We start from the raw sequence: 71,749 nt of genomic DNA, 5'->3' as shown, positions 1-71,749 counted from the left end.
CGTACAGTGGCAGTGACCGGGCTGCCTCGGGGGATTCTTATTTAGGCCAAAGTAAGTCAGAACAACCCCTCTGCTTGTCTTCTGCCCAGCAGATGCAGCAGGGACCTGACTTCATCCATCAGAATAGATGGTGCAAAAGTCCCTGTTTTCTGCTTTGTAGTCACTAGAGGGCAAAGCAGGTCTCTGTAAGGCAATCCTGCAGCCCGAAGGGGGCTGACCTGGCACAGCTCCTGCCTTTGGTTCAGGAGGCTCTGGTGTGGGGATCCTACCTGCAGGGGCAGAGCTGGACGTACCCAGCCTGGCTGCTGAGCCTCAGCTTGCTCTGTAGCAGCTGCAGTGCTGGCAGACCAGCAGCAGCCAGGGAATTTCTGGGGTTGCCCAGGTTTACCTGGGACATGGTCACGTTTGCCCAGAGACGGCAGTTCTTGTGTGTTTCTGCTTTTGGAGCACAGGGTTGGCATCTTTGATCTTGCTTTGCTTTTATAAGAGTATTTACATAAGGTCAGGGCAAGGGGCCCTGTAATCCAGAGTCCAACCACCCATGTGTCTATTTATCCAGAAAATCCTCCCAAATAACTGTGCTTTGTGGCTCAGATACTCCAGAAGGCAGAGTCGGGACCTTTGTAGCTAACGTGATGTTTTCTTCTTGAATTTCTCTGTTTAAAGTACTTTTGTTATGTTCTCACCCATTTGTTTCTCTTTCGGGGTGAAAGGCTCTAGTGAATGTCCAACCACTAGATACACTAAGTCATTCATCCTGCACAGCAGATCAGGAACCACCCCCTGAAGTCAGTGTAAAGCTAACCTGGGGAGGCAGAGGAGGAGTGAAATCTGGAGATGACAACTCCAGAGCACAGGAAGGGTTTTCTGTCTACAGGGCTTTACCCCAAGATGGGGAGTCAGCTCATAAATTGCCCCTCAGGTGAGTCAGTACACCTGACCTTGAGCCAAAACCAACAAAGCCTGTGCGTGGGCCTTGCTCCTGTGAAATGGTAATTGCTTTGGGGGTTGTGCTCAAAATCTCCAGCTAGAAACAGGACATACATCTCCTATCCATCTCCTTTAATTTCAGTATCACTCTTCACTATTCTCCTCAGTCATGTAGGTATCAGATATTGTTCAATAAATGCAAGAAGTAATCAAAAACACAGAGATGTGGGGGAATGACCATTGTTTACCGAAGGGGTTTTATGACAAAGCAGAGTCCCATGGCAGTCAATAGGAGGATGTGTTCCATTCTGTCATGCAACATGTGGCCTTACTGCAGGAAAGACAAAGATCTAAAGCTACTTTTTAAATGGGTTTAAAAAAAAAAATAAAATGATGCATCTGAATGCCTAGTCTGGGCTTTTTGATTGCTAAGCAGCCACAGCTCACACTGAGCACAGGGATAATTTTAAGTTTTCATCACTTCTGGAAAATAGGCCATTAAATAGGTCATTAAGTATAGCATTAGCTGCCTCATTTCAGTCACCCAGGCTGAAGAAATCTGGCTGTTGAAAGGCAAACAGAGGCTCAGATTAGCACTGGGTTCAGACTGGCTGGCCGCGCCGTTGTTTGCTACAACATATATGGCACTGCAACTGCACGAGCATCCCGGGAGCCTTCAAACAGATACCATGAAGTCCAGAATGGTATTTAATGACCCGTCTCCTCAAAAGGAATTGCGCCTTTTCTGGAAGTGTGTTTCCAGAACACAGAGGAGATCCACACCAGGCACAGGACCTCTAAAAGTGGCGATCAGTTTTATGGTTTTAGGTTATTGATTCATGCCTGGTTCAGGATGGAAAGTCATTCAAACATTGGCTCTCAGTACGCTGCTGTGAAGTGAACTGACTGTTGTCCCTTTTGGAGCCTGGCTGTCTGCAGAAGAAACACCCAGGTTCCTCTCACAAGCAGCCATCAGTCCCCTGGGAAGATGAGACCAGCTGTACTGACTTAGTGCAGAGGCCCGTCTATCCTGATACGCTGTCTCCAGCAGTGACAAAAGCAGACCATGGGAAAACACGGAAGAACTCAGCAAGGCCATACAACTTCTCCCAACTCCAGTTACTTGCTGCTTAGGAACTTTCAGAGTCAGAAGGAGTTTCTGTGTATTTAGTGACTTTCAATGCATTCCTCCTTCAGGAAGTTACTTTGTCCTCCTTGGTCTCACATAGAATTGTAGCATCCACAACATCCTAACATGAGGATAAGCTAAACAAATCTAAATCTGAGAAGTGAGTAAGAGAGAATGGATATGAGCAACAGTTGGAAGCAGCAGGAGAAAGCAAGCTGGCTCTCTGCTGGCTCAATTTTTCCTTTGTGCAGCTATAAGGAGGTCTTTTCCCAGCATGCTGAATCTCTGGATGTGCTGAAACATTTTGTGAAGAATCAGGAACATTAAAAAAAAATAAAAATGTATTAAGTACTTAGCATAAACATGAGCAAATGAAACCAACAGTGGCACTATGGGATGTCCCCACCCAAACCCACATGAGTTCTATAGGTCCCGGAAACAGAACTGAGGTCTCAAATAGCATCATTGTACTGCAGAGAGCTCTGGTTTTTTGAAACATTTAATGATAAATGTTTAAACAGCTGCTCTCATAGGATTCAGGGAAGGAGAGCAGTAAGGCATTGTCTTGTATTAAAGCCACAACTGGAGCTTGGCCAGAGCTGAAGAATTTGTAGGTGACCTGAGTACATTTTTCATGCATTTTGCTGAATCCCCTGCATGGTGTAACTTTCTCTGTGGGAGATTTAGCCAAACAGTCCAAAGAAAAGAAAGAAATGTGGACAAACCAGCTTCTGTGATTTATTGCCTCAAAGCCATTCACTACAGATTGTCCCAGCTGGTCATAAACTACATATTTCCTACTTCAGTGGAGGGGAAGAAGGGTACTGGATGCACATTTTACTGAGATAGAGATCTCTATTCTTTAATTTATCTCATACACTCGGGACAAATGAATAGTAGTGTTGATCTTATCCCCTGCTTAATTTCTAGTTTATTTTTCTTTGCCCTACCCCCCCGCCTTCTTCCGCTCCTCCCCACCAACGTCAGGTGAGATTTACAGAAAGAGAAATAGGCCCATCCCTTATTCAACAAGATGGGAAGTTTCTTACACTAGCTTTATATTTGGCTGGAGGGTTGATAAAATTCATAAATCAATAACCTTGGAGATCAAGGCAGAGCAAACCTTATTTATCTCAGTTCCTTAGTAACTGTAATGCCTCATCTGGTATGATCCTAGAGAATACAAATATTCAAGGAGTAGAGTCCTTAGTTTTTTTTCTTTTAGCACAGCTAATTGTGATTTTCTTCCAAACTACGGATTGAGGCTACGGATCCATTAATTAAAAACACTGTGAAGTCCTGAGTGTGTGTCTGCATTAGTGTTTCAGTTCAGACCAGGAGCTCGCTTTGGAAGTAAATTGTTTTGCATTATGGTGTCATCTTAAGAGTACTTGAATTAGTGCCCTTTTGGAGGAAATTAATCTGTGATATGTGCTCCCCTAATCCATTTTAGTCACTATTGGGCAATCAATCCCTAAGGCCAGACTATGGATAGCGTGAACTGGAAAAAGAAAAAAAGAAAAAAGAAAAAAGAATCCAACCATGAAATACACGTACTGTGAATGTCAAGTCCTCAGCAAAAATTCTTGTGGCCCATGGCTTTGCTCCTCTTAGTCCACACTACTTAACAATGCAGATACAGTCTTAGAAAATCCACAGATGGTCCTCAATTAATTTGAAGGCTTCATAGCTAAGCAATTCCAGCATAAACAACAAAGAAACAGTAGGAAATTAAATGAGTGATAGACCAGATGATGTCTGGCCCTTCATGATAGAACAAGGGGTAATGGCTTTAAACTTAATGAGGGGGAATGTAGATTAGACATTAGGAAGAAATTCTTCCCTCAGAGGGTGCTGAGGCCCTGGCCCAGGCTGCCCAGAGAAGCTGTGGATGCTCCATCCCTGGAGGTGTTCAAGGCCAGACTGGATGCTGCTGTAGTTTGCATTTCTTTTTCTTGCTAATGTATGCAGGAAATCACTTAACATGAAGGCATTCATCCTTTGGAGCACAATCCTGCCCACCTGTGGCACCAGTGTCCCAGCCCCATTGATGGCTCATCCTCAAGGCCAGAGGCCCACCGAGCCCCACACAAGCATGGGTCCCTGTGTCTCCTGTCCTCCCACACCCTGCATCTCCGCTACCCCTTCAGACAACTGTAATTAAATCCGTCATTCGTCAGAGCTTCCTGAGGTACAGTACCTACAGTGTTACGGGGGCAGAGGTGCAGCATGACCACGGCTGCTCTGTTAGGAGTGGGATTAAGTGTTCCTTGCCATCACACCTCTGTTTCTGCATGCCAGCCCCATGCTCTCACCTGGGTGTACACACTTGGCTTTTCTTCTGGTGACAAAGAAGTCAATTCAAATCAACTGAGGCTGATTCTTTTGAGAGGGAAAGAAGAGAAAGCGAGCGAGACGGGCCGGCACACGTCTGATCCTCCCGAAGCTGCTGCGTAGGTGGTGAGGGCCGAGCAGCATGCCCTGCTCTGAGCTGCCTCGGTGAAGTGGCTATGAAAAAGTGGGCACGACCCCCACCACCTCGCTGCCCACCATGATTAGAGATCCTCCAGAAGTGAGCCGGGAGGTCGCTTTTTTCAAGTGTTGGCAAGACCTCTGAGTTTCCAGCGGCAGATTGTGAAAGGTTTCTTGGTTTATTTCTTGGGGCTTTCTGTAAAACGACTGAGTGCAAGCTTCTTTCTCTTTCTCTCTCTTTCTGACACATGCATGCAGGTGCTAACACCCCACCTTATGTCAACCACCATCTCAATAATAAGAGAATCACTTTATCCTTGATTTTATACCTATAAGCAACCCAGCTCCAGTCGGTATGAATAATTAAAAGGAGGCTCATAGTGGTGCTGCAAATCAGAACAAAATGTGATGTCATATATTTCTTGTTAAAGTATTTTATAATTAAAAACGGCAAAAAAATTAAGTCTGTTCTGGAAAAGGTTAATAGTTCTGATCCTTTGCTAAAAAGCACTTTGGCTGAAAGTTTGTTTTCAATTAAGATGTATTACCTCTTCAATAACTTAGAGTTTTAAATATGCTTTTTGCAAGACTTTTAAGGAAATTACAGGCAGTTAAAATGTAAAGGATTGTTAACAACTCTGGCAAAATATCCTACCAGACCTACTTTGTTCTAATTTGGTTTTAAATCTGTGAGGCCTGATGCAGTGATGTACTGTGCCCTCAGCACCCACGAACCCCATGGTCTGCCCTCTCAGTGTAGTTTTGGTGAATGCACATAACAGCACTTCGGGGCTCTATCTTCTCCCAGACCATCTTGGTAGCAGCCTTGCCCATCCTTTTCCCAGGCCTTTGTGGACACAGATTCCATGGAAGCAGGCTGATACGGAGAGGATTTATCAGCCAACATTCACCCTCTGTGCAGACATGAGAGCTGTGTATGGAAATTTGTCACAAACACAGATCCTGAAACTCAACGTGCAACCGTAGGATTTAAGGACACGTTCAAACTTAGCAAAAAGTAGTGATTCAGTGAACATGAAAAGTCATGGCCTTTGTTTTGCGGCTTATGTATGACATCCATTTCTGCAGCCACAGTATTTTCCGAAAGGGGTTTCCCACCTGAGCACCTCACTGATCTGTTTTTATGCTGTGGAGAGGTTACAGCACCGTGCTGGACATGGTTTCCTTTACATACAAGGTGTTGGTAACACTTTGTTTTGTAAATAAGGCATTTCACAAACTATGATGAGAATAAGGAACTACTCCAGCTGGGGGAGGGTGAAATGGAATGAGAGGGAGGAGAGAGCAGAGAATAACTTTGCAGACAAATCCTCCACACTATTGAATTTTGCTGGCAGAGAGCAACAAAACAAAACAAAAAAATAAACAACAACAACAACAAAAAGTCCAACAACACACAAAAATACATCAGGGAAATCATGCTTCAATTCTCTACCATCTTTTTCTCTTTCATTTGCTAGTTCAAAATACCTAAAGGTATGCTGCCCTCCTTGAAATGGCCTCTTTGAAAATTAAGCATACATTTCAAAGATTGCGTACAATATAAATCTTTGTGTTCGGCTTGGAGAAATATTTGTTGAGTGGAAAGGAAAAAGGAATTTAAGTAGCTGGTAGTAATCAAATGTTCCAACACTGCCTGAACAAAACACATTGAAAGCAAGGATAGGTCTTGTCTGTGCAGGACAGGAGTTGCATCTTGTGACTTTAGAAAAAAATTGGAGCTCTTGACAGGGCACTGCAAAATCAAACACCCCCAAGACCTGTCAGACACACCTAGAGATGGGTAAATTCACACTTGTGAATCTGATGGTGCCATAGTGGGTGCCATGGTGGGACTGGATGTCTCAGTGTTTGTCCCTGGTCCTGGGCAGGGTCCTGACCTCTCTGTGGCACAGCATTACCATTGGTGGGGCTGTTACTGGTGAGTTCGAAGCATACTGTATCTACATGTGGAGCAGCAGTGACAACATACTCTTTTTGTTCCCCCTGCATTGACCTCTTCATCCTCTCAAAAACTCTGTGAGGCAGAGAAATGACAGTATCCCCTGCATACAGATAGGGACCCGAGGCCTAAAGAGCAAGAACTGGATACTGCTTAGATATTGCCACTAGACTGTGTTACAAATAACTCCACAAGTACTGAGGTTACCTTTGATGAGAGAATGAGAGGGGTTTTTTTAATTCCAAACTAGCAACTTGTTAGTAAGTCTCTTGTTTTCTTTTGGTTCCTCATTTGAGCCAAACACTTCCAAAATACAACTTCTGGAGAGCCAGCAGGAGAATCAATGCTGAAGGGAGGTGACACACTCTACCTGCTCTACATTCCCCAGGTAAAATCAGGCAGGACCAATGATTTGGGTCACCTTTTGTTTGCTGAGCACTGGTACAGATGAGACCGATTAGCTAGAATAAGTGGGTAGGAGTGAACTTTCTTAATATATATTTGTTTTGTCCTCATTTCTTTTCATTTTGTCTCAGGTGCCAATGCCTGCCAAGCATGTTACCATGATGATGTATATACTGAGGTCTTGGAAAATTAGAATTAAATATGTGTATTTTTAGTAAGCTGAGACAGCATACAAAAAGGAACTCTAAGTCAAGTGTAAATAGCTATCAAACTACTTCTGTTTATTTTTCAGTCCAGTTGTCTACATGTGCTATTCCTCATGTTTTAAAATAATACTTGAGCTGAGCTGATGCCAGGCTTAATTTTATACATGACGAAGAAGTACCTCAGTTAGTGCTTGAAATCTAGGGAATGCTAATTTCTCACGTCTTGTATGACTTTCAGCCCAGGACAGTCTGAAAGATCTCCAGTTTTTGACCAATCATGGCCTGAAGCTGTCCCAAGCAGAAGCAAACATTTCAAGAGTATTCATAATTTCAGTGTATTTTGAATTCCAAAAAATACTGTTACCAAAAAAAAAAAGAAAAAAAAAAAGAAAAAAAAAGAAGCTGTTACAAATGCAATTATATAATCTCATTTTTGAAAGATCATTTTGAAATTAAGAATAAAAGCAGTCAATTTTAAATGTATTTTAATATTTTAGAAAAGCTTCATTTTTGGTTTGGCTTTCCTACGCCACTGTTTTTTTATTTTGTTTTGCTTTGTTTTGTTTTTCATTTAGATGAAAACGATGTTTGGTTGACAGATATTTCAGTTAAAATCTCCCTTCATGAGCATTCATCAGTGTTGCTTTGGAAATGTTTGTTTCAGAGGGCATAAAGGTATTCCTGGGCATGGTCCTGAGTACGAGTCCCTCTCCATGAGCTGCCAGCCAACACAAGGATAGCAGGTCTCCTGCCTACAGACCTCAAAGTTAAGGTACACATTGCTTGTTTCCATGGGGAATAAATAGAGCAAGAGATAGCCAATGAAATAAAAAAATGCTATGTTCAAAATCAATTTTAAACTACTTTTTTCATTCCAGGTACAATGGCTGGGAAGCCAGTATCATTTGTAGTAATTGTGGTTAAGAATATCACAAGATGCATAAAATATCTTGGACTTGAGATGAATATAAGTATATATCTCTGTGTGTACATACATATCATCAGAGCTATCATAACTCATTCTACCATACTTGTATATAATATTAAATATTCTGCCACTGCGTTTGTGCCACAAAGGTGTTTAGGTACTAATCTGTGTTTAGGATTTAAGCTCACATTGAAATCTAGGAGCCTAAGTAGGCTGATTTCCAACTTCTGTTGTCCTGCTGTGGTGCGTGCATTGTTCTAGCTCAATTAATCTGACCTGAGTACTGCAGCTCCAGCTGAGCCAGTCTCAGTGCTCTTGGAGATCCAGATGTATAAGCAAAAAAAAAAAAAAAAAAAAAGCCAACCTGATGGTTCACATTTGGTTGGAGAGTTGCAGGCTGGCCATACTGGCATCTTGTCTATAAAGCAACAGATTCCAGTGGAGTCAAGTAACTGGAACCTGCCGAGGATTGTGTGAGCATGTCCAAGCTGCAAGTTTTGAAACCATTGGGAAGCAGTGAGTCAGCAGAGGGAGCAGAAAAGAATCTGATAAATTCTTTGTCAAGGGCTCGTTCCAGTCCTAATTAATCACATTCAATAACAATTAAATTAGAGACATGAGTTAAAAATTACCAAGTTAGCTGTATATACTGAGATGGACACATTCAAGGCTGAGATAAAAATAGGCTGGCAGAAATAAGAGGCATTGAATAGAGCAAGGATCTCCTGGGACATTTCTGGAAATTGTTCAGGGCTATTTTCCATGTCCTCATTCTCCAAATGCTTATAGTATCGCTTTCCTTCTCTGGCCTAGGTTGTCTGTGGCATTTCTCCCTCACCTTTTTGCTACAGGGGAAGAGTGGAGACTATTAGTATGAACGTGGTCTGGTTAGTTGAAGCAGATTGAAACCTCTCTGAGGAATTCAGTCCCACCCTGTTAAAAGCACTCCATACACATAATAAAAAGACAGACACTGGGAAAGCTTTGGAAAGATGGATAAAAACAAATCCACAAGCAAAAGGAATATGATTGACTATAATCAGTATCTCTGACAGCCGATGGTCCCAGCATCTCAGCTGCCAGCCCTCAGTCTTCTGGACACTGCACTCACGTTTACCAGTTGGAAATATACTGTACAGTTTCTTCCTGCTGGCCTCTCCTATAGACCATTTCTGTATGTAGTTACCTCTTTTGTCTTGCTTTTTAGCCTTTACAGCTTTTTGGAATGCATTCAGTGTTTATACGGCATCAAATACAACAGGGTTCTCACTTCACTTTTTGGCTGGTAAAATAGGAGGTCAAGTGAAACTCATTATCCCGGGCTTTAGAGAATTAAAAATTCAGTGATATAAATATACTAAAGGAGCAGATAAATTCTTTTACCAAGGGGAAAACAGAAACACAATATTAAAAATTCACAGTTATTCTTTTTATAAGAAAATAAAAATTAAACAAGGGAAATCATCTTCCATAAGCCAGATTTTGTTTCAAACCAAGCTTGTCTTTACCAGAACACAAATTTCACTGCTCAACCAATATCTAACTGGGATCTAGAGTGACTTTTGTACATAGTGAATCTCCACACATCTCTTCATCAATTAGTCAGAATATTTACCTCTAACCTCATTTTGAACTGAAAAGTGTGAACAAATTCCAATATACTGTTTTGGATAAATGATTTGGAAACAAAATTAATCAGAGATGTTTTCTGATACCTAGAAACTTCATCACTTTCTTCTAGTAGCTGGAGGAACTACAGGCAAATATACGACCACAGCCTTTAAGGTAGGCCTCTAAACATAGGTCAGGGCCCTGATGGTACTAATAGGCCTTAACTAATAGGCCTCACCTGGGCCCTCTACTAATAGCCCCTGATCAACAATCCTATTTAAACTCAAGCTGGGGTCTTCAGGTCTGTTTTGAGCCCTGTTCTGTAACTTGATATGCCTTTATTTTTGGCAATGAACGTTACTGAGCAAGGCCCCAGTACCCAGGCTGATTTTCTGGCCTAACCCTGGATGTGCCTTGCCACTGTGGGCCTGACAGGCCATTTTTGGATCTGACCCATGGATTGTCTTCATGGTTGTCTTTGAACCTGCCTCATCACCCTGAAGGTCTCTAGATGTCTCTAGTTATCTAGGGTCTTGGCTGAGCTTGGCTGCTTTCCAGGCTGGCTTGGCTTGGATGTGTGCGATGGGCTTCTGGCTGGTAAGGCCCTTATGCTGCGAGTCCTTGCTGCTCCTTGACAATGTGCTTGGTGCCTTGAATGTAGATGTCTTTGAAATTCCTACATTTGCTGTTTTAACTGTGGAACTGTCCCCTCTTCAAAGCAGGTAAGTGTATTTAATTACAAGGTTTCTTTTCTATTGTGACAAAAGACAGAAGGATTAGGCATGTACTGTTGCACCCTATACGGACCTTGCTTTGAGGGGGGATAGCTGCAGCACCCTGTTCTCAGCTACTCTTCTTCACATGCTCATCAGCTGGACATAGCACTGGAGATCTGGCCCTTGACAGGACTCTGCATTCACTGAAGCCAGTCTTGGCAGAGGGAGGATCAGGTCTCTGACCCCTGGAGATGTCAGCAGTATGCTAATAGGTTTAACCAAGACCCTACTGTATGCCAAGCTTGTAAGCTTGTTTTGGCAAGAACTATCTTTTTATTGCACATGGAGCACTTACTGTTGTGTGGTCTTGGTCACACTTCATGGTGCTGCTGTAATGTAAATAATTATTAAAGTAATATCCGAGTTCCAGAAGCCTTTGTTATGCTTTTCATCAGCTTACATACCAGAGGGCTGGAATTCAGGAGTACCGGGAACAGACCGTAATCTGAAGGTGACGTTGCCTCTGGCAGGGAGAGTGATAGTATATAAAGGTGGATGAGGTATGTTAACAGGTAGCAGATGTGGTGGCTCTTGAGGGGGAAAAAAGCTACAATTGCTTGTGAATGCGTTGAGAATTATTTAATGCACAGAGCATGTCCTGCTTGTTTAAAATTTTAGAATTATTCATTAGTTCAGATCGAACTTGCTCTCTTTACCACTACGAATACTTTCAAGTGTACCTCTTATCTGTCTAGGTTAAGCTAACTAATGTTGGTGACAGGTTTTGGAAATCTGTTCTTGGTGACTAGTACTGGGAAGATGAAGGGAGTTGGTGAATCTGAAACAAATCACAGCCCCAAAATCACATTAGAATAACAAAAGGAAGAAAAGTAATATTGGATGAGGCTGTCTGTAGGGACTTTATGCACATAAAATGTTGAAGAACAGTGTAATGGACTCAATAATATCCTTTGTGTAGGGATGCTTATAGTGCTGCGGTGGTACCTGTAGACCAGCATCATATGGACACTGTCAAGGCTCCAGTCACCCTGTGCTTTGTGTGGTGGATATAGGGAATTTGAGTCACTGGCTGTGTCTGGGTGTCATGAGTACTAATTCCAGTGAGCTGCCATTCTTGATGAAAGGTTTGTAGACCACTTGGGTCTGTGGGGCCATGATCTCACCTGACACCCCTTGGGCCTCATCACAGATGATGATAATGCAGCCTTTCAGACCTGCCTGTAGTCTGCACTTGTGTTGCAAGCTGACACTTCTCTGACAGCAAGTTCTCTGAGATAAGAAATTAAGTCCCAAGATGACCGTTTTTCTTTGCAATTTGCGTTTTTTTTTTTTACCTTAGACCTAGAAACTTAACTGGTTTTAGAGAAAGTGTCTTTTGCTTCACACATCTTTCTAGTACAATTTCTCTCTAATTCTTCACCATGGCAGAGAGTCTTGTAGCTGTTTAGCATTAGTGTAGTGTATTGCTGATGCAGCTGGAAATGGACAGCACTGGCATTTGGGTTTTGAAATGGAAATCTCTTCTTTGACTATTTTTCTCCTGCTGAGGAAAAGCCTCAGATCTGTTTGATTTGGAAACAGATAAAATATTTTTTGTAGCAGCACAAGTACTTGCACTCTTTGTAGTGTTAGGTGTTACGATGCAGAAGTGACATCAGCTCAGTTTACACAAATGCTGTCAAATACCTTTTAGACTTTCTAATAAAATAAATCATCTATAAAGCAATAATTTATACACAGTTCTGTCACTGCAAATGTGTATGCCCTTGGTTACAGATGTTTTCCTATTGATGTAAATGGCAATGTTCAAATGGGTAAGTATTTAGTTTCAAATACCATTTGTGTATATATAGGATGCAAAAGTACATGTATATATAAACTTTGCTATTATCCTCCATCAAAATATAGGAAAGAACCTTCTCTGATAAGAGTCTGATAAGAGTAATTCACATGGTATGGGGAAGAGAAATGCAACTGTCTTGGTCTTAATTGCAGCCTCCCAGAATTAGGAACTGTGCTTGAGCAATGCATGCCAGAAGGATTTCTAACTCAGAAAGTTACTTCTGACACTTCCAAACCAGCCCAAGCAAGCATTCCTCCAGGAAACCCACCACAAGTGGGCTTCATGTCTCATTTGAGGAAGTTATTAGTGCTTGCATTAGTTATACTGGGAAAATGTGTGTGTGTAAGAACAGAACCCAGTGATTGCAGGACATGCTGGCCAAATGTCTAGATCATCTTGGAAGACTGTGGTGTTTGAGAAGCTAGTTTTTGTTTCAAAATTTATTGTCATGTGATTTAACTGAGTTATTTCAAGGAAAAACTCCTTTGGATCAACCTACTCTGTTTTCAGACAAAACCAGAGCCTTTGCTGAGCAAACAATAGAGGCTGCAGTGCCAGCATCTCCCTTGCTCTGCTGCAATTGTCCATGTACTTCTTACGCAGCTGGACTGGAATCTCAACCCTCATGTCTGATCTGTATAGAATGAGCTGGTTAAAAGGGCCTGGGATCAGAGTAAAGCTGAGGATTGCAGTCCTCAAGGGAGAAGGATGAATCCTGGGTTCTGCTGTGGCCAGTTGGTTTTGGTAACAGTTCACTTGTGGATCATGGCACTGTTCAGTGCAGTCCTTCAGGCAGTACTTGTGCAGACATCACAGGGGATTCCAGTCTTTGATTTGGAATCAAACAACTCAAGAGAATATTCTGTAGTGTCTGATCAAGCTGCTTTGGAAGCAGCTTCTGTTTTCCTTCTTCTTCTCCCTTCTTCCCCACCCTACACCTAATCCTCTTTCCTGAACCTTTTTTAGTACATGAAAGCTGAAATTATATAGAATATGCATACTTAATGCAGGCCACCTGCACACATTCAATGTCTTCTGTACAGTCCATGAATTGTATGCCTGACAACCTCAGTGTAAAATGCACTGCAACAACAAACTGCAGATATGAGAGGGCTATGCTGCTGCTAAGACACAGTGAAAAGCCTAAATTGTTCATATGTGGCTCCATTCCTATAAGTTTTATTTGCATAAGTTCAGAAGAACCTCCTGGACTTCCTTAAAGCTGCAGCTGTTCCACTGGATTAACCTCAGCCACCTCAATTTGCTCTGCTGTGTGCTACAATTCTGCCAGCACCCAGGACTGTCTGTAGGGCACAGCTCTTTGGGTGTGTATGCTGCTCCTGACCTAGCACATCCAGTAGCTGCCAATGGTGTAAAATGTTATTAATGGGACAGATCCAGAAGTTTAGACACATTCATACCTGCTAGGAATATGGTTTTACAGAAGTTTTGTACAGAACTCATGCAGTGAAGCTTAAATTTGTAAATACAACAACAGAAGTAGCAGATAATCATAATCAAAGTGCCAATGAATGTTTCATAAGCACTCTTCTGGCATGATGTTCTCATGGGTATGCTGTTATGCAAGCCATTTCCCCTTATTAATTGTTAATTGCTTTCAATGTGAATGATCCCTTAGCTAGCTTAACATGGCAGATTTAAGCAAGAAAATATTTCACTTGCTCAAAGAATAAGTAGAACAAAGCCAGAATAGCTCCTGGGCTTGTCTCTCTCTGCTACTTGGTCTCCTCGGGAATGTTTCATATCACTGCTTTCAGACTCAGTGGGCTGTGCATCTTGTAAAAGGAGAATACAGGTGGTATCTGTTGCTTCTCCCTAGTGCAAGTGATTCAAGGACCATTTTTTTATTTCAGAACACCAGCTTCTACTAGATGTAAAAACATATTACAGTGATGCCAAAGATGTGCCTTGAATGCTTAACCAGTAACACCAGCTCTGAGGCTTTTAAACAACGGCATCAGTCAAAACAAATCTGATCACTTGGAAGGTGGTGGTGCTTCCAATCAAATCTGGACAGAGCCTTTTCTTGAGATGCTCACACAACACTGCACATTTTCATCCTCAGAATAAATAGCTTTAACGGCTTGGATCTCTTCAGAAGTGTTTGATTTATGGGACTTGGACACCAATGCTTACCCAGAAAAGCAGGGCCACTGCTGGGTGAGAGAGTATAGTTGAAGGCTGATCTCTGTATAAACATATACAGAGAGAGACTTAATCTGATTGTGAATGCAACCTGGCTTTAGCACCCTAATGGTATTTGCTTAAAACACTTGAGTGAAATAAATGGAATCTATAAACAAATAAATATATATTTGGATAATCCACCTCTTCATTTGTCTACTAAACTGCTTAAATGATTGAGGAAACCCAAAGTGTGTAGGGTCTTACTGAGCTGCTTGCTTGTAGCTTGTAAAGCAGGAATATACGATTGGTTATCACTCAACCCCAGGGCTCAGAAAAGAAATGAGTCTTTGAAAATGTGTCCTGGTAAAAGACCTTGTAATCCTAGTTTTAACCAAGTCACATGCTGGAACTGTCACAAACCAGAGGTGAAGAGAAATCTGTGGTTCAGATTACCAGAACTGGGAAAAGAGCAGCCAGTCTGAGAACTATCGACTGCCAGCACTGTCACAGGAACACATGATGGATAATCCAGGTGCTGGAGAAGACCTGAGCTCCGACTTGTTTCAGCAGCAGATGGGCTTTGATAGGTAGAACAAAAGTGGGCTGTGGGGGAGGAAAGAGGTGGTCTGGTCTGAGAGCAGCCCCCCCCCAGCTGCCAGTATGTGGTGATGCTTTAGGTGAAGGACTCTTCTGAGCTGTCTCCAATAGAGCAGAGGGAAAATGGGGTAGCATGAAGAGTGTCCAGGGAACCATGAGCAAAATGCCCACATTGTGCTGCTCTAGGAAGAATGTAGAGGCACCAGGAGCAGCTCTCAGGAACTGCCCCACTCCTTGACTCAGGTGTATTTCTGCAAGAGGAGCAAGGAACTTGGCTATTGCTAATACCTCTGTTTGTTTTCCCTACAATACCCTCCTCTGATTCCCTCTTTGGTTAAACTTATTTACGTTCATTGTTCCTTTCTTGTTCTGCTTTAAATTCACAAAACAGTTAAACTTTCCCTCTTGTTTAACTAAAGGCTAAAGGGAGCAGAGCTTGGAGATCGGCCAAAAGTTTTCCAAATGATACAGTCAAGAGGTATGACATGAGTAAATATTCAACTGTTTCCCTGTTGTGTGTGACTCATGGCCACAGGGCACATCTCAGCAAAGTGTAGGCAGGTATAGGGCATCCAGTCCTCTGTCCTCCAGTCTGCAGGGAGAGCTGTGCAAAAGCCCTTGACTGACTTGTTTTCTGGAAATCTGGAGGAAGCTTTGTGTTTAAATGAGCTGCAGGTGAAGCTGCTTGGGATGCTGCATTTAAGGAGAGTGACTGGGAAAACTGATTTTGAGCAATGTTTTTCTGTAATGGCGTGAGGAAACCAGTGTCTTCAGCTTAGATGAAGGAGCCTTACTTCATGTAGATGATGTCAAAAGTAGCAAGGACCAAGGAGACAGTGTTATTTTTGCATGCAGATGCCAAAGTCAGCATGGCAGTAAACAGAAGCTGTCCTGTCTGTGCCTGTTTGGTGCATAAGCCAATTCCCAGGCAGGCCTGTGGTGCAGCTCTGCACACTGGGGCCATCGGTTCAGAACCAGATCCCTGTGATCTGTGATGTTTGTACCTGCAAGGCTACTTTGCACCCAGATCAGAAGTACTGGTGTGTTAACACAAGGAATGTTCACTGAACATCATTTAAGCGCGCTTTAGCCTGGTCCTAAGAATTCAAGCTCTGAGGGTGCTGATCTAGAAAACATCAGACTAACTACAGAGTGATTTTTTTTAAAAACTGTTTTTCATTAACTAAGCATAATTAAGACTGCAATAATTTACTAATAACCATTTTAATATCACTAAAGTATGGGAAGGAACTTAAATGTCATTTAAGAAGTTTCAGTGAGCTTTGGTTTTGAACAACTTCAAATTATAAGCATATTTTTTCACAGAATCGCTCCTCTAACTGTTACAGAAGGGCTGTGAAGGCAGGAAAGAGCTGCTTTCTTACCTGTCCTGCACACCAACACATCACTACAGCCTAATCAGAGCTGTACTTTTGACCCATCTGTGCCCTATATTGCTGTTTGTTTTAGCAAGAAAAGACACTACACCACTCTGACCAGAAGATGGCAATGAGAAATGAGGTTTTAAACTTTACGCCTGTTTCTTTATCAAGTGTTATATAGTGATTCTTCAAGCTTATCACAGTTTATGCCAAAGAATTCCAAACAGATTATCTTGAATAATTACAAATGAGCAGCTTTACCTCTGTACAGATGAGCTATCAAGGCAGCATCTGAGGGATAAGAGGTGATTTAAGATCACTTTTCCTATAACTGCTTTTTCACAGCTGGTTTCCATGGACTGCATGGTGATTGAAACCCCCCAGAAATGCTCACAGTGGATGGGCTTGAATGAGTTCAGCAAGACCTGGCAGCTTCACCCTGGTACTGTAGACCTTCAAGCTTCACCCCAGTACTGAGCTACCCCCTTAGGGTCTCAGCTGACTGGTTTCCCAGATGTCTACTATGAGTTTAGTTGTGCAGAGGGGAGTTGTTAGAAATACTTGATTTCTCAAGAGTTTCTCACGCTCGGTGGGAACATAGCAGTTTTAATACAACATTCTTTGTATGAGTTTCCTCAACACGATTGAGGACAAAGCTGTGTGGTCACCCTTCAGGAGCTGGATGCATGGGAGACCTGTTGCTCACCTGCCACCGGGACATGAGGGTGGTGCTCCTCCAAGCCTGGAGTGGCAACTCGGTGTTGTTAGATGTGACCCCCAGACCACTTGGAGCTGCATTGCTTTGGCTTTCCTTCTCACTTCTGGAAAGCTCTTGATTCTTGGCACAGGATGGGAGATTTCTGGAAGTCTTCAAAAACCATTTCCCACTAAACTCTTGCTATTGTTATCACGCTGGCTCCTAATATATGTCAGGAGTAGCATGGTAGAGTTGCAGGGGCATACTCGCATGGTGGTAGAAGAAAACTCTCCTTTAGTAATTCTATGCTTGATTGTAAATGCAGTGTGCATCCCAGACAGATAAACTGTGTCAGTGTTACTGACTGGAGGGTGGCTTAAAATGGAATCGTTCCTCTGGCCTGAGTGAATGACCAGTTCTTTCAAAAATGTCTCTGTCAAACAGGAAACGAATTGCTCATAATCTTCACAAGGTCACCTTTGCCAGTCCCTAGGAAATGAGATCTGTTTCCAGCAGGAAAGCAGATAGCAGACCACCTGAACAGGCAGTGGAGGAGAAGCAATGCCACCCAGGGGAGAGGCTCAGGAGTTAGTGTCAGACCCAGGCTGAGAGCTCGCCGTTTCCACAAGGTATCTCTTGAGATCAGGAGCTCATACCTCACTGTTTCACAGTCCTGCTGGGGCTAACTAGCTTCTGGACCTGCTTGGGAGAGGACGTTGTTTGAGGCTCTCACTGTAGAGTTCAGTGGATGAGTCTGTGGTGGATATTGAGCATAGTGATGGTAATTTGTGTGTCAGTGACTTACTCTAGCTTCCTTGTTTGTATTCATTTCAGCTGTTATAGTAAAGAAACTCCAGTGTCCTCTGCTGTTCAATTCAACCAGACCAAGTGTCAACAAGGAAGCAGCTAATCAAAGGCTGTTAGCGTAAGTGATCAGGTCCAAGATAACACAACTAATGCCCATGTGTCCACAAGTGCCCCTTGCCCCCTCTGTTCGTCATTCCTTGGTTTTGCACTAACCTGGCACTGTTGTTCACCTTCTCTGCGGGTGACAGTCACAACTCTGATTTCATGGGACAGTACATGGAAATATCTGGGCACGTGGCTTTCTCTGTCTGCTCTTGTCATTTGCCAGAGCTATGTGTTTTTAGCAAGAAGTGTAGGGCCTCCAGTTTGACATTAGCATGTGCCCTCTTAGATTGAGACTAGGTTTCTAAAAAGTCGCATCTCCAGATGCGAGTGCCTGGGGATTCTGCTATGTGAGATGTGCAGAAGCATCACAGGTGGATGCTATCCAATTTTCTAGCAGAAGGGAGGTGCCAAGCAATCAAAACCTTTTTACGCTGTGGCATGTAGTAAATCAAGGCTCTGATATTTTAAGCAGTGAGTCGTGCAAAACCCGAAGGAAGAATAGGCCAGCCATGCTGGTTATTCATCATTTCCATCAGTTTAGGCAGTCTCAGGTATTCAAGTTGTTCTTTCCCTCTTATTTCTCAGTAAGCATTACTTTATTTTGTAGAGAGCACAGAAATAAGAATAGGGAATGAACATAATGATGACAAATGGCTGCTTTGGCCTTCTCTGGGAGGACTGTGATAACCTAGGTCTGGTCTTTGTGTGTTCCCTCTGCCTTGCAGTATGGGTTCACCGAGGTGGCTCTGGACTGGCAGACCTCCAAATTGGCGTGTGTCTGACATTGTTCAGCGGGAACACTCTGTGCAGACCCAGGCACGCTCCTCTCTTTAGCATCAGAGGAAAGAAAACAAAAGACCTTGGTCCCAAGTTTGCTGGCTTTATCAGCACGTATTCTGGTTGCCTCCTCTATCTTCAAAAAGCTGTTGCAACCCCAAGATCAGATCATCAGTAGTGTCTGGTAAATCCCTCTTCATTTACTGGTGAGAGATAGCTGGCTGGCTTGGAGCTGATGAGAAATGCTTCTCTGCACACTGGTTATAAGCAGGGAGGAATAGCTGAACATCAATACATCATAGTCATTGTCACCCCGACTACCTGGTAGTGCAGCTTAAGTGTGGCTCTGGCGCAAAACTGATTCAGCCAAGGCTGCTGTATGCAGCTGGATCTCCGATGTGAGAGCATTTGCAATTGATGGCTCTGTTTTCCATCCCCCATATTTTCCTTCAAAGCTGAGAAAAGCTTTCTGTAAAAAATTCAGCAAAACTGTTTTCCATCAGAAAATGCATTTCCATAAGAATCAAAATACTTCAAGAAATACTATTGATTTTTTAAGATTTCCACTCCAGGTAGAAAATGCATCCCAAACATGTTTCACTTCAAAGTCTGTCTTTTTAATTTTCCTTGTACAGCGTTTTTTTCAAAGTGAAAGTAAAAAGCTGTGTCAAACAGTATAAAAAGGGAATCAACAGTTTTCAGCTTAGCTTTAGGGGCCATCAGTCAAACCACAGGTGTAAAGATTGCTCTCAAACTTCTCTGGTTGAGATAAGGGATGGATTACGGTGGAATTGCACAGCAATCTCTAAGCTGATTTTTAATCAGCCTTCAAGTTAGGATGTAAAACTGCTTTTGGTCAGCCTGAACCCAACTCTCCACTTCTGAGTCAAGAGATGGGTTTGGTCTCCCAGCTCTTGCTCTAGCTATAGCGTGAGGATGGAAGTGAATAAAGGGAGCACTGTTTAATAGTTATCTGCTAATACTAACACCAGCTTGATTCTATTAGTAAGTGCAATGAATGAAAGGTGGTGTGAGAAATTCAGGTTGTGATCTGCATCTCTTACTTCATCCCCTGGTTAGGAAAACTTACCACTGCTGCAGCAGCGATCTGAGCACCTTCTCCTTGAGTCTGCAGCTCTGGGAAGGATGGGTGCTTGTGCCCAAAGTGGTGCTTGAGGCTGCGCAGTCGAGCCCCAGCACTGAGCTCTTTCTCTCTGCAGGCTTTCACTAGAAATTTCTCCTCTGAAATGCAAAAGCATAAGTTCATGTCAGACTTTGCCCACTTCACAGAAGAAAAACAAGGGCATAGCATCCTCAGGGGACTTCTGCTTCAGGGTAAAGCCCCAGTACTTTGGTCTGGCCCAAACAGCATCCTGCACTGCTGTAAAAGTGAAGGCTTTATACAGATTTTACACAGGGATGACAACTGCCCAGCAGAGTGAGCTCCTGGGACTCTGGTGAACCTGGGAGTGTGTGTGGGGGGGTCCCTGCTTACCTCCTGACATGTTAGAAACAGTGCCAGAGGAAAGGCTTCCAATTGCACAGGCTTTTTCCAGTGTTCCTGCCATCGGTTGGGTGACCAACTGGGGGAGCATTAAGTGCAGTCTGAGCAGTTGGTGTCTCTGATCTGTGTTAATGTGGAATAACAAGAGACAAAAAAATTATTCTACTCATATTAAACATTAAACATGAAAGAATCACATTAAAATGCCATAGGAGAAGGGAATTAATTGAGTCTTTTTGATCTGTGGGTACTTCTTTTAGAAGACTTGACCCTGGCATGTGTCTGACTTGGTGCACCCAGTTATATTTTAAACATCAGGAGTTGAATTGTCCTTTTTAAATTGAGTGACTATGTAGCCAGGGTTAATACAGAAACCACCAGAAATGGTTGTCCTTTGAAATGCCTAGAGGAAGAGTTAGAGTGAATAAGTGGGGTTTCTGATGCATTTGAACAGAAGGAAGGAAAAGGGGTTACAATGGAGATCTGTAACCCTATATTACAGGGAAAAGGGAAGTGATGGATCATGCTCCAGGTAGTGATAGTTAGTCTAAGGTGGATGAAATCTGAATGACTCTACATGCAGGTAAATGGTACGTAAACAGATTGCTGATTGAGCAAGTGTGGTCTTAGAATCACTGAAATGTTAACAACTTGAGGTAGAAAGGGATGTATAGAGGCTTTCTTACTCAAACAGGCGTAACTTCAAAGTTGAATCAGGTTGTTCAGAGCCCTGTCCAGCCAACTTTCCACCTGCAGGGAGTAGGTGGTACACCACCTCCTGGGGCCTTGTGTTTCCTGGGAAGAAGTGTTCTTCTGCTAGTATCATGAGGAATTTTATCTGGAAGTACATGTGTCCTTGTTTGTCTGTGCTTAACACAGATGATGAAGAGATGAAGGCCAACATAATACTACTGAAGGTTGCGTACAAGGGACTGGAAACCACCATGGGGAGAGGAAAGAAGACAGAGTGAATGCTGTTACTTAGGTAATAAGCTTTAGCTTCACAGCAAACAAAAACCGAAGAGGAGAGGATGTTGCTCACCTGTATCTGGATCTGAAAGAGCCCAAGAACATGAAAGTCAAAATAATCAGCAAGTGCTCACCATTTATTTTCCTTTCCTCCATGCCACTGAGCATTACTTGGCTTTCCTGTCTCTTGATGTCCTGTTGCCTTAGAGCCAGAGAGCAGAGATCTTGAGCAAGCCGTGCAATTTCCTGCTCCACTTCAGGGCCTGCCAGGGAAGGCAAGGGGCTTCCAGCTGCCTTGGACGAGCAGGGGTTGCCGATCCTACGGGCTAGTGGCCAGTACATTTGCTTTGTTCATTGTAGCCTTCGTTGGGATGTGAAGAGTGCCAGCCACGGATTTCATTAATTCCACCATCAGTAGGTCTGAATTCATTGCCACTAATACAATGCTTTTTTCTATATACTGTGCCAGGGGTATTTTTTTGACACCATGTGTGACCTCCTGTTATTTCTCAACAAATGTTGGCAGGCGCAACACAGCCGGCAGAGCAAAACAGCACAGTGTGTCACAAACTGCTGAGTGCATCCATGCTGAAATGAACAGCCAATTCCAAAGTGGGCTGAAAATGAAATCAGGGAGAAAAGAATACATACTAATATTGCTCCCTTCTCCTCCAGCTTTGCTTCCTTTTGCACATTACCTCCGTTGAACTGGACTCAGGCAACAACTAGAACAAGACGGTATTTTTTTTATTTTCTAGCCTTCCAAAAATTGCCCATACTACTGTAGCTGCAGTTTCAAAGCTAATCCAAAGCAATTTACCAATCAGTTCCTTCCTCTGAGCTGATGTTCATCCTGCTTTTTACCTTTCTACAGAAAGTTTTGACCTGGTCAAATCACTTACTACAAATAACTCCTGTGGTCGTCTTCACTGTAAACTCACTTTTCCCTCCCTCCTTTTTTTTCTGGGGTGTAGTTTCTCCCCTCCGCGTTGCTGTGTACTTGCTGCTGTGGAAGAGGAGAGCAGGGAGAAGTGTTGCAGACAGCCTGAACTTGTCCAGTGACAGAAATAGTTCTGAAAGCTTTAACAGTGCCGATGCAGGACAGGGCTGTGTAATGTTGCAGAGCATGTATGTAGGGGATACTGGGTTTGCTTCTTTATTAATAATCACCTGCATTGTGTGCTAGGGAGCAGCCATGCCTGAAACACCCCACCACACCAACTTGGTCTCACTGCATGCCTCTCCCCTCTGCTCAAGCCACCGAGGGGCTCAGTCACTGCTGCCAGCCCAGGGCTCTGCCTGCTCTGCCTCACACATTCAGCCCTCGGGGAATTCAGCTCAGGTTGGTTAACGGTGTTCAGCTCTGTCCCTCAGGGTGACTAATACACACTGCGTTTGGGCTCATATCTCCTCACGGGGTTTTATTTAGCAGCTGTCAGCTAGCTATGGTGCAATTAATTCGACCTGTCTTAGGATGACCACGGTAGGAGGCAAATGCTCGCAGAGCAGATTCATGCTGGGGCACCCTCTGCACTCTGTCAGCCCTGCACATTCTGTGGGCTCAGTATGGGGTGCTGGACTTGAGTCTGGAGACATGTTCCCCTGCCAACATGCCTTTCAAGAAAGCAAGGCAAAAAGAAATAGCTTCAATACAACCATCCTGCAAGCCTGGTTCTGCAGAGAATTGTCATTTTTTTGGCATCAAGGAAAGCATTTTAAAGTTGATGAGAAAAGGCAATAGGCTGATTTACTTGGATGCTTCAGTGTTTCTTTGACTTTAGCCAGGGGAGGCCACAAGGGGGGTAGAGAAAACCAAAATAGAATGCTGCACAAGGCTTGTTTGTATGCACTGGGGCTTGCAGACACTTGCTAAACTTGTACCTGCACATGGGCCAAGTGGAAAAGGAGGGCAGGCAAGAGTAAAAAGCAATCAGCCCTTGCAGAGGCAGATTAACTTTCACTGTCAGCAGCCACAAGTGATGCCATGTGGCCTGGAGAAGTTCTTGAACAAAGCGTGTGTGTGTGTGGGGGGGTGTCTTATACCTGCATGTTCATGTCCTCTCTGCAATCAGGCTCCGTTGCAGAGGAATTAGGCTGTTGCATGTCCTCTGACTGCACTCTCCCCTTCCTTCCCATGGGAGTGGGCCTGTAGAGCTGGGGCCCACCACGTGGCACTGGCAAGACAAAATGCCCTGCAAAAAGGACTCCTAGAAAAAGCCATGTCCTTGGAGACTTTGACTTCAAAATTCCAGTGCATTTAGGGATGGAGATGCAAGAAAACTCATGCTCCCGTTGCAATAGGGAGCACGGTGTTGCATCTCTGGAGCAGCAGTACATGATGGCTCTTTCTGCAACAGCTGCTGGACATGTTACAGCACAGAAACCTGGGTGGAGAGGGTGACTGGTCTTGTGCCATCATGCTGCTGTCTCTGGTGATACTTCTTTGATCCTTTTTCTGCTACTGTAGAAAACAAATGAGACCAGAACTCACTGGCTGCTCTTTCCCTTTGCTGCCTTTTTTGGTTAGCTTCCAGGGGCTCAAACTCAATTGCACCTGCTCTCACAGGCCTTTTGTAGGTTTTGGTCATATCCTTTGGAAACCTAGTCCAAAAGTTGGATGCTGGCAGTTTTTCCTTTTCTGGTTGACCTAGCAAAAATTTCTGGAAGTGGTCTTGGCTTCTGGAGTTGTGGTGTATACTGCTTGTCTTCCCCCCATGAAGTCTGAATTAGATTAGGACTTGCTTTACAGGAAATCTTAGATAACGCCTGCCTGTGTTCACAGCTCAGCTCCTTGGGTGTAGCCCAGTAGTCTGAATAGACCGTGATTTACTGCCACCAGTGGAATGAAACAAAATCACTTTCTCTGATTTATATCCCCTATTGTAGTTAAATATTTACATGGTATCAAGATCTTAGTAATTGAATGGCTAACAGATAGGCAACAAGTGTTTATACACCTCTGAAATGGCCACAGGGCCATTGAAGTAATGATATTTCAAACTGATAAAAGGCCTTTCAGTAAGGAGAAACTTAAAGCTCTTTCAGCTCCATTTGTTCTCAGGGATAGTACTAACTCATGCAGATTTCAGTGGGCAGTGCGATTTTTAGACTGCAAAAGATGAACAACTTATTTCAGAAAAATAGTTCTGCTGAAATGAAACAATTGTGGAGGCACACAGCAGCTTTCACACAGTGGTATTGTTGAATGCTTCAGGTAAGAAGGCAAGAATAAACACCAGATTAATATCAGTCTTTGAAGGAAACTGAAGCTGGCAAATTTAAACAATACCCACCAGTATTAAATCAGGACTTCTCCATTCACTTGCAGAAAGGTATCATTAAATATTTCATGACCTATGGGTAATCAAAATTAGCCCTATTTCCTGAAGCAAGGAGGGATCACTTAATTCCTACTTGTTCTGTTTAATTCTAGGTCCAGGTGAGGAAGCTGGAATTCAAAGCAGGTACAACAGTTGTAAATGAGTTCAAGTACTGCTGAGCTAAATTTTAACTTTACTACAGTAATCTTCTGAGCTTTTAAGTAAAGCTGATCTGGGTTACGCTATTGTCAGGTCAGGATTTTGTCTGGGGCTGGCCAGTGGTGTCTATTTCCCAGAGAAAGGAGTTACTTGTGCCTTCAAACTGTGGGGTTGTATAATGAAAGAGATGTCAGCACTTCTTAAAACTAAAAACTGCACGGAACCTCTTTATTTACATAGATCTTTCCTTTTCACTATTGTTTGAAGTTGCCAGATAATTTTGCACTGCTGGGATTCAAATGGGACTGGAGGGGCATAGAATAGAAGATCACTGGCAAGCCAGTTCTTACTTTCTGTCTTTTGATGGCTGCAAATCATCACAGCAGCAGTCTGTCATGTAATTCCAGGGTGGATGATGGAAAGTGCAGCAGAATACTATATATTTCAGGTCCCAGTTATGATGGTTTAACTTCAGATAAACTTTTAGAAAAGAGGTAGGCCATCTGGGATCCTAACTGGCGGAAATGAGAGCAGAATTCACCTGAGAGTATTTAAAGACCGAATAGCATTCCCCAGATAACAGACCCTATATTGCCATCTGGATAGTCGACCTAACCCTATAACAACGACGAAAAAAGTAATGATGATTTTAACTCTAACAAGTTTTAGCGTCCAGGTATAAAACTTAGGATATGTGAAATAAAGTATGTAATGTTTGAGATTAAAGGGCCTTGCGCGGGGCCTTGCGCGGGCCGCTGGCTCGGCTGCGCCGCCATTTCAGTACCATGGCCAGAGCCGGCGGCCGCGGCCGGGCCCCGGGAGCGCCTCGCTGCCGCGGCGGCCCTCGGAGTGCCGGCTGCGGCCTGGCCTGCCCGGGGGAGGCTCCTGGCCTGTCCCGCTCCTCTTCTAAGGGCACGTTCCGAAGCCCTGGAAGCGCCGAAAAGCGCCCACGCTCCCGTTTTTTTGACCCTTTCTTCTGTGATCATTAACAGGGAACGCGGCGGTTGTGGAAGATGTTAGCCATGTGTACGTTGCTTTTATAAACGAAGAGTGTGTTCTTTGGATAACAGCCTTCTGAAGAGGTGACTGGGAGTTTTGGCTAACCGTACCAGTGTCGCAGCTACTACTTGAGTGGGGATTTCGGCTAAATCAGGAAATATGCAGACCTCCCAGATGTTTGTGCCCCTGATGATGTTTATACTCCGTTGCTTGCACTCCACTATTATGCTGATTTCCTTGGGCTGCGGTGCATGTAAATATTTAGCCTTGAAATAACTCAGTGATGCACAACTGATGAACCAGAGGAATGACTGGAAAGATGGCATTTTAGGTGAATCACAACTCATTCTACGAATTATTTATAGACTGCTCTCTCTGTGACGGTGTCATCTACCTGGCAACAAGCCAGAATGTTTCCGAATCATCTGCTAGGCTAACAGTGGCTTCTAGAGGACAAAAGAGTTTAAAGCAGAAGGTTCTTTTTGTATCTCAGGAGCAATTAAAAAAATAATAATCTCGCTTTCCAATGAAAAATTGATCTTGCTGGTCCTAGCTGGTGTCTGGTCACTACTAAACCTTCTCCCAGTCAGAAAATGAAGTTAATAACAGTTTTACTTTTGGTGTTGAGTATAGCAGACTAAATGGAGACTTGCATTCTTTACTCATGCTTTTCTCTCATCTTCAGTCTCTTTACATGACACCTCGGTACCACTTTACAATTCGTCACTTCAGAGTCAAAATTAGGAGTACACAGAGTACTATCATGATGCTCAGCTGACTAAGAAGGAAGGTGTAGGTCTATTAAGTGGGTTTGCTGCAAAAATAACAGACAAAAAAAGCACAGTACTTCCCTCGGTCCTAGTCCTTCTGTAGTGTGGAATCTATTTCTTAGCCAAAACAATAATGGATCACTGAAAGGCATTGTGCAAGCCCTGGCTGAAGTGGCATACCTGTGGTTATTGCATCTTTACTTCTGTTATAACGTGCTCACAAGCTGCACCTGCTTGTGTGGACACTTGTGTTTGCAGGAAATAAAGATCTCTCTCAGTCCTCTGAAGAGGCGTGTAGGTGCTAGGTGTTATGCTGTGCAGTGTGAACAATGGCTGTTTAATAGATGTTTAAGTGTGTAGTTGTGGGCAGATTTGCATCAATTAGATGTTATTTCAAGTTTTATTAGACATAACTTAAACTTAATTACACAGGTAAAATTGATGTTTATGTATAATCATAGACTCTCAATCACAAAAATCAAACATCAAGTGTTAAATTAACTTCTGTTTCTAATAGCATACATTCTAGAAACATGGGTTGTTTTAAAGTGTGCAGCTGCATGTGTTCCATTCACAAAGAAAAAGAACTTCAAATAAAAAAATAAAACAGATATGTTAATACAAAATGAGTATTTACAGACGATGAAGTTCCCATTGCCCAAAGAGCCTCCCAGTGCCCCTGGGCCATTTAAGTCATGCCTCCCAGTCCCAGAGGTACACACATTTGGAGCTGCTCCTGGGCAAGAGGGAACCTCACACAGTTTGCAGCAGCAAGTATTGTGTTTTCTTGTTAAACTGCTCTGAACTGGTTCCACCACTGGTGGAACCAGTAGAAATCAAAGCACAGAAATGAAGTAGCATACCAGAGGCCATATCAGAATCCAGAGGTGCTTCCTCTTGTTTTTAGAGAAACAGAAAAGCAGAAGAGTCTCAGTCCTCACCTTGGCTTGTTTATTGTGCACTGGTGCTAGAGTAGTCTTGTTTGCATTGTACTTAATGATAGCTAAGGAAATACTTGTTCAAATGATGGTGTTGGGGGAAAAAAAAATCACCTTTAGTTATTTGGTGAATTTCTTTTCCAGTGTGCTCCTTCTGCTATGGCAATCGGAAGCATTGTTCACATGTAGCAGACAGCAGATACATTTTCTCACAGTTTTCTAAACTAGAGTTGTAAGTTTTCATGTTTGCAAGCCAGGAGCAGCACTATGGGACTCTACACAAATCCCTGCCACAGAACTCCATATTTTTGTGCTGAGCAAAACTCAGGAGCCCGCAGCAAAAGAGGAAGATATGTTTAGGTGAAGTATTCATTGAACTATTCAGTTACATCTATAATTTATTTGCTATGAGACAAGGGGGCCAGTCATCCTTTTACAAAATGCTGCAAAGATTCGAGCATTGTTTCAGTTTTGCTGAAACCCTACTTGGAATTGTACCAAAGATCTGACTGCTGTGTGCTGCTTCTCTGCAAAGAAACTTTCAAATGAATTGATCTAAAGATGTGGAAAGGAAATGTCAAATGGGGAAAAGTTTTCTCTCCTTAGAGAAAACAAAATAAGATTTAATATTTGCTGACAGAACAAATGATGTATTTGTTACTGCTGCTGACTCCGTATCATTGAAAAACATAGGCAATGGTATCGAGCACCATTAGAATACAGAGATCTTTCTCTGCTTAAGTTTTACAGCTGCTTTGAATGATGTGGTATCTACAGCTGTGTTGGGTATAATCCTCTGGCCACACTGTTTATTTGCCTGCATGTTGTTCATCCCATATCACCACAAATACCAGGGCTTCCCATCACTTAAGGCCAGATATTTTCTGCACTCATATGCACCAATAAAAACTCCAGTGAATGGAGTTATTTTCTTCAGTGTCACATTATATAGTAGATCTAGAGTCTATTAGTAGAAAAATGCCTTAAAAAATAAACTGTTTGTAGGACAGTTTTTTTTTTAAATATACTTTCATGGAAAAGCAGAAAAGTGCTATAGATCAGTGGTCTTGCCTGACCAGTTTTTATCAGCTGGCCACATTTTCACAGACTACAACAAAACCCCAGAAAAAAATAATCTTGTATTTATTTCATGTGCGTTGTTGTTTTTAATCCAGTGCAATAGTGCCTACAATCAATGCTTTCAAATAGCCTATTCTGGAAGTCTGCCCTATGACTTTAAAGTAACTACACAGAAATACAGTCATTTATTTAAAAGTCTTCTGGGAAATCACTACTGCTCCTATGGAGAAATCCAAATATTGCAATTCTAAGGCACAAGAGGCTGTTTGGGAGATGCTTTTATCCTTTAAAAAATAAAATATCTAGTTTTCTATAGAAAAATAAGCCCACTGGAAGGAAATCCTCACATATGGTTATTTTTACTTATGAAAGTACTTCCTCAATGTCACTGGGGCCATTCTGAAAGCCAGAATAACCAAATCATTCGCTTCGCTTCCAATGTTTAGGCATCAAACTACTATAAAGCGGAAAACAAATGTAACACAAACATCACCAGTGAGCTTACTGCAGGTCAGTTGACTTCACGTCATTAATAGTGTTACCAACAGCTCTGGGCAGTGCTGGAGCACCTCCTCGCCAGGCATTTTAAAACATTCTCAAGGTAGTCACGGTCTTAGCTTCAGGTCACCACTGCCTGACAGAGACATGGAGAGGCAAGAGGTGGTGTTGAAGGTTGAATTCCCAAACACTCACTAATCACTAAGTGATACTGCCTCCACAAACCAGGAGAAACATAAGAAGCGTTTCACACAGGAAGCATGAAGGGTATGGTGGGGAGGAGGAAGCAGCCCTGATTCTGGGCTGATGTTGACTGCAGGGAAATCTCTGCATGATCTCAAAGATCAAGACAAAAAGGTCAAGAAGTTGTTCCCTAGAAACAACATCTCCACTTTCACAAGTGCAAAACAGCCCAATGGAACCAACAGAAACCACTTCTGAAGCCAGGAGTGGCTTCCTTCTATAAAAAACATCCATTATTAGGCCAGTAGACAGGGATGAAAATTGATCAGAAGGCTAGTGGGATCCTGCAGCTGAGGGGAATGCATGTTTTGCAGAAGAAAGAAGTGCTCTGAGTGTACTTCAACCACAGCTGAGAAAATGCCTGCCACTAATATATCAGATCAGGGCCTTGGCTGGAGATGGCAGTGTCATTACTCCACAGCACCTTCAAATCTAGTTCCTGTTCTGTAGCTAAAGTTGGTGAGATACAGGGCTCTAACTATCTTAACTCCTGACAGATAAAATACCTTTAAAACAATGCAGAAAACACATCAGTCTTTTAATCACAGCAGCAGAAAATCTCTTAAACTTCTGGATCGCTTGTAATTAAGTAGCCTTTAGGCAACAGAAGCAAGTCCTGTTATGAATTATTATAAAAAAATAAATAATGACAGTACCAAGTGACTGCAGGTAGGGCAACCTAGTGTAACACGTTAACAAATAGAGTGGTTGCCTTAATCCAAGGCAATCTACATAGCCAAGAGAGACCCAAATCACAGACACTGCTGACCCTCAGCCTATGCCATCTTTGTCATCTGTGGATGTTGGGGAGAGATGTTATTTCCAAACTGTATTCCCCAAATCCCTTCCAGTTTGATGCATGTGGGAGTGACCGTCAATGCTGAAAGTAGTTCAGTCTGGAAGACATGAGTTAACAAGGAATAGTTGATGACAAAGAAACCATGATGCAAGAAAAAGAAGGTATCTCAACACAGGCACAAGAGAATTAGGTCCAATCTAAACACCTGGCCTGGGGCAGATACCTGTCTCAGTGCAATCCGGAGCCACACCTGTGAAAATCTGGAAGGGAATGACGAATGGGTGGGTGGCAGGGTAACATTTAACAGGCTTGTTTCTGATGCCTGAAGTTGTCTCGAGCACAGGGTGAAGTGTATGTCTCTTACATCCCCTCTAGCTGACCCTTGATGCAGGTGCCTTATTCAGCCTGCTTGGGCACCCAGGTGAATCTCCATCCTCCATCATCTTCTCTGCGCACAAAAGCTTGTCCTTGGTGGAAGGTGTGTGTTCTCACATTGCGGTGAGGACTTAGAGATGTTGTGAAGGCCACTTCTGTTCTGTTAGGTGACAAATCGTTAGTCAAATATGGCAACCCATAGGCTGGGAGGGAGGAAACACTTGGCACTGGTGAAGAGACACAGGGTGCTGAAGGAAACTGGGGAAGGAAGGTAGAGTCCGTGCTGCATGGATGGACACTGCTGTTAACTGAAGGCATGTGGCTGTAGCTATATGCTGCTGCTGCTCCTTTGCTGTGGCCATAGTCTATTGCTTCATTGGGGCTCAGGCAGTACGAATCTTTTCCAAGGTCTGAGGACAGGGCACTGTAGTTAGCTGAAGATTCATCGATGGTGTCGACATCTTTCAGTCCTAAGGTCTGCAAGACCCAGCTGTCCACAGCAGGACTGGCTTGCTCTTCACAGGCAGTGAATTCATTAAAGAGGTTCCTTCTGGCTTTGGAAGCATGAGGATTTTCTTGAGGAGTAAAGCAGTAGTCCTCTTTTAATCTCCTTTTGGTGTTTTTGAGAATAGCAGAGTTTTTTTGGCCATGGCAGGATAGCACTTTCTATTAAAAAAAAAAAAAAAAGAGATAAGATTAAAGGTCAATTATTTAGTTACCAGTAAGTAACATATTTCTGATCTCAGATCTCAGATTTTAGATGGGCAAAGCAGTTACTACTGTCCTTATAAAAATATTTTTATTTCCACTCTGTGTTATTTTTGGACTCCATAAACATATGGAATATGACTAATTATTTTGTCCTTACAGCCTCTGAAACAACCGAGTCGCTGAAAGAGAAGAATTTGACAATGTCAATAAGGCCTGTGCTTTGATTGCATTCTCACTCAGTAAGGCGTGAAATGAGAGCTCCCGTCTGGCTGTGCTGCACTTCTCCATGCTGGTGCTGCCAGCAGCATTTGGCAGGTGAGTGGGGTATTGGGGGGGAATGTGGCAGCCTGACAAAGAGGGAGGATGCTGAGGTAAGTCATGCTGGGGCAGGTGCATTCGCAGCCAGGGAGAGCTTGGAGCTGCAGCCTCCACGACTCTGAGCTCTTTCATCCACCTCGGCTGCCAATAGCCCGGGAAGAAGGCCCTTCAGGCGCCCAGGGATGGTCAAAGAAAGGCAGGAATAACAAGGAAGGTCCCTACCATGTCATGAACTCGCTGCTTGGCCACCTCCCATGACAGTGTCACACTGGACTCTCTTCCACATAGCATCGAGGGGTGGCCACGTCTCCCTGCTAGGCCCAATGAAGGAGACCTCTTCTACTACCAGGAGCCAGGTCTTGGCACGGCAGAGTGACGGATGTGCCACATTGTCAGCTGGGAATAGGATGTAAAAGGAAAGGCCCCTATTTTTTTGTAAGCCTTTTTAACCTATGCCCAATCCAAAGAGCTGAGCAAATAATCACTTGTTTTCATGGGGAAGTCTGGAATAGTTTAAAAAAAAAAAAAAAAAGACATTTTCTTTTGGGAGAGAATTAAAATATCAAAAAATAATAAAGTAAATACAAAGATTTTTAACATGCTAATTATAATACTAATAGACATAATACTAATTAATAGATTGGAAAAAAATGAGAAGATCAGTATTCTAATGTAAATGAATAAAATGTATCATGGGAAGGTAACAAAAACAAAACAAAAAAGAAATCACCCAAAGCATAAAAAATGGAAAAATTAATCCTTCTCCAAAGGAGTAACTGACAAAACAATTTCAATAAATATTTTAATATGATCAAATCTGAACTCACTGCAAAAAAAAAAAAAAGTTTTAGACCAAATAATTTTACCTTGCTCTACTTATAACCTAAATTTAATCATGCTATGGGCTACAATGTCTCCACAGTCAGAACCTGATAGGACGTTACTCCTGAAGGAAACCATCACCTGAGAACCATGAGCAACAATTTCACAGCTCTGTGAAGTTAAAAAGCAGATCTCAGCTGCGGGTTGTCTGCACTCTTAGACCTTCCACATATTTTAATGGCATGTATCTATTCAACGTGTTTCTTCTGCACACATTTATACAACAGGCTTGAGTACAATACCTTGGCTTTTTCTTCTAAGCATTTAATCAGGGCAGAATTCAGGTATTGGCGGAGGTTATTATTTTCTTCATGTAACCTAGCAAGTTCCTCTTCCTTCTGAAGCAAAGTATCTTGAAGCTGTGGAGTAGAGATACTGATGAATAGGTGTTGACTCTGTAACTTAATAGCAATTGCCCTATGGTACAGGCTGCTTGGATTTGGTGAACTGGGTGTTTGCTTTGTGAACGCAACCCATCCCCTCAAGCCTCTTGCTTCTGTATATCTAAGTGGCAAGATTGTTCAGTTTTCACTTTTGACTTTTATTCTTTAGTAAGTGTTTGAAAAGATTACTCTGGAGAGAGGAAAAAAAACCAAACCACAACCACCTGTAACTGTGGAATAATGACAGAAAAGAATTACAGGTAGTCCCATGAACAGCCAGAAACCGTCATGGGCATGACAGCAGCTACCAGATCTCCTCCTGAGTGGCAGTAAGCATCCTTTTACATCCCTCTCATTCCAATTTATAGTTGGCTGATGGAGAAAAGGAGAAAGGAGCTGGAGGCTAACAATTTATGGGGATAGGATACAGAAGGAAGATGCAATTGTCATTGGCAGGATCTCCTGTACCCGGCATCTGCTGACCACAGGCTGAAAAACACTGATTTAAATGATTAAGGTAGAGCCAAAGAACGAAGTACACTGATGTCTGGAACTAGGATTTGATTCCAGGGACCTTAAAATTAGTAAATGAGCTTCCATTTACTTTAATGTGTCAAAATATCACTCCAGGTCTTTCTTCAGAATGATCTCTCTGGAATTCCTTCATCTAGGACTGTTCAGAATTTGTCCTGCTGCTTGATGTGATGTACAAAAAAAAAAAGGAAAGGAGAGAAAATTACAAGGCAATGCTTGTTGGTCAAAATGGTTGATTCTCCATATATATGAGTAGGTAATTCTGGTGGAATCGTTTCTCATGAAGGTAATCCTGGTGGATTAGGAGGACAGACATAATGTAATTTCAGTTAACAGCATGAGGCTCCGCAACATTAGAGCCTGAAGTCCCCGGACTTCCCCTGTGCAATGCGCAGTAAGAGGGGGGAAGGTGAGCAGGGAACCCTCAACAGCTTCCATCTTCGTGGGACAACACAGAGGAGACAAACGCTTCAAGCAAGGACCAGAGAACCGCCAGAAGGGGGTCAGCCCCGCTCCCCACCCCCGAACCAGCCCCAGAAGGTGCGCAGCGAAGTGCGGGATGCCGAGGAGGGGACACCCTTACCTGCTTGTTCCTGTAGAGCTGGGAGGACAGCTGGTCTCCCCGCCACGCCTCGTCCTGCCCACCGAGCTCGGGGGTGCACAGCCGGCCTGGGCGACAGCAGCGCGGGGTTAGCCCGCTCCGACCGCGGGGCCGCGGCGCTCTCCCTGCCGGGGCCGGGCCCCCCTCGCCCCCCACTTACCGGGCGGCCGAGCCTCCCGCCGGCCCTGGCCGTGCAGCGGCGGCTCCGCGGCGCAGACGGCGGCCCCGCTCTCCCTGGAAACCTCGCCGGGGGCCGGCCAGGGGCAGGAGCAGCCCGGCCCCCCGCTGAAGTCCGGCTGCGGGCACGGCCGGCTGCCGCTCTGCGGAAGGAAAAGGGGTCGTGGGGATGGGGGGGGCGGCGGCTGGGTCCCCCCCTCTCCTCTCTCCTGCTCCTCCGGCTGCGGCAAGCCCCGGGGGGGAGGCGGTGTCAGCCCTCCTCTGGACCCTCAGCGGGGCGCATCCCGGTGAGGAGCATCCCAGCGCTCCGGGAGGGTCCCCCCTCGACGGGGAAGGGCTCCCCCCCCTTTCCCCTCTCCCCTTATTCCCTCCTTACCCCTTCCCCTCTGTCCCAGCTGGGGCTCGCTCAGATGCCTAGCTCAGGAGGGCACCGCTGTCCCCCCCCCGGTAGCTCCCAGCCCCGCCCCGGGTGCCCGCTCGGGGACCCGGCCCCCCCATGTCCCCCCCCCCCCAGCCCGGTGGCACCGCAGCGGCCCCACTTTCAGCCGCTGGGCACCCGGCGGTGCCGCCCCCGCCGCAGCCCCCCGTGGCAGAGGGGCTCTGAGCAGAGGTGTGCCAGGGAGGGGGCTGAGTTTCCTGCGGTGCCTTGGGAAATGCTACGGTCCTGAGGGGGTTTAAGATGGAGAGAGGAGCCAGGTTGTCCTCGGCCGGTTCATTCGTCCCACCTTGAGGGCTTGATTCAGGTCTACAGCTGCACAAAGCTAGCGGAGTCACCTCCAGGCTGCCTGCTCTCTTTTCTGCCCCTGCCGTTCTGCAGGAGTCCCAGACTGCACAGTAGCAAAGCCTGGGGGTTGTCTCTGGAGTCACCCCTTTTCCCTCCAAATAAGCACGATCTGAATCTCTGCAAAGCAACGGCAGAGCCTGGAGCCTCGAGAGGGGAATCTGCTCATCCTTGGGAAGGCAAAGCAGCAGGGACTGCTCCTGCAGGTAGAGGAGAGCCCTCTTCCTTCCCCATCTTAGAGGGCACAAAACCTCCTGCAAAGCCCCAAGGCAAAGAGACCAGCTGCTCCTTTTCTGCCTCCAGGTCGAGAGAAATGCAAAGAGCACTTACCATGTTAGAGGCAGAATGAAATGCAGGTCTTGGGAGCACGTTTCTGTTAAAGCCCCAGCGAGGTTTAAATGGCTCTGAAGGAGGGGGAGAGGGGGGAGACCGGGGAGGCGAGTTTAATCTAAAGGAGCTCCCAGTGACGCCTCAGAGCTCTCCTGAAACCCAGCAATCTGATTTGGTGTAAAGCTGTCAAACTTGTGACGTGAATAAACAGCAAACTTGCTGAAATCAAAGTCATTCTGGCCCCACAAATCAACACAAGGAAGGAGGGAAAAGAAAAGAAGGAGAGAGAGAAAAAAAAAGCCTCCACACACTTCAGGACAGCACTGAGCTGGTGTGTCTGAGTTTCACTCCAGGAAATGAGCAGGGATCCAGGGAAGCATCCCACATGTTCAGAGCAGGGCTGTTGGTGTTGCTAGTAAGGTTTTTTTGTTTTGTTTTGTTTTGTTTTGAAGCTTTGTTTGCAGCTGTAAAATCCAGCAGGAGGAAACAAGTTTGTCCAACATGCCTGGCTGAGGGAGTGAGTTTTCCACAATTTCCTGGGGGTGTGTAAAAGCAAACATGATCCAGGGCAGTTCTGTGGACAGTTCTGATGAGAAAGAAAGCACAGATTTCAGAGCAATACAGTCTGCAATGACAAGCTTCTGCAAAAGTCTCACTTTATTGGGAATTAGATTGCTGTCAAGCCCCAGGTTTCCAGGAGAAGATCTCAGGATAAAAATGCAGTGTCAATGGTGTAAGATTTACTATCATACAGGGTAATGTTGCAAAAGCCATATGCAGGTGTGTAAAAGAAAGATTGTCTGCATACAGTCACCTCTAACTCAAAGCAGTTCCATGGCAACTAAAATCTGTAGATAGACTTTGGATTTTCCCAGGGAAAAAAAAAAAAAGTCAAAAACCTCTTCAGTGAGGGTCTGTCTTTGAATAGCATAGGGGATGGTGTGAATAAGGCTAACAGCAGAGCAGTTGTTCGGTCAGGATCCTGTCTCCTGCCATGGTGAGGGCTGTTCAGGGAGGTGACCCGACCTGCTTGAGGACACGAGCTGCAGCCAGCTGACGGTGAGGCAGGGCCAAAGGCAGGCCAGGCTGGCACATGGGACGGTCTTTCATTTCCCCCCTGAAGGATGCTCAGTGCTGTTACCCATTTAGCAAGGCTCAGGGACAATAAAAACCAAGAGGGCCACTTATATTCTTTTCTTACTGGCATACTTTCCTAGGTTGCTGCCCAAGGTAAACTGGCGGCTATGCCAAATTAAATCGCTGCCATCACCCGCCTCGATTATGTTTTCTTCCAAGAGAGGCATTTTATAAAGGGCTTGCGCTCCTGAGCCACACCACACCCAGCCTTGGGTCACCAAGCTATGTCAGCTTTCCTAAACCCCAGCTCTGCACAGTCTGTCCACTAACTGCTGCAATAACCCCCGCTTTTCAGGTGCCAGCTTGGCTGGGGGGCTCGCCAGGACCACAAGGACAATGAAATGCTCCCAGTGGGCATCAGGGCCCCATACTGCTGTGCTTGGCTTGTTTTTAGTCCCTTCTCTGGGCTGCTTCAGGGGACCTCCCAGGGCTATGCAGCAGCGGCTGCTCCCTCACACACGGGGCAGTAACGCGCTGGGGAAGGGCCAGGGGCAGGCAGGCAAAGCCCCCAGAGGCCGCAGGGCGGGAGAGGCGGCGGGCCGGGCAGCCTCGGGCGGGCTGGAGGGGACGGCGGGGCCCGCAACAGCGCTGCGTGAGGCGCTGAGGCCGCGCGGTGCCCGCCCGGCCCCGGGAGCCCCTCCAGGAGCTGCAGCTTCAGCCCCCGGCCAGCCGAGGCAGCCGCCATCTTGGGGCTGCCTCAGGCAGCGGGAGCGCCGGGCCCCGCCATTGGGAGAGGCGAGCGGGCCCGGTGACGTCATCAGCCAGCGTCTGCTGAGGGGGGGAATGGTGGCTGGGGGGGTAATGGTGGCTGTAGGGGGAATTGCCTCAGCCAGGGCAGGCAGCCCCGGGGTGTTCCTGCTTGTGGGCCTCCCCTGGGGTCTGCAGGCGGCTCTGCTCGGCCCTGTGGGTACCACAGATACCCCCTGCGGAGGGGCTGCCTCTTGTAATGCCCCCCAGTCATAGAGTTATTAAGGTTGCAAAAGACCTCCACATCATCTGGTCCAAAAGTTCCCCTGCAATGTCATTTCACGTTTCGTTCCTCATGGTGCACCGAGTGTCTAAAAGCATGTCTGCAGGGGCAGGGAAAGTTTCCTTCCTGCTTTGTGGACCTGAGTGGGTGGATTGCTGCTCAATCAGATGATGACAGGACGAGGGGGAATGGTTTTAAACTAAAAGAGGGGAAATTTAGATTAGAGGCTAGGAGGAAATTCTTCACTTAGAGGGTGATGAGGCACTGGAACAGTTTGCCCAGAGAGGTTGTGGATGCCCCATCCCTGGAAGTGTTCAAGGCCAGGTTGGATGAAGCCCTGAGCAACCTGTTCTAGTGGGTTGCATCCCTGCATGTGGCAGGGAGTTTGAAACTGGATAATCTTTAAGGTCCCTTCCAACCCAAGCCGTTCTATGATTTTATGATTCATTCTATGCTGGCCCATAGTTGCTATTAGGTGGCCCTTTGCCTGGCACAACGCTGGTGGCTCTGTGCTTCCTCTTGGCTGAAGCATGTATGCTCTGGCATGCTATTTGCCTCTGAGAAGTGGTAGGAGGAGTGTGGACACACTGAGTGAAAAACAGGTATGAACAAAACCAGTGGTCACCCTATTGTTGCATCTACAAAGCTGGCATCTTGTTGGTTTTATACTGTTGGCTTTGCTTTCTAAGCTCAACTAATTCATTTTGACTCCCTGCATCATGGTTTCCATGCCCGAGAATGAAGGATGGTACATGGTAACAGGCCACCGTATCAGAGCCCAACTGCCTCATAGGTTTGGGGAGATAACTTTTGAGTGATATTCTGTCAAGGGAAGGCCAAATGCAGTTGGTGTAAGAGAGAAAGAGCTAATTTTGCAAAGTGGCTGGGGATGTTACACATGATGATAGAAAAGCTTCAAGTCACATTAGCAATTATACATCAATGTATCACGTAAAACAAAACCAAGTAACATTCACCTGCTAATTCTTTTCCTGTTTATCTGAGGCAGCTAGTCTCAGAGCTCTTACTGCTTGTTGTAGTTAATCTGGCACCTCAGTTGGAGTGAAAGTTCAGGGATGAGACATTTGTGAATACTGTAGTATTACTGTTGGATTCTGTGTACATATGTTTATCAATGTTTTAACTAAATTCAATTTTCATTAAATTTTATTATTATTTTTGTTTAAATGATAATAATGAAGCTAATCCTCCTTGGATTTTTCTGATTTAACGCATTTCTATGTAGAAATGGCTCTAAAATTGTGTTTGGACAATTGTGAACTGGCTTCCAGAAGTGATGGTTTACAGAAGTATGAAAGTTTTCTTAAACTATTTGTAAATATTATTATTTTTCTGGATTTACCTCAGTCAGTCTTACTTTTCATGCTGCCACCTGCACAGATGTCTAGACTCACCCAAAAGCCTCTTCATTTATTCTGTCATATTGCTGCTGCAGTGCTTCTTATCCCTCTTAGGAATGGCAAGTGTATTGGTGGCAAAAAAAAAAAAAAAAAAGGCTCATATAATATGTCCCAGTATTGGACCTATACTGGGGTACATACAGGTATCTGGTATTTGCATGAATCTCTGATGATGTTTGTGAACTAAATGTGTGATTAGTTAAGCCTGATGAGACTAATTTGCAAGAATGCTTTTCAGTGGAAATTTGTTCAGATACAGGTCCTGATTGTTTCTGTGATTAGTCTTCATCCACAAACACAGGTCTAAAAGGCACTTCCCAAACCTAATCCCCTGCTGTTTACTTTCATATTTTTTCAGTCTCCCTCTTAAAACTAATTAGGTTATTTTCCTTATGTCATTCCCACTGAGAGGCTCTCTGAGCTCTGATGGCTAGGCACTTCCTAGTTTCCTGACTGAATGTATTCATAGCAGTTATAATCCCTTTTGTCCTAGTGCCAATATTTTGCTTGAATTTAGACAGCCCTTGTTCCTCTGTAGTGTTTATCTTTGATGTCTTTGCAGAGTGCTGTCACGTACTGTCTTTTCCCTTGCTTTTTAAGTCAGATAAGGCATGCTCTTTTACAATCTTCACATAATATATACACCACAGGGACCCATCTCAGAGAATATTCCAGCTGACATTGACCTGTTTCTCAGATGGATGACAAAAATTGCTCAAGTCTGCTGTGTAATTCACCAACGTTTTAGAGAAGAACATTGGTAAATCTTTTATTTCTTCCTGGTACATTTTAAGCTAATGTTTAGCTTTTCTATTACTCTCTCAGGTGAGTGACCAGTTTGGAAATTGTTGTCAGCTGGCAGTAAATACAGCAAATGAAGTCCACAGGTGTAAAATGCAGTCTATCAAACTGAGCCCCAGTCTATTGAACTCCAGCTCTTCTGTTTTTATGCAATGTAGCACTGTGGCATTTCAAAAGTATTTGGAAGCAAACAAATTCAAAAGACAACCAAAAAACTGTAACAGACCCTTCTGGATTTGCCTGTGGTTTCTCACAGTGAGGATGGTGAGTCAGTGATAGAGTCTATACTACACAGACGTGATTCTTTTGGTGGCTTTAACGCTTTCTTGTGGTTTGAAATGAAGGCACACAGTACATTTAGATATTTGTGATTGCATTTCTTTATTTTCTGGTGCATGCATGCTGGATGAGATTTATCTCTGACAGCTCCCCAGAAGTGAATTTGATATTACTAGTGTTTAGTTTGCTGTGTTCTGAAAAGGGTCACTTGTTATTTTTTAACTCTCTAAAGGAAATCAATTTTATTTTAGCAGCAACATGGAAAAGGGTAACATTGTGATGATATAGAAAGTTCATTTGAGTAACGGATATTATTTGATGGATTTATATGCACATAGTGCTGGGTGCGCTCAAATTAAATAATGAAAAGCCAAATGAGTATCTCTTACTTTTAGTTAATCTTGAATGGCTTTGACAGTATTTGTGGACTTTTAGAAAGTGTCCTGTAGTGCTTAAGGTCCTGAGAAGCTTATGCGCTTCCCAATTTGCAGTCATCTTCCACACTTATCCTCTGGATAGTATCATTGCAAGGAACTCATTATTACCCTATGCAGACATTAGGATTTTGAAAGGATGTTCTTTATTGGACATGCTTAATTTTAAAGTGGAAAATCACATTACCATTGCATCACATTTTCTTGTATAAATGGACTTCCATAAATTCGCAGCCATGCTTCAGATTTATCTGAAAATGTTAACTTTTTTATACATAGGTAACATGCTTCTTATGTAGAAAAATATCCTTACAGATGAAGTATGTAAGCAATGTGCTTGAATAATGTAAGTGGTGTTTATGTGCCATGTGTTGTGTGCACAAGTGCACACCCATCTGTCATCACCTGTGTTCTGTTAACAGCTCAGCCTGGTTGTCTCTTGTGGACGTAACTGCTGTTTTAAAAGGGACAGAAGATCCCTGCTTCAGAGAGAGATCTGTTAGCTAAACCCTAGATAACAACTTTTGATAGCCTAGGACTTGAAGGGGCTTGTGAGTCATCTTGTCCCGTATCCTGGTTTTGTTAGGCAGTCAGTTCATAAAAATTTTAATGACAACCCTCCCATGTGTTCTTTTATGACACCGGTACTACTTCTTATTTCTTGACAGTTTGAAATGTTATTCTAACTTCCTATCTAAACTTATTCGTGGAGATTAGTCTCTTCTGCTTTTTTTTTGACTTTAGTTTATGTGGTTCTTTTTTGTCCTGTGTGTTTGCAATCTCGATGTGCTTATAAGCAACGATCTATGCTGATTTTGTTTGGTTTTGTAATCATTTTTCTGTTTTGCTGATCATCTGAGGAACAACACGCCTCTAGCAATTAGATCTCATCTTTCTTCAGTGTGGAGCACTCTAGATTGCAGTTCATCATATTTCCAGATGTGGGAATGAGTAATCATCTCCTGAAGTGAAAAGACAAATAAAAAGTGCTGTTTTTGTGTAGCATGGAATATGCTTATAGAATTCACTGCTATACTGTCATTGAGGGTGAGAGTATCATGGTAATAAAATAAATAGAAGAAAACTTTCTATCATTCTGGAGTTTTCTTCTAGATATCCTATCACAGGAGGACACTAATTGCACTGCTTTTGTGTTTATCTCAGAAAAAATCCCAGTCCCTTTACATTGTAGGTGTCTTGCTATTTCCTTTGGAGGAGCTGGAACTGTAACAAAAAAATAAGGTCCTAAAGAGATACCGATCTCATGTCTGCCTCTTGACATCCTGATAGGTTCTCTTGAAAACTACGGGTGGGAACCTGTTGCTATTGCCATTGTATATATTGTATAAAAAGTAAATACTCTGATTCTGTGGTGCAAACAAATGCACTGAGGTAGCCCTGTGGTTAAATGACAGATCATAGAAACAGTTTCTCTTGACTGTGTTATGAGGGTTGACCATCAATCACGGTTTGGGTGAAATTGCTGAGTGTATGAGAGAAACAATGGTGTGCTGAGAAGCCATGTTTTTCTCCATGGTGTTTTCTATTGAAGTCAAACTATTTTTGCAGGGAGACCTGCCAGAAGAGCTTAGCTCGTGGGTTTCATCCAAACTGGGATGAATTTTCATGGGACCAGATGCAGAGCTGGATGGGGCTCCATGTCTCATCAGCCGCTGATGCATGCATCTGCCTGCTTCATAACCTGGTCTGTGGGCTCTCAGATGTGCACCGTGTTGCCGGTACCTATGGACTGGACTTCACCTATTTAGTGCTGCTTTTCCTCTTGGCTGGTGCTCAGGAGCTGGCAGTCTGGCTCCCCTCCATCTCTCCTTGGGTGTAGTGCTGGGCACTTTTCATTCTTGGCTGGCAGCTGGGAGGCTTGGCAGAGATCTCTGATCTGAGTAAATATATGTGAGGGCATCTCTTCATTGCAGAGCTGTATAGCACTGCCTTTCCTAATCAATAATGAATGAAAGATCCCAGGATGCGTGGAAATGTGTTGGGGGTCAGAAGGTGAAGGATGTTGTTGTCACGAGCTGAGAAAGATGTCAGGGTTTTTGTGCACGCCATTCAAAGGCTGAGTTAAAACAGTAAGTCACTAGGGAGACATTCTAGTAAAACAGCTCTGTCCGTATACACAAACTCTCCAGCTCCTAGTCCGTGCAGGTAGTGTTCGATGAACTGGTGATGAAAAGGAATTAGTTGGCTGGTAATTCATCTAAAAGATTGGCAGAGGATTTTACAGGCTTACACCAGAGCTGGCTGGAGACAATAATCTCTTTTCTCAAAGAATGCTGAGGTCCTGACGCCCAGCTCGTTGGAATGAAACCTGAATGCTTTTTAATTCTCTGTGAAAGATTTTTTTTTTCCTCTTGGTTTTTTGTTTTTAGGAAGGAACAAAATGTTTCATTGTGATTTTGTCAATGATTTTGATATAATGGATTAAAAGAGTAAATGTCTTCCAAATCCCAAAGCTTTTTAAAAGAAGAATTCCATTCCAAACACATCAGAGCTGTTTTCTCCTCTGAATTTCTGCTGAAATTTCATTTTAAGGAAAAGTTTACACATTTCAATGGCAGTGTGGGCTCTGTTGCAGCAATGATGTGCAGCAGATATTGACTGCTAGCAGGATTTTTTGTACAGTTATACTCTGTGCTGTCCTGGAGGTGAAAGGGGTGGTGGGGGAGGCTTGCATCCACTTGGCAGCCTTTTACTATGCCAAAGCGATGTAAAAAGACCTCAGAGTGAATAAGAAACAAGAGAAATGTTTGGTTTTTAACTGCCCCTGGATGAGAGAGCAGGATTCATCGATGCCTTACTGTAATTTTACACTTGTGCAATTGCATTGCAAAATGTAATAGTACAACAGGGAAAGAAATGAGATTAGTAAGCTGCTGCAGGGTAGGCTTCAGAGAAGAGACTTCTCTTGGCTCAAGGTTCCTGTGTCATACTCTCCTGATGTGGCATATTGCCCTCCAAATCCCTTGCTTCTTCCCTCTTCCAGGGGGTACACTTTCTGAGGAGACTCTACCTTGCAGTAAGAACTTTCATGTAGGGCTTGTGTGGAAAACACAGCTGTTTCTCTGAAACATGGCTTTGGGAAAATGAATCCCTGTACGTTTTACAGTTTCCATGGAGTCTCCCTGCCCTTGGTCCTGGAGACTCGTTTGTGTTTGTGACATTCTGGCCTCCAAGCATTCTGATATGGGCCACAGAAAACTCCTGATGCCCACCACTGGATTTTGGCTTCTGTCCTTGTGCTGTGCTATGCATCTCCAAAGCTCTTTCTCAGTATTCTGCTGAAGTGCTGCAGACATTCCGCAGGCATTCACTTTGTGTCTGTGCCTTTCTGTTTCTGTGGATGCAAGGTGGAACTGAGCCATGCAATTTGGATAAGAACCCAAGTTCATGAGGTTTTTGAAGTTTTGGCTGTTGTTCTGTGATTTGTCAAACATCAAGGGAGTTACTTTTCAGTAACAGAGCTTAGACCTAGGTGAAACCCCCAGCACCCAGAACCTACGAGGAGGTGTCTGGCGAGCACACCTGATGCGTCAGGCACAAAGAAGCTGGAGCCCCCCAGAACAAAATCTTTCACTGGGGAGCTGAAAGGCTCTACAGTACTAATTCTGGGCCAGCTACTGCCTGCAGGATAGCCTTCAGCAAGTCACTTTATCTCTTTGTTTATCAATTTATGCCAAAATGTGTGATGAAGAAAATGCTGGTTTAGATGTTCTGACCGATGAATAGCCCTCTGCAAGTGCAGGTATTTTTATTTTCAGGAGTAACAGTGATCATAGACTTTATTCCTTCAAAGATGTGGTTTGCTGCCGTGAGTGAGGAGGGATAAGGCGTTGCTGAAAATGTTTTGGTTTTCAGGCATCCCTGCGTGGTGGTGTTTTATAGAGCTGTGCAATGTGTGGACGCTAGAGGGCTTGCTAGCATCCCTCCATCTGCTCCCACACAAGCAGATCGAGGTTGTGCAGTGGAATAAATCAGGGAGCCTTCACTCAGGTTCTTGCAATTGGATTTAGGTTTTATTTTTGGAACAGCCTGGGAGCAGTGGGCAGTTCTCTGTCGTTTTTTCACCGAGCACAATTATTCACCAGATTATTTCCATCAATAAGTCCAGGTCCATCGTGTGTCCTCTGCTCCCCCAAACAGTTATATTCTTTGACCAGCATTTTCCAAATCCAGAAGAATTGGTTGATTTCATCTAATGGCATAAATAATTTGATCTGTGTATTTGCTTCAGTGGAGCAATGTTGCTGTTGGCCTGCTTTTTAAGTCAAAAGGAAAAAAAACAACAAACTTTTTTTGATGCTGAAATCCGTATTGTCCATGTAAAGAGTTAAAATAGTGTAAATCATGTTCCCTGAATCTTGAGACAAACTGTAGAATAATATTTTTTTTGTCATTTTTGTCTCTTATTAGATTTACCAAGGTTCAAATTTTCAGTGTTGTTTTTTGTTTTGTTTTCTTGTTTGTTTGTTTTTGCAACTCTAAGACCTTCTAAGCAGACATTCTTAGGTAATTGTGTAAATACAGTCCCTGAAATTTGTGCCTTAAGATAACTCTTTCATATACTGAAATATACAGAAGGGAAAAAAAAGTGTGGAGGTAGCAGATGGATGTGTACTCAGATTCTGCAGACTTGGTTTCTGAAATTAGGTTATGAAGTGCATATTTTAAGTGATTAAAAGATTTCGGAAGTTCTTTTCAGTCTTATTTGAAAAAAAATCTTCATGAAAGTCTGTTTTTGCATTTCAGTGGGCTGTCGTTGTAAGCTACTAGCTATTACTTTTAAAGACTTACTCCAACATTTTATTCTTCAATGGCATTTATAAATGAAGAAACAGTGATAGATATTTGCAGTTCTACGTCAGGATCCCAGCTTCCACTTAAGCATTGTCTTCTTAGAGTCTACAACTAGTGATTGGTCTTTCTTTGTAAGTCTGGTGTTAATATTGCCCAAGTACAGCTGTTGTATTAATATAGTCATTTGGCCATGTTAACTATGACATACCTGCCAAGCAGCATGGAGATAGCAAGCCATCGCTTCCTGAAAGAAGTTCATGACACCTGAAGATGTTCAGGTACTCTTGAGATCCCAGCATCTGTGCTTCCACATCATTTCCCAGCTCTGCATACTGGATGAATTCCATTTTCACCTGGGGTAGAATAAAGTTGTTGTGTTTATCACCCAAAAGCAACCAGACACTGTACTGCCAGATAGGAAAGCAAAACTTCTGTGGTTAAAATGTGCATGTGCGTAAGCTGAATGTAGGTTTTTGAGTGTGGCAGTTTGGCTGTGATAGTAAGGTTTAACATCCTTTTTGGTTGTTTTTTTTTGTTTGTTTGTTTTTGTTGTTTTGTTTGTTTTTGGTTTTCCCCTGAAGGGTTTAGAGGCCATGTCATAGCTTCAATGTGGTTACACAAAGTGACTGATTGGCAAGACTACTTACTACTTAGTGAAAGTGAAACAAAAAGATCAAGGAACTCTGGCAAAATCAATGGTGTCTCTTTAGCTACTTGTGTTTTATACAAGTCTGATTTTTAATTAGTCCAGATTTTTAAAACTCAGCCTTTTTCAGAACAATGTAGTTCTGTTTGGTTTTCGTTCAGGTGTCTCAGTGACAGAGGAGAGCATGTAAAAATAAATACATTTTCCCCCCTTATTGGACAGAACTGAAAATTTCAGTGAATAGGTTTGATAACTAAAATGTAGAAGTGTTCTAAAATTATGTAGGAGTTGTTTTTTTTTTTTTCCATAGTTGGTTGTTTTTTCTTTTAGTGCATCAAAATGAAGAAAAAGAGCCTCCTGGCAAAGGGAGAATACTCAACCAAGAGCAGGGCTCCAGCCCACCAGTTAAAGCACCTGTCTGGGAGGGAAGGGCCAGCCTCTCAATTCAGCACTAGCAGCTGTTTGTGGGTTCTGGCCAGCAAATGTTTACTGTAAAATCTGAAAGAGTGCTGGAAGCAGGACATGAGTTGTCTTCATCTGGGAGGTATATCCTGACTACTGGGCTAGAAAGTTATTCTTGCTTGCTTTTGGCTGTAAAGAATCTTGAATCTTTTTCTCCACATCCTCTGGGATGTGTCAAGTTTATTCTGAGATTGCCTGAGAGGGTGCCAGTTCCTGGATATGAATGGGAGAGGAGTGCTGGGCTGTGGGGAGGAGAGTGTTTCAGGGTGCGCGCAGGCAGCTGGGGAGCTTCCAGAGACTATCTAAAGGAGGGGAGGGAAATAAATAATAAATAATAAATAATAAAAAAAAAATTGCTTGTGAAATTGAGGGTGATAGCACTTCCTCTGCCTTACAGCATCAAGTGCATCTCTAACCAAACACAAGTTGCTAACTGGAACACTGCAAACACAGACTTTGTTTTGGTGCAGGAAGGCTGACTGCACTAGCAGTTAACTGCAATCATTTAAGCACTTAGTTTTCAGTGATATTCAGGTCACCTGAGTCTAAGTCCTTAAGTTAGGCTGGTTTTCCTACAAAGAATCTCTGTAGCGCGTGGAGGTGCGAGGCCCCTAGGATGGGCAGGCTCCTGATTCAAGTGCTACGGATCCCTTTCTAGAAGTCTCCAGCACTCTCCATTGATACAGGGAATGTGGCTTAGTGCAGGCAGCATGACTATTGCCCTGTGCCATCCCAAATCAGAGCAGTACCTGATCTCAGTCTGATATCAATGAACAGAAAACACAGGAGCTTTTTCAGTGTGGCACACTTAGGACTGGCCCACCACTGGGCCTATCGTAACTTACCGTTTTCAATGATATTAAAAAAAAGTGTTTTTCTTTTTCTCCCTATAATTGCATCTCCTGAGGTTCAGAGTGGAGCAGTGAGCGCAGATGACCGCTGTGCAGCCTGCTGGAAATTTGGTTGTTTGCAAGGTATCCCCTAGTCGTGCTGCTGTTGCTCACATACGAGGCTGAGCACAGCATTCAGTGCAGCACACTCACCTCGTGGCAGCGTTCCCAGCCACTCTGTCTCGCCCTCAAGCTGGTGGCCCTAGTTCTGCTTTACCTACTGGCTGGGCTGCTACTTAACATTATGTTTGACTGGTTTAGAAACAACTATATCACTGAGTCCCCCCTTCAGTGTTTAACAAGAAACCTCTGACTGCAGCACTGAGGAATAAGAGATGAAATGGCTTTGGAAGTCAGCATGCTGCCATCAGGCAGCCTTACAGCAACGGGTTAAGCAGGTACATCCCTGTAGCCCGTCACTCACCAGGCTTTTTTGAGTTGACCTGCTAGGATTTTTCCCTCTGCTCCCACCCCTTCCTCTTTTCTTTCTTCCCCTCTATTCTTTTTCTCGAGTCTCTTGATTTCATGCTGGCTTTTTAAATTAGGATAAAGGTAATTCACTTCACAATGCCACAGCTGGAATGAAATTCGGCCGCTCGCCTGTGTGGCAGGGAGGGGTGCGTGCTGGCTGGGGGTGGCTCATTGCATCTCCTAAGGCCACTACGGGCTGTCGCTGATTTATTGATAGTGCCTCTAGCGACAAAGCAAGAAGGTAACTAATTATGAACATATGGTTCAGCTCATGCTTGACTCAGCAGACACCTTGTTAGCCTGGAGCTGGCTAGGTGTTCAGAAGCAGAAGAGGAAAGTTTTGGGTGGAAGTTGTGGTCCAAAGTCCCACTGACAAGCCAGAGGGAGACCTGATTGATCCTAATCTATCCTTTTTGTTAGGAGGCAGCATGCTGCTGTCAGGAACAGCTTGGTAATAACAGATTTGTGGCCTCTAAGTCCTTGTGGTTATAGTCAGCACACGACACTCAGTCGGCTCCTTGCATGCTCTGTACTTAATTGGTCTCAACGGTGGGGTCTGAAATGAGACGGTAGTTCAAGGTGCAACACATGCTGTACCTGCGATTGCAGCCGGCGAGCTGCCGCACAGATGTCAGCTTTTTGCCCATGGGCTTACCACTGGGGAACCGGAGGGTCCCGAAAGAAAGGGACAAGGGATGTCTGAGAGGACCCTGCAGATTTTCGGTGCTTAGTACGGGCTTAATTAGAGGAAAATTTAGAGCGTGCGTGGCTGGTAGAGGAAGAAGGAGGGAGGCACGCAGAACTTGTTAGGAAGTCCATCAAGGTGAATTGCAATTTTCTCTGTGTTGAGTGGTCAGCATGCATAGTCTGGACACAGGAGTGTTTAATGGGAATTGACACCAGTGAAAGGGGGAGGAGAGTGTCTCTTTCTGTCCATCTGTTGGTCTTTCACAAGTGAATTGGGCTATGCCACAGAATTCAAAATGGTGTAGTTAGAGGCTATTTTTTTTTCCATGGGTGCGCATGGTCCCCAGGAAGAGTGGGCTTGTTGCTGTTTGGATCATAATGAATTTAAAACAATTTTAAGGTTCTCATAGTTTGCTTGACTGGAAGTGTTGAGGATAGAAAGATAGCAATTTTAATATTAGGCAGCAGAAAGAACAACAGGGACGTATGATTTCAGACAACCAACAAACAACTTGTCTGTGACTACCCAGGCAAAGCAGAAGCAGGCAGTGAAGGCTACCTGTATCCTGGTCATGCCTGCTCACCTCTGCTAGGCACTGGTGAAGCTGTATCTGAAGTACTTCATTTAGTTTCGGTCTTCGAAGTACAAGAAAGATGCTAAAAAGCTGGAGAGTACAGCAGGAGGGCCGCTGAGTTGGTCAGGAGGCTGGAGCACATGATGTGTGAGAAGAGCGTGAGGGAGCTGGGCTTGCTTAGCTTGGAGAATGGGCTGAGGGAGTCTGACAGTGGTCTTCCACTGCCATGGGGGAGTGCAGAGAAGACTCTTCTCAGACATGCACAGTGAAAGGTCAAGTGGCCAAAAACTGAGACAAGTTACATGAGAACTAGATATGAGGGGGTAAAAAGCCATGATAAGTGTAACTAAACACTGGAGCAGGGGCTACAGAGGCTGTGAAATCGTTGTTCTTCGAGGTTTTCATAACTTGATTGGAGCAGGTCCTGAGAAGCATGAGCTAAATTTGGAACTGAGCCGTAGTTTTTCTATGATTCTGTGGGTTCCTGCTTAGGTAAGAGCAGGATCTCACTCACACCAGGCAGCAGCTGGAGCCTGCCCAGGGTGTGGGACAGTGACACAGGACACGGCTCACGTGCTGCTGGGCACTGCCCTGCTGACTGGCTCGTGGCTGCCAAGCCAGTGTCATACCACGATGCACGTGGCAATTATCATTGTCTGTCTTAAAATGTAATGAGGTAGAACAGTTAATTAGTGGATAGAGTCTGTATGCATGTTCGGAATATAATTCTCCCAGGTACAGCCATAGCTTTTCTTAGTGGAGGCTGTGCTTAGATGGTTAGAGCAGAAACAGATGTTGGACCAAAGAGGTGCCTGTCCCTCGGCTATTTCTTATCACTGCCTGGGAGAGGATGCTGCAGGTGAGTTGGAGACCAACATGTGGGAAACCCATGTGTAAACTCAAGTGGCTGCTGAAGGTGGTTTGAGCTCACCTGGCTGACTGTGCTGCTGTAGGTTGGAAGCACTCATGTAATTTGTACTACAGGTTCAGTATGCTGAGATGTTAATCCCGTGTTAAGTCATCTAGAGGAAGCAGAGAAATAAATTCTTAAGCTATTAAGGCTGCTATTCCAGTGTTTTTCTGACTAAAGCCTTTGCTTTGTATTTGCTTGTAGGGATTTTCTCTGATGGAAAGCTTTGTCTGCTATTGTAACCAAATAACAATAGTTCCTTATCGAGATCACTATGTCAGCATCTCTGCTGTGAGCTCAGTTCTTTGTCTGATATTAAACGTTCAGGCTTAAATCCTCAATAAATTCTCATTTATGTTGCTCTAGTAATGTGAGGAAGAGATCTGCATGGAATAGCACTTAAGGCCAGCATAACGCCTTATTAGCATGTCTGCGTGGTGCAAAGCAGCTTAGGAGGAAAGGAGAAGCAGGATTTGGTGCTTGTCATTTTCTCTCAGAACCCATTTCCCTTCGATTCCTTACCCCGTGAAGCGGAGTGGGGCAGTGAAGACCTTCTCAAGGTGGTGTCAGCATTCCTCACTTCTTAAAAAACAGCCACTGCTTTGGTTTGTGACAAGTGCGTGTTATTTCAGAAGAGGAGGTGGTGTTCATGAACGTTGAAGTAATTGAGCTCAGGTTTGAAAGTGTCTGGATCAGTGAGGGGTTTTGTACCTAACCCAGAAAGGGAGCTGGGAGTGAAGGTTAGGATTTAAATCACGATCCAGAAATCCTGTATGATATTCAGGAGGGTCTGACTAGGAAGTTTCTGACTGTGTTTCCCTGTCTGCTAATTGTCTTTGGCTTCCCAGCAGAAATCCAGCTCTTAGCAGTTGCCGTGCGGCGATGCTCCTGTGTTGATACCAATTGCTGCTCCCTTTCCCGCCAAACGCAGATGCAGCAATTAGGATGACTTGCATCCTGCTGCAAGCAATATGTCCGATCTTCAATGTACAAAGGTATTGTTTGAAGGGCTCTAAAGATTTTGAACAAACTGGCCTGGCAGGGGGACTTTCAGCTTCCCCTCCCTTATGGGCGCAACAGCCTGTGTTTGTAAACAGAGCCTTACAGGACTAGTGGGAGCCACTAGAGGACTGTCAGCTAGTTAATTGGATGTCAGCTCCCCGCCGGGGAAAAAGGCTAATGAGTCATCCTGCATAAAGAGAAGGGCCCTGAGAGAAAGGCAAGGAATTGTACAGCAATAATCACATCCACAGAGGAGCCCAGAGCTCGCCTGTTGGGATAAAGGCAGAGCAGCATTTGGGGACAGAGGGCTTCCCTGGTTGGATTTAGTTAAACAGAGATTAAGCAGGTTATGAATCTACAAAGATGAGGTATGGCTGGTGTGTGTCGCCCATGCATATATGCATATGTGTAATGGCTATCTATACAATATAAACAACATTTTTAGTCTTAATATTTTGGTTGCCTTTATGTTTTATGAAAAACACATGCTCATCTTTACAAAGTAAAGAAATCAAAATGGCTCACTAATGGGGAGTTTGAAGGAAATGGCAAAAAAGAATCAGGAAAGGAATACTGCAGCCATTACTTCAAGCTAGGAAGTTACTTTTTTCTTGTGAAAACTTAAAAACAGTTTTTGCTAAAAACTGTCTTCTAAAACGCGGAGGTTTTCATTGAGAACCTGATGTTTTCCAAAAAAAATTTGATTTTTTTTTTAAGGTTAGCATTTTGTGCATAAATCCATCATACTTCAAAGAACATTTCGATTGAAAATATATATCAGTGTAGTTAATCTTTTTCAGTAGATGAATGAGAGAAACATTAGATATTGGCTTCAAGTTGTATAATAAGGTGATGTGTTACCGTTTAAACCACTTTGCCAAAGGAAAGGCTAATAATAGAGAAGTAGGCAGGCAGGCACACAAAAAAGGTAAATAAAGCTTAGAAAAATCTTAGAAAAGATGTCTGTATGAGATCCTGGGAAGTTGTTAGGCCTGGCTGCATGCCCTAAAATGGACTTTTTATGCCTAAACTCTGCCTGACAGGTGTTTGCTTAGCCAGTTCTTAAAATACAGAACTGATATTTACTGGTATATACCTCACCATACCTCTGTGGAAATTGTCTTGATGTTTAGCTTAAACCGTCCCTGTTGCCACTTAAGTCCATTGCTTCACATCCTGTGCTCCTTGGACAAAAAGTTATCCCATTTCCTCTTTCAGCAAACTTATTCAGAACAAGCAACATGTTATTTTCTTCCTCTTTCCTGGTATCCAGACCACTGATCTTTCTGGTATCTCCCCACAGGGCCTTCTCTATTACTATTTGTAACTTTCCTGAACAACCAGGCGGGGGAGAAAGAAGAAGAAGGAAAAAAAAAAAAAGGTGAAGGTGCCGCAAAGACAATTTGTTAGTTGGGAGAACTTTGTAGGCAGGAGCTACCTGCTAATTGGAATGTGTCAGGGATGTGGCGATGGTGCTCGATGCAGACAAGCCACAGTTATCATCCTAAAACTTCAAACACTTCTTGGTCCTGTGTGGCCCACTCATCTTGTCCTCTACAGCACGCAAGTAGTTTGCACCCTGATCCTATTATAGCTCGTGGCAATAGCACCAGGAAGACCTGTATGCCTCAGTGCTCTTAAGTCATTCAAAAGTGGCAATTTGTATGGGCTGAGAGCCAACCGAGTAAATGAGGCGCTGGCTTCTCTCCAAATTTATGCAACATGCTGGATTTTATCAGTGCTGCTCCGAGTTTTTCAATATAGGCTTGGAAAACAAACATGCAAAGTGATGTTTGCGTTTGATCTACAGTCATCTGCAGGTACAGCTGTATCGGTCCAAAACTGTTCCAAAACAGTTGAGGAAATACTTCTCGCTACCCAGTTTCTGTAATTACTGAGAGACTGGGAGGTGGCCTGGGACTGTGGGACTTCTTGGTTAGGGAAATAGGGAAACACTCTGTTTAGAAATCTGGAGATCCTTCAGCATCTGTGACAATCATATGAGCTCTTTTTTTTTTTTTTTTTTTTTTTTTTTTTCCCCCTGGGCTTCTGTATGTGCCTTCTAACAGAGGAGCTGTTTTGGAAGTAAAGTTTTCTAATGAAGCAGTATTTATAACAAAAAAGACAGCTTGCAGAGAGCTGGAAGGATGGTGTGGTTCCAGTTATCCAAGGGAGGATGAAGCACCATGCCACCTCCTTCCAAAGCAACAGTGAGTCATATTAGCCATATAGCATGGTGTATTTACCTGGCTGCTGCTAATGCTGGTCAGTTCCGGGGAGAAAACTCAAAAGGCTGTCTGTCAATCCTGCACCAAATTAAAACAGAATCATGAGAATTAATGTGCTTTATAAATGCAGGTTAAGCACACTATAAGCACGCTGTAATTACAGTCAGCTGCCTGGCTAGTGCAATCCAGTAGCACTGAGTTTAGGATTAAGTTGAATATACAATTAATAGGAGCTTATATTAAAGGCATTAGTAGAGTTACAAAAGCTTTGTAACAACAGTGTGACCCAGGCTTGGACACAGACAATGGGTTTTTGTGTGCTATAATTAGCACACACAAAAACTCCCTATTAACTTGACAGTTTTCCATTTGTTCTTTAAAGAATTGAGCAGTGCAAAGTACCTTTGGCCCATCAGAAACGGGAGCTGTGCTCCGGCATAGGGATCTTAGTGTTGTCTCCTTTTGGGAATTTGGGCAGTGCCAGCTGGTCGGTGGAGATACCTGACAAAATCACCTACAAGGGCAAACTGCCACACACTGCTTGTGCCTGCCTGAGTGATGCCAGGACTGGGGCACAGAGTTGCAACCAGCCCTCTGAAGTCCCCTTTTGCTGTCATTCTGCAATTTTGGGGACAGGTGTTAGCCCCCCAAAATGTTATTTCTTTCAGAACTTACCCGCTGCATGACTTTGTTTGGACCTCAACCTTGTTCTAGTGCTCTCCTGAGATGGAAGCATCTGTCTGCAGGTTTCATACACTTAAAGGGGGTGCTACTTCTCCTATTTAAAAGAGCAGGCCTTTTTTTTGGTACCTGAGTTTCAAAAATTTGCCACTCACAGAAAAATTGTGTATTTCCAAGTGGCTGCAGAGAAGGTCAGAATTACTGGATAAAATCATTCCTTACTGCTTCCTTTCTTTTCTATTAACTACACAGTCTGTGCTGGAGGATTTTATAAAGCGCGCATTACTAGCGGCTGTGGCTTTCCTGTAGTGCACTAATATGTAGTACAAATGACATCTGTCATGTTAGATTTGTTCTGGTGCTTAATTTCGGGGAAGAATAGCTCTCACTTGTGATGGAAAGTTTCGAGTATCTCGCTGTGTGTTAGACTCCCGTAATTTGTTAGGGGGCAGATAAGAGGGCTGTTCTCTGCTGAAGCTAGGCTAGAAATCCTACTAATGCACTAATTCATCGATTCTAGAATGGCTCGGGTTGGAAGGGACCTTAAAGATCATCCAGTTCCAACCCCTGCCATGGGCATGGATGCCACCCACCAGACCAGGTTGCCCAGGGCCTTGTCCAACCTGGCCTTGAACACCTCCATGGATGGGGCATCCACAACCTCTCTGGGCAAACTGTTCCAGTGCCTCACCAACTTCTAAGTGAAGAATTTCTTCCTAACATCTAATCAAAATCTCCCCTCTTTTAGTCTAAAACCATTCCAATTTGTCCTGTCATTTATCTGCCTGAGCAGAAAGTTGCTTTCCATCTTTTTGTAAGCCTCCTTTAAGTACTGGAAAGCTGCTATGAGGTCTCCTCAGAGCCGCCTGGTCCTTTGGTACCTTTGTATCAACATATTCTTCATAAAGATCAACTGATTAACTTTCATTCCTTCTTCCCCAAATAAGGACCATTTATCCAGCTCTCCAGTGTCATGTTGCTTAATTTCTTCTGCGTGTACCACTTCTCATCCCAAAGGTGGTGATAGCTGGAGGATTAATATTATCTGGGGTTTTTCCTGTGCTGAGTTAGAAAGATGACTAAAATAAAATGTTCCAGCCAAGACAGTGATTTGCTGTCTTATCCTCATCTTGAATTGTGACAAAACTTAAAATAACAAATTTCTTACTGAATGACATTTTCAAAATAAAATTAAATTAGAAAATATCGTTAGATTTGCTTCTCTTTTTGGTCTGTCCGAGAAATGTGCTCCAGGTTGTCTTAGGTTGCAAGTCTTTCTGCACTTCCCAGGTCTTGGCTATCTGTCCTGTATTACTCCCTGCCCAGTTCTTTTTTTTTTTTTTTTTTTTTTTAATTTCTGTTGGTGTCTGAACCTTTCAGTTTCTGCCGTTCTACCTTTTGTTCTTTGATGTTGATGTAATACTTAATTGAAACATTTTTAAAGCTATTTGGTAGATGGTTTGCCTGAAATACAAGCAAATAGATTTTCCTTGTTTTGTGTAGAATTGTAGGGGAAAGCTATGTTTGCCAAGGTATACTCTGATGCAGACATACTTTTCATTTTTATATGAGCAATGTATATTTTTCTCTACGTACGGCCACACACACCTACCTACCTAATCTGTTTTATCACCCTGTTGTGTGTGCTCCTGTTGTACGCCCTGCCTCCAGATAGATTTCATACACCCAGCCCAACTGTCTGATTGTTGCTATTATGCTTCAGAGTATGTTTTCAAAAATAATTTCCTGCCACATTCCTGACTGTATTTGTAGGCTGAGTTTATCCTCTTCCCTGCTGTTCCATGATCTGCCCCTAGGTTACTAACAACCCCAACAGACAGCCTGGCTCATGCTACCTGCTGCTTAGACGCAGATTAACTCACTACCAGCCATATGGACTACCGACTTCACAAATTCCTCTCCTTCTGCTTTCTGTGCTCAGAAAAGTTAATGGACAGTTTGCTGGTTAAGAAAACACAAAACAAAACCCCAAACCTGTGACATAATCACCTGGGTTTAACACAACTGGCCCCTCCATCTGCCTTTACACTGGGATTTGTGCACAGAAAGCAGAATGAGGTGCTGTGTGCAGTGTGGGTTCATGGTAGCAACTTTCCCTTATGGCATATGGACTTGTTTAGAATACAAGGGAATTAGACGAAGGCATTAGGCATATATTGCATGCACACATAAACGTATATGACTTTATATTTCTCAAGTAATCCCTGTTGAGGGACTGGGCTTTACTCAGCGGTAATACTTGTGTTGTCGTTGGTTGCTTTCTTTGCTACCATTTCTGGCTTGGGCTCTGGTACTGGAAACCTACACCACTTTAAGCATTATTAGATTGGCGTACCATATTTCAAGGTGATTGTCACAGGGATGTATGAAGGCATACAAGGTAAAGATTTGGGGGGTGATGTGAGACCAGAAAAACAGATTTTCAGGAGGTTAAGATGATGTGACGTAAATAAGGAGAGGGCTGGTTATCAGAAAACTGAACTCTTTAATGCCCAGCATTGACATTAGCGTGTCCTTTCTAAATATTATTTACTGCCGGTGTTTTAGAGATGGGGAGCCAAGATCCTCAGGAATTACTGGGCTGAGTGAAGGACTAAATAGTTATGAAAATGAGAAGGACTTGAGGCCGTTGATATGCAATGATGTAATTCCTGTAAGTGCTGTGACAGTTGGAGCAGCAGCGGGTTCATGGGTGTTTATACTTTGCTAAGCACTAGAGGAGTGGCTTATTCTTTGAGCATTTTGGTGAATAAGAAATTTAAAGATTTAGAAAGAAACAAGTGAAAAGTAAAAATATAATTTAAACTCTTAAAAATATTTTTTTTTTGCAATAATCTCAGACTTGTAAATAGGAAATACAAACACTTCCAAAATACCTTTGACTTTACTATTTATTTGTATTGCACCATAGAAATTCAAAGCTATCTTATTGGAGCTGATCCAGTACTTAGCAGGCAACCTCTTTTCCTTACTCCTCCCCAGAATTAACATTTTGGCTAACATTTTTGGGTTTTCTGAATTTTTCAGTCTATGGGGAAAGAAAAAAAAAAAAGAATCATATAAACAAACAAATAATCCTATATGGCTTCTGCAGTGACAGAAAGCAGAGTGGGATAGAACAAGATTACCTTTTTGAGCTCTTTAACTAAACATCCACAGAAGAGTCAGGCATCCTGCATGGGAAATATTGGGGCAAAAAAAAGTTTGGGTTTCACATTAGATGATCTACTCAGGTGATACTGGCTTTGGTGCCTCCCTTGAGCTATAGCGGTTACTACTGATTTTTTTATATATATATATAAATATATATATAAACACACACACATACATATATATATATATATACACACACACAGTTTCTGGCTTAAATTTTAATTGAAGGAGATTTATAGGTGATCTTTTAAAAGTGATAATTAATCTGAAATACATCCCTTCTTGTATAGTCCATTTTGTAATATAAGTGTCTTAAAGTTGTCGGTACAGTCAGAGGCAAGTCTTACTCCTGTTTTTATTCCAGATGGTAATAGGGAAATGGATCACAGAGCCCCAGAGCGGCTGAGGTTGGAAGGGACCTCTGGAGATCATCTAGTCCAACCCACCTGCCCAAGCAGGGTCACCTGCAGCAAAATGAAATTAAAGGAACGAGCTGGTTCTCAGGTAGGTCCATTGAAAAGTTCTGCTGGAAATTTGGATGCTGAATCTCACCTGAATAGAGTCAAGTAGGGCTGTTCCTCATTCCTGGGATGCTGGGGAGCTAAATATCTGGGGACATCCATCCTGCCCACTTGCTGACTATGACCCAGTATGTCATTCTGTGAAGCTAGATGGATTTACTTGTGTGTCTGAAGAGAGGGAACCTGACTTTTCTACCTCTGAGTTTAATAACAAAAAGCCCTCATTTACATCTCAAAACTAGATTATTTGACTTTGACTTCCTGTCTTGTACCAAATGGATCTCATCTCCTTGGGTTTGCATGGCTGTTGTGGCCATCTGAAAAAGCAGGGCAGAGGCAGGCTGAGGGCCGGGTATGTTGGGGAAGGAGGGAATACAACGGTCTTTCTTTAGTCTTTGGAAAATGGGAACGTTTCTTCAGTTTTAAGGCTTGAAAACCCTAAGGCTTCAGCAAGGAGGGAAGCTGAGACAGTGGGCCCAAGGTGCCAAGCTGTGCTACGGCCCAGTGCCAGAGTAGCCCAAGAGCAGATTCACCCGGTTGCACCACAGCAGCAGCGTGGGAGGAGAAGGGGTTTTCCAGTTTGCTTCGCTCTGCCTGGCTTACAGGGCCTCCTGGCTGGCTGACGGCATGCTCAGAGGAGCGGGCACGATGTACAGTTGTAAGTTTTTTGCTTCTCTGATAATACACATCCAGCTTGAGTCCTCTGTCCCATCCTCATGTAATGAAAATTTCCCAGCAGGATGGTGACTTGTGCTGTGGCCCCTGGGCCTTGGGAGGAGGGGCAGGGGGGGAGGAAGAGATTTCTGTATCAGCAAATACCTTGGGAGTGGACACAGGATATTTAGCAAGCACGTGCAGGCCGCCATGAGAGCAACAGGGAACCAAACGCTTAATGAAACCCTCTGACAGGAGGGTAAGGCTGGCTGGCGTGGTCACTGGCGCTTAGCTCTGGTGTAGACGCCAGCCAGGCCCTGCTGAAATAATCCTCTTAGGAAAGAAAGAGTAGAAAGCATTTCCATCTGCTGCATGTTCTCGTTGGATGCAGCAGTTGCTGGGTCCCATTCTTCTACATTTCTCCCAGCCTTCCCTCTCTGAGGCATGGCAGAAGATCTTAGGAAGGGAGAAGCACTTAGAGTTGTAGCCTTCCTCATCTGAACCTGGATATAACCACAGATATGGGAAGGAAACCAATAGGAGTTGGTCTGCCTCCCATGAATCTCTTTGAGTATGGGCTGGCAGTCCTTACAGCCCCACTTCTTGCCTCTGTTCTTACATCTCTGTTTTATTTCTCCTTTCTTCTCCAACGCTGGATCACACTGCTTCTCTCTTGATATGGCTGCCTCCTGAAGATCTCATACAGAGACATTTTGCTTTCCACAAGCTGTCTTCTAAAGTTCTGCTGATGGTTTGGTGCCTCTTGGGACTAAATGGATGCTGAGATCAATATTCTAGGACAATTGAGTTTTCGCATCAAAATCCTGAATCCAGACATGTTTTATGCAGGGAAGGAAGCTCTGGTCTGAATATTGCTGGTAATAATCTGAAACAAATCTTCTGCACTTTTTTTAAACAAAGGAGTTGCAAAATGAGATTTCCCACCAAATTTAAAGAGTCTGAGCAGAGCTTCTCTCTGCCCAATGTGAATCACGGTCACATACTCAGGATAATATTTGGTGCCTCAAGACTCTCTTAAAGCAGTGTGTAATACCACAAACCTGTGGGTCAAGGCTTGCCATCTTCAGCCTAAAAGGACAGGTCTCTACATCTTCAGAAGAAGAATCAAACCTTCACACTCTGTTTTTGCTACCACTACTGATTTTTTTTTTTTTTTTTTCCCTTTTAATGTTGTGGACGATCTCTGACACTTTGTGGCATTAGGTTTTTAGCCTAGCACTGTACAACATCCTTAGTGTGCTGTGTGCTTGCCATTCTAGGAGAAGCTGGTCCCAGTCATGTGAGGTTTGGTCTTTGTACTGGCCAGGTCAGGTAGAGGAGCAGCATGTTTATTTCAATATTAAGCCGTCAGCAGATTATAGCAATATGTTGTAAGGAAAAAGAGGTTCCTGAACATTATTAAGTCTTTAGTTTGGGATTAGGAGGTTTTAAGACAGATTTAATTAAACAGAGCAGGGACACCTTTATAAACCTGAAGTTGGGGTTAATTCACTCCCCTAATATGCTCCGTTTCTTGATTACACAAAGATGAAACAAATTCCACGTCCTACCTGGGGAGCCCTGCAAGGGAATGTGGAGTTTCATCTCCAGACAGTGCCCTGACAGGCCATGATTAATAACCATGTCAGGGGACTCTTAATGATGGGATGAAATGAAATCAAGCTATGTCTGACAGTGAGCCAGTCCCACACAGGGTGCTTTCATGGAGATAGTGGCCCTAGCTGAAGGGACAGGGACTGACCCAGTAAAAGAGGCCCTTCAGAGCTGCAGCACGATGGGGGAAGAGGAGAGTGGGATCCAGAAGTTGTCAGTAGTTCATGAGTAATGGGATTGGAGAGAGGTGTTTGTTTAATTGCCTTTTGCTTGGCATGTCTTGGACTGTGATGAGTGTCCGTTCAGTTAAGTGGTGAAATAGGTCAGATGCAATTAGAGCTTATCCAAACTGCCACCACTACAGTGTATTAACCGTATTAATACAATCCTGAATTGTGAACTTTATGCAAACTGTGTAATAAAGAAATTAGAGTATTTGATCAGGAGAAATGATTGAAAATGTCTGGATGTTTGGCAGTAACACAGTAAATACAGCTTTGGGGATATAACAGCAAATTTTCTGTTCTGTATTAATGTGTTTAGAGATCGTTAAACCCAAAAGGGACCATCTTGCCTCTCACAATGTAGCTCTGACAATTTTTTTTCTTAGTTTTCTCTGTACTGAGACTGAGGTTTTGTATGTGATTAAAACATCCTTTCCCAGAAGACATCTGCCCTGGTTTTGAGTTACTAGGGTAGGGGAAAGTTGCAGTGTCTTTGGAGAGCCAGTTCCAGTGCTTCATCACCGGTGTTATTTACAGTTTCCATTTCCTTCCCATTGTGAGCAGTAACTTCCAGCTGTTCAACCTGTATGTACCTGAAACTGGAAGCATACTCACACGCTGCTGTTTGTCTACATCCCACTTATATTTTTTGGTGGACTGAACAGACTGGCCTCTTACCATCTCTAACTGTTCGGCAGGCTCCCAGGATACAGTCCTTTCTGTCTGTAACCTCTCAGTTTTATTTTTATGCTTAACCCACCAGTGTCTCCTGAGCCATGGATTCCCTATGCTTGCACAGAGCACCCTCCTTCACATCTTTGACAAAAGAGATAAAAGCTGATGTTAAGTCTTGGAGGAATTTGTTGAATTTCTTGCCCGCTGTGTTCTCCAGTTCCTTCTAAGTACTGTTGCTGTTCAGAGTATTGGACTGTCCCCAGTTCTGTATATGCATGTAGTAAAATGAACTCTATTTGAATGGGCCCAGCTCCCAGAGGGATTTGGACCACTTCTTAACACTTACCATTCTGAGAGATCAGTACATTTCATTATCAGAGCTTCTATGTTTATTACCAGGTTCTGGTAAAAATACCGAGAAGTATCAGACCAATACAGAGCTCTGCAGGATGCTAGGATGTTCTCAAGTAAATAAGTTAATGTGTGTGGCCAGATCTTGAGGCGGTGCATACTTAGCAAACCCAGCACTCAGTGCCTGAAGTGTCTTTTGCCTTCTTAAATCTTTTATAGGTTTACTCCTTCAGCCTCTAGGTTTGAACTAAGTGAAGTCATAATGCACATCTTACATTTTTAGACAGAAGTGATTCTTAATCCAAACACACTGCAAATACTGGGCAAGATGAGGGAAATGTTGGTTCCTTGTTCTGTAGTTTCAATTCTGTACCTGAAATGTACTGCTACATGCCATCTTAAAAAAAAAAAGTTTGAAATCCTCCGTGTGTACTGTAAGTAGATGAACATTCAGACCTAGCTTCTGTATCCTTTGCAATTGTTTTCTCATTTTTTGTTCTAAGTATCTGTATAAAGCTGGTGCAAGTTCATGGTGTAGGCAATCACAGCTGAACACTGAGCCAAGGATACAAATTAAGTCCAGATTTTTGAAACGTTCCTTTAGAAGTCCTCTATAGTTAATGCACCATCAGCCTAATAGTGATGCCTTTGGTCAGACCACTTCATACACACAGTATTCAGGGAAAATTTGAAGCTGGGGAGGGGGTCAGGATTTGCCTTTGTGTAGTATTCTGAATGCCACTTGGTACAGACATTATTTTCTCCTTTTGTTGTTGGTGGTGTTGTTGTTTCTGGAATACCAAACAGCTTGTTTGTAGCAGGGTTGTATCACTACTGACATGCGGATCTGGACTCTGGCCCTGCAGATATTTAACGAAGGGAAATAATGCCACCTTATGTCCTGATTTGTCACTGCCGAGCCTGACGTTTTGAGTCAAATGCATTTTCAGCAAGGACTGTTCTGAATTGTGTTTCCCCTGCTTTGTGGAGTTATTTCTACTTGATCAGAATGGATATGAGATGGATGTGAAATGCTTAAGTGTGGGGGTAATGTTTTGGCTCCTACTTTGCATGAGCTTGGTAGCATCAAAGCAAAAGCAAGTAATCATCAGCCCCAAAGGGCTAGCACCAAGCCACTGAATGAAATACTTCTTGGGTTACTAGCAAATGAGATAAAATTTATAAATGCAAAAAAGGTTTAGGCATGTGTTGCATTGATTTGAAACTCTACACAATAAATTTAAAAGACTTTAAAACAAATGATACTAAAAGTGAACTGCATTGGAAATGAACATTTACAGGTAGTATATTTCCTTGTGTTTTTGACTGTTGCTTTGTGTTTATGCTAGTTGTGTTTTTTACACTTTTTTAGAAAATACAGTTACTTTCTGAAATTAAATACATGCATATATATATATATGTTGAAGTAGTTGAAGTATTAGGAGCTTACTGAGCACGAATACGTGGAGAGCAACCTGCTAAAAGACCAATTACTATTTTACTCAGACAAAGGGGAAATAAACCTGCCAAGACGGTGGTGCTGAAGTCATTGGAACTCACTGAAGTAAGCAGAAGTTGAAGGTGATGTTCTCTGGAAAGAGATGGACAGTTTAAGCTCTTTAAAATACAATGCAAAGCTATTCTTTTCATTAAAGATTTCCTCATCTTTGTTGTACAATATTAGAAATGACCAAGGTAGGTTCCTGCCCCCCAGAAAGGAACAAGTATAGAAGATATTTTGTTTTCCTTAGTCGTATTCTGTTAGGAAAGTTGGTATGCTGCTCTAAATAACCTCAGACACGCTCAAATAATAGACAGGTTAACACCTTCCCCTCTTCTCCCAACAAAACAATAAAAATAAGAGCTTAATACTGAAGGAGTACCAAGAGGTCACAGCTACAATTTTTAGAAATTGTTAAAAACAGGGAAGTGATCAGACTGGATCATGGCAGAGGAACTGCTGCAAGGGACGGTGGCCCTTAGAAAGGAAAGATGTGTTTCCTATAAGACGGTGAGTTCACTCGTGCAATGGCACAGGTGTATACTCATTTACCTGCTCCTTATGGTGACATACAGAAAAATGCACCATAGATTGGTGTCTGCCATCTTTTTCCACATTGCCACAGTAGAATTTATTAAAAATAACTGCACAAAGTCATAGCTTTTGTGGTCAACTGAACTGTCTTGTATAATTCTCTGGAATCAAGGCTTTACACAGGACTCTAATGCAGCAGAAATTGTGCTTCCTTATATCTTACAGCCTGAGGAGAAAATATGGTCACTTTCTACAGAAATGGGCACTTAAGTATTTCGTTTCTCTGGTGAAAAACAGAGGTTCTGATCTTTGAGTTTTACTACAGCATGAATTTGTTTTTCCTCATGCTCAGATTGCATTCTAGGAGGTTGCTGTTGTCTAAGCAACTTCTTTGGGATGGAATAGTAGAGAGAGAGAGAGAGAGAGAGTGAGAGAGAGTGAGAGAGAAAGAAAAAAGAATCCACTCACTCTCCTGCTTTTGTAGTCTCTTTCCAGGGTTTTGGCATCATCTCTCTGTGTATCTGGTGTGCAGTTAAGAGAACATTTAACTCTGCTTTTGCTATCTTTATGCTCTAGTGGGCTCCTTCATAGGTAAGACCTCCTTCTGGGAACACATTCATTTCACTTGCTTTTGTCCTGAACCCTTATCTTCCTTGGCTAAATAGAGTGTTGAAATAGTTGGCAAACTTTGGGCATCTTTAATTATCATTAGTAAATTATTGAGAACACAGCGGACAATTGACGGTCTGGTCTTCAGAGCGCCATTAAAAGAGATTAGAAAAGGCTGTTTGTGTGCGTTGTACAGATTTGTTTGTTTTCAAGCACAGAGAGTATAATGAAAATGTCGTAGGAAGGCTTAGCTGTTGCCGTAGTACCAGTCAAAGCCTGGGACATACGATTGAGGCATCATTGTTCTGGGTTACCCAGGACCCCTGGGTTACTGAAGGTGGCCCTTCTGAGTGGAAGACTCAAAGGGAAAATGAAAGACAAGTGTAGACCGACTGCTTTACCTCTCCTCAAACCTGTCCAGGAACGTCTGCCTGTCAGTTGCAGGTGGATTCTGAAGGTACTTTTATATACCGACATCACTTAATTATATAAATCAGCAATATATTGAGTGAATATCTCGGGTGGATATATGCGTTACCTCCAGCAAAAATCAATAACAAATGCTTTGGTTAAGAATGCAAGAAAAAAAATAATAAAGGCTCAAACATCATCAAGGGAAGCTTCAATGTGAAGCAATGAACGTTCAGCCTGTTCTCAGATAAACAGGCAGTTAGGTGTTTTTAATTGTAGGCTTTGTCTAATATAAAAATATATTCTCTTATTACTCGTGCAGGAGCTAAACATTTGTCTAAACATTTGGTGTCAGTAATGTCTTATATCTGATGGATTTCCCAGGATAAAGTTCCTAGCGCCAGAGTGCATTGAAAGAATGTGGTGAAACGTGAAGTACAAGGGTCAGAAGGATGGAGTCCTACTGTTAGTTGTAGGTCTTCTGACTTGGTGTAAATTTCTGTTGAAAGTTTTTCTGGTTTGCATATATCTTAGTTGTGTGTGTCAAACAGGAGAGACGCTGGAAACATCCTTCACACTTTGCAGAAATTCATCTGGCTTTTCCCTCTGCATTGCCCATGTGTTTCTAGCAAAGAATCTGTCACTTCATTTTTGGATTCACACATGAGTTTGAAATATTGAAGCGGAGCTTGACAAAGTGTCTTAAATTTCTCACTTTCATCAAAATTCTGTATGGTTGTGTTTCAAATCAACAATGCTTTCTCTAAGGTTTCCTTGGAAGTGTGCCGAACTCTAGCAAACACTTACAGACTTTCAAGCTTCTCACAACGTCTGGTTGGTTTGATACGGTTTCTAATAGTGTTTTGCTGAAAAATTTACAATAGTCTTGATTGTGCGGATATTGTTGTCTCTGCACAGGTATATATTTTCACTGTAGGGTGGAATTAATGGGTGTCTGGAGAGGGTTTTCAGTTCCTCCAGCAAAATGTGCTTTGTGAGTTCCACTATTCTACCTAATATACGTTGCCACAGTTTATCATATGAGACAGATTGGATATGCAGGCGAGCCAGTTCAGATTTCCTCACGTGTAAAGTGTTACAACAGTTTTTGAAAGAGAGGAGATGGTCATTTTGTTGACCCTACAAACTGCCAGACAATGACGTATATCACTACCTGGTGTTATAAATAGCAGGTGAAAAACCTTACATATTAGACTGAGGGTCTCCTTGCCAAAAGATGCTGTAGAGGCTGAACTTTTACATGTGTTTGAATGAAAACTGGAGTAGTTCAGGAAAGAGAAATGCAGCCAGGGTTACTAAACACGGAAAACACCCGTCTGACTCAGGAAGTTCCTGAGCTGAAAATAGTTGGAGATGTGATAAGTTTAAGGGCAAAGTATTCCATGTGTCGTGTCTAGCAGTGGCTGGGGTCACTGTTGAGGTCAAGGATTGGGTTGATATTCAGTCTGATCTGATGCAGCAAGCACTCTTGTGTTTTTATATAAAACTTTGTTTCTTTTAACCCATTTTTCTCATAACCTTATACTGTAGCTTTAAGAAACATTGAAATATCAGATGATTGGGTCTGGCTTGAAATATTTCCATCCAGAGCTGAATGAATCCCTTGAAGTTGCAGACCTTTGGGCACACAAGTGAATCTAGATTTGATGCCAAGTTACTTCCTTAATTAGACCAAAAACCATACTGTACTAATACAAAAAAAAAAATCAAAAAAATCATGTTTTTGCTTTCTGTCCTGTGAATTATGCCCCCTCTTCTGTGTGGCTGCTGTGCTTTGGGCTCCGTGGAAAGGCCCTGTGCGAATCCTAGGGGAACAGTTAAGAAAGCTACCATCTGCAACTCCGTGCCTTAGAAGGGTGGCATGTACAAATGTGAGCATTTCTTTTAGCCATTCTGCCAGCCTAACATTAATTAATTCAGCGATTAAGCTAGATCTGAGTAGGATGCCTTGCTACCTATTACAGTGACAGATATGAGGGCATGAAATTCTGGTTCAACCAAAAAGAAGGTTCAAACCAAAAAAAGAAGGTTCAACCAGACCAGGGGGAGAAGTGGGTTTGTGTCAGTTCCTGAAGGTCTGCGAATGGCCCCGTCGCTGCCGCGTACTTCTGCACACACCCTGCACACAGCCAGCAGAGTGGCTGACTTTCACATGGCACTGCACACGATGCAGTTCTTCGGTCCTTCCTCTTTTTGTCCCCCTAATCAATTTTTTCCACTTTCTTTGGGGAAGAAAGAAAAGGTTGTGGAGGTGGGGAGAAGCAATTTCCTTTTAATTGCTTGTTTGTCCTTGTCTACTCTCCCATCCTTTCACGTTTCTCAGAAAAGGGTTGGGGGTGTTTTTGTCTCTCTTTTCTTATTTTTGCTGGTACTGATGGGGAAGAATGACATTTTCTGCTTGGATGGAAACCAATCGCTTCCCCAGACCCCCTTGAAAAAGCTTAATTTGCTCAACTAGTCAGTATTCCATCTTCGTTAAAAACTCCCAGACTGGAATTTGGATTTAATCCTTTGACTCACGTTTTTCCTTCTCTCCCCTGCCTTCCACATACCCACTTATACTTCGCAAAGTACTTTCCTCACCACCTTTTTTTATTACCATAGACTCAAGTTACCCTTAGCTGGGGAGGAGGAAGGACAAAAACCCCAACCCCCTCCCAAACATAAGCAAATAAAAAAGACCCTCACCAAAATAAATACATAAGTAGCTAGAGAAAACAAGCTGCTAGTTCATAGTCTTCTGTCTTTCCCTTAAGGCATGAGGTAATGCCAAACTATTCAGCGTGTGATGCAACTGCCTGATAGACATTCAGAGAATCCCAGCAGCAGTAAAGACAGAGTTTACCCAAGCCCGGTTTGGCAGTGAGACCAGTCTTCCCAACAAGAGGCTATTTAAAGCCACAATGCAATGCATTTTTAACATTTTCATTCAGCACAGGATTTAATTGCTCACTGACAAACCACCTAGACGTTTGTGCCAGTGTGTTTGTGACTGGAATTGTTTGCTATCTGTGTATTGTGTCTGTACACTTTCTCCTTTTTTGCAGAGCTGTTCAGTTGTCAACTGAGGTTCCGAGGCAGGAATGAGAATGCGTTCCCTTAGCACTTGCTGTCTGAGACAGGTCAGGAGGGGCTTTACCCTTTGGTCATGTCTTGCATCCTCCATTTTTCTACAGTTACATCTTCCCAGCAGCCTTTCCCCTTCTGCCAGCTTGTTCACAAGTTGAATGGTATATTAAGATGTACTTAACTGTATTACCTTCACATAAAAGTGAGAAACTGTAGCACAGAGAGGTTCAATGTCTTGCTGAAGGATGTGGAGATGATTTTTGACAGAACCAGGAATAACCATGGTTCCTGACTCAGTGCCACCAGGATGATTGGGCCACGCAGGCTTTGCACTACCACAGGCTTTGCACTAGCTAGCTTTGTGGCTGCACAGCCACAGCACAGCCAGAGCTTTACAGCTTGCTTTTTATCTGTGCCCCTATGGGTTATGCTGTTACCATATTCACTGTAGCTATCTGATGGTAGCTCATAGATATCCATACACCTTGGTGTCCCAAGCCTTGAATAAATGTCACTGAATGCCAGAAATATTACATATACTCCCCTTGAACAGCAAGCTATGATCCTCAGTGCTCTGTGCATTTCTTTCTTTCATTCTTACCTGCCTCATCGGAAAGTCTCAAGGTTGAGTTAATTTTACCAATGAAAAAACACCAGCACTTAAAAACGTGCTTAAGCTGCGTCAAAGTCAAGTCAGGTCAAATCATAGGACTCAGACATGTTTTGACACTTTGCTGAGCCAGGTCCTTGATGTCTGTTTAACGGTTTGATATCCGTAGATAGAAGTAGTTTTGTGCGAGTCAGCGAAGGAAGATGGAGTTACACGTGCAGATGGCAGCTTTATTTCATGAGAACTATCCAGGTTGATGAGCCTTAGTAGTATCCTTTCAGAGATGTTCGCAGCAAGCCGGCATTTTCAGCAACTAAAGCACCAAAGTTGGATTCAGGGCAGCTGGATTCAGGTAACCAATTTGTTTACTAGTGTGAGCTTGTGGAATTCACCGTATCTGTCAGTGCCTCAGTTTCCCCACATGGCAAATGGCTGTAGTGATGATTGTCCTCCTCCGTGAAGCGCTCTGGAGCCAGGCGCTCCTGGTTTGCAGGAGGTCGCCACGGGTGCTGATCATCTGTGTACATCGGCGATGGGAAGAGAGTCCAAGAAATGCCAGGCAGCCCCGCTCCCTGCAGCCTCCCTCCCATCACAGCACAACTTCCGGTATTTAAGTATTAATTAACAAATGAGCCAGTCCAGAAGCTCTTAAATAATTGGCTTGGGTGGACTGTCCATTCCCTTGAGGCTTCTAAGCTTCTTTTTTTTTTTTCCCTTTTCTTTTAAATCAAGGCAATGTCTCAGATGTGGTGAACGTGTTGACATTGCACAATATGGAACCACCCGCTCCTCTATCGGTGCTTTTGCTGCCTTTGCATAGGACATTACTGCAGAAACGCTGCTGGGACACTACACTTCATGCCATCCCATTGCATGGCAGGAGTCCAGGCTAGCACCCGGGAGCGAGTCAATGTATGAGATTAGTTTAATCCTCTCAGAACCCTCTGATGGGGAGGGGAAGGACAACAACCTAGTGCCAGCGTTTATTTTGTCCACGAGTTCAGCTTGAATAGAGAGGAGAAGGTGGCGGTGGTGGAGAAATGGGAGAAAAAACCTTCCTAGAGTTCATTGGGTCTGGAGGGGTGCCAAGCCCTGGGGGTGGCTCGCAGATGGGGAGCGAAGAAAAGGGGGGAAAGAAGAGCGGAATGGTGATTAGAAATCACAAATGAAAGAATCCCAAGGAAGGGGGAGGGAAAAAAACGACAAAAAACTTCTCTGCTGTTCTGAATATGGGCAAGAAGGAGAAAAATTCCTTGCCTTTCTAAGGGTTCTATTCATCAGCAGACGCACTTGCTCTTTTGCCAAGGGAAAAGGAGCACCCTGAACAGTCCTCCCTTCTCTCCTTGGGAGGCACCTGCTGGCATAACTTCGGTGCAAGAGAAAATACTCTCTGTCCCCTGCTGAAGCTTCTTTTACAGTCCTGTTTCTTGCAAGACTCTTTGGTCTCCGTCTCCTTTTGCTCCGGCCCCACTCTCACTGTTGTTATGCCTCCCTTCTGAGATGTGTGTGTGCATCTGTGGGCAGCTCAGAGATTGCTAAATACAGCTTCTCCAGTCTGCTTAGCAGTGCAGAATCACAGCATGTAGGAGGATGCCTTCTAATGCCTCACCTGTGTGTTGCTGTCAATGCAGAGCTGTTCCCCACAGACATTTGCACATCTTAGGAGAAATCACCAACACATAGGATCCAAAGCCAGGCTGAGCTCTGCATTCTGTGCGTGGTCCTGGATGTTGGGGCTGTTTAGATCTCTATGTGGCTGGTAAAACGCAAGCCTCAGTCCCTCTGCCACTCTGTGCACCTGCAGCCAGGTAGGGTGAGAGCAGTCTGGACAGCCAGGCTCCCTCCTGAAGGGCAGAGGGACTGTACTCTGCAGGTACTTGGACATGAGCAGCCCTTGGGTAGAGAGCCAGCAGCACACACAGAGGGAAGCAGGTATGGGTGTTATCCATAGCAGACTTTGGAGGGAACCCAAGTTGCTGCTTTACAATGGGGCTGTTTGTGGCCTTTTCCGCAGAAGCTGTATGCAGGAGTGCATTTAAAAGACCTCTCTTCCAGTCTTACGCCCCTTGCAGAGTTGATTTTACTCATGCCTCTCTTCTGCTGTGCATAAGCCCACAGTGACGTGCAGAGACAGTGCACCTGTGGCCTTCTGGACTCACCGGCATTTTATTTTTCCCCTTCACATATCCTTCCAGCTATTCAGGCTCTCTTTTTTTTTAAAAAAAAAAAAGGAAAAGCGTGTTGTGTATCCTGCTCTCCCTCCTTTATGCATAAAGCAGCTTTAAGCTAGGACCCCTTTCCCTGGCGTGCATCGACTCATGGCCTTGGTGGGGCTCACGCTCCCTTTTGGGGAGAGAGGGTCTCGAGTCCCACCTCTTGCCATCGTGATGGGGACAGCCACAGGCTCTGTCTCGCAGGTGAATGAAACTGGTGAACGTGACTTTCTTTTTCTAAAGTGAGACGCTTTTGTGCCAAGAGCCATCCGGGCAAGGTGCATCCTCCCTTTTCTCCTGGGGCACGCTGCCTAAAGCTCGGACACCCCTGGCTGCTGGCAGCTGCTCGGCTTTCCCCTTTCCGCCAGGGGCTCAGCAAGAAGACCCCAGCAGCAGCACCCACCTCCCACCTCCCTCTCCTCCTGGGCTGCAGCCTGACAGGAAAGCTGGAGGTTTTTTTTTCCCCCTGCATCACCGCCGGGAGCTTTGCGCAGCGCTCGGACAGCGCCACCTGGCGGCAGCGCCACCGGGAGGCACCCGCGGGCCGAGGGAGGGAGGTGGGAAGGCAGAGCCCCGAAGGGAAGGCAGCGGTTGGTGCAAAACGCCTTGTCCAGGGAGCTTATCCCGTAAGGGTAAAACAGGTTCTAGCCACTTGGTGCAGAATCTCTCGAGAGTGCAGGGGTGTGTGATTTTAATTATTCTTTTTTTTTTTTTTTTTTTAAAACCAGATGTGAGGTTTGGACCCGAATCCAAATCCGGATCTGAATTTCCTCCCGGATCGGGTTTCTTTTGTTCTGGGACCCCGTTTTAATTTGTAGACAGCTAGAAAGACAGAAACACATGTTCCCTGGAAGCAGCCGGCGTGATGTTGGGTCGTTAAGTATCAACAGAAATGACTGAAATACCACATGCGAGTGCTAGTGGACAGAGTAACAATTTTGGAAAAAGCCTTGCTGGAGTGCTACAAAATGCAATTGTTTAATCTGGTAGGGCAGAATGAATGTATTTGGAAGCTGGAAGCCCAGTTCCTGCAGGCCCCGTTTCCTGCTGTTCTCACTTCCCTGTGCTATCTATCAAGTGTGCTTATTGCTTTAGTTTTTGCCTGTTCTTTTAAATGACTTTTGACTGTTTTTTAATGCATCACTGGGGCTCTCTGAGAGTACCAGAGCTGCAGTGGAGTAAGATATCCATCTGACTGAGAACCTGGTGGAAGGTAGAAGATGCCCCTGTTGCTTGCCCTTTCTGAGCTCCTTCTGATTCCTATTCTTCACTGTCAGCAGAGTACTGAAGTCCACATATTTCCATCCGATGTAATTTGGGAATCAAGAGTGCAGGAACTGTGTAATCCCAAAGAGGCTGTAGAGACTCTGCTACTAGCAAACAAGCTCAGGTTCTCTTTTCCATCAGAAACCGAACTGGGTGTACCAGGATTCCCCCACCCCTAGCTGACGGGGCCATGTGCAGTAATACTTAAATGCAGCACATCCTAGCATGACAATACAAGACACAGCTATCCTGGCTTTTCAATTACTTCACAGGAAGCTGTCAGGAACGAAATATTCCTGGAGCAGCCCACTAAGTCTAGCGTTTAATTCCTCTGTATATTTTTCTAAAGCAATCTCAGATTATAACTCTCCAAGTGGAAATCCAGGGGGTGAAATTTGCTATATGTTTCCCTGGTAAAGAGTATGTGTGCTTGAAGGAGGTGGAGAGAGAAAAGCCTAGGCTGTTTTCACTGCTCAGCTGTCCGCTGAGAGCTGTCTAGAATAAACGTAGGTTTACATTGCATAAAAAGTGATTGATGCTTAACCTGCATCATTGTTCTGTAACTATCTTCTGGAGGAAAAACATACCTCAGGGCTCATTCATAAACACATTGAACATATGTTATTTAACATATATTATTTTACATGTATATAAAATGTGGATCAAACTTTATCGGTGTTTTGCATCCTTTCCCGAGCTATGCACTTGACTTGTCCTCATGTTGCATCCGTATAATTACTAAAGCAAACTTCCAGGCAGCGAGGAATCCCATGCAGTAAAAATAC

General features: G+C 43.7%; 1 protein-coding gene across 1 annotated transcript; it reads right to left on the bottom strand.

The window, feature by feature from the left end:
* Positions 1 to 30,412: 30,412 nt before the first annotated feature.
* On the bottom strand, positions 30,413 to 68,012 carry GMNC (geminin coiled-coil domain containing). The gene is made up of 5 exons (XM_035544956.1): positions 67,878 to 68,012; positions 33,981 to 34,140; positions 33,803 to 33,888; positions 32,545 to 32,661; positions 30,413 to 31,057 (listed from the first exon to the last, which is right to left on the bottom strand). The coding sequence occupies exons 1-5, from the start codon at positions 68,010 to 68,012 to the stop codon at positions 30,413 to 30,415; spliced, it is 1,143 nt and encodes a 380-aa protein (XP_035400849.1).
* Between the last annotated feature and the right edge of the window lie 3,737 nt (positions 68,013 to 71,749).

Source organism: Cygnus atratus, chromosome 9 (assembly GCF_013377495.2).
Source record: "Cygnus atratus isolate AKBS03 ecotype Queensland, Australia chromosome 9, CAtr_DNAZoo_HiC_assembly, whole genome shotgun sequence".
NCBI lineage: Eukaryota > Metazoa > Chordata > Aves > Anseriformes > Anatidae > Cygnus > Cygnus atratus.
The sequence above is the reverse complement of the archived record's forward strand: the minus strand, read 5'-3'. Positions and strand labels throughout refer to the sequence as shown.

Excerpts from the sequence above, each read along its gene's own strand:
- GMNC (XM_035544956.1), bottom strand. The coding sequence starts at position 68,012 with ATGTACACAGATGATCAGCACCCGTGGCGACCTCCTGCAAACCAGGAG. Across the intron at positions 33,889-33,980 it reads GCGGGAGGCTCGGCCGCCCG|GCCGGCTGTGCACCCCCGAG; the intron begins GTAAGTGGGGGG and ends GCTGTCGCCCAG. Across the intron at positions 31,058-32,544 it reads GCTTAGAAGAAAAAGCCAAG|AAAGTGCTATCCTGCCATGG; the intron begins GTATTGTACTCA and ends TTTTTTTAATAG.